The following is a 52,354-nucleotide window of genomic DNA, read 5'->3' on the forward strand; positions in this document are numbered from 1 at the left end:
TATCTCACAGCAGCTTGGGTCACACAAGGTGGAGGCAGGGACCGAGCCTGACCCAGGGCCCGCTCACGTACTTCCCACACAGAGTATTGCGGGTCCTACCTCTGTCATGGTTTCTCGGCCTTATTATGCCACCTCCTCCTTCTGATTGGGGTCTGGGGATCAGCGCTGGGCAACATGTATTTGCTCTTGTGTTACACAAAGCATTACTGAATTAATGCGACATTTACAGCTGTACTAGCATCCGAGTCCGCTTTAGGCCCACGATTTTTGGGGGTGTGGGCAGAGGCCACGGTCCTGGGGGGAAGAATCAACTTGCGCAAGGTTTGGTCTGTGGAACATTTTGGTGGTTCATCTAGTCTTTGGAGCGATGAAAGCAACCGTAAATGATTTAATGAGACGTTCACAGCTGTACTAGCATCCGAGTCCGCTTTACAACCAAGATTACTGAGGGTGTTGGACGAGGCCGAGGTCCTTGGAGGGGTGAAACTCTGCCATGTGTGGGCACTCTGATTTCTTCATGTGTAATACCGTCTTTGAATTTCATGGATTCGCCTATGCTGTGGGTGCACAAAGACTTCCCACTGCGGTGTTTTACCTACCTGCACAAATACACTGAATAACTAGGGCAGAAGTGTGGGCCGAGGTCCTTTGCGGGCTGATACTCTGCCATGTTTGGGCACTCTGATTTATTTATGTGTAATACTGTCTTTGAGTTTCATGGGCTCGCCTATGCTGTAGGTGCACAAAGACTTCCCATTGCAGTGTTTTACCTATCTGGCACAAATACACTGACTGACTTGGGTAGGACGCAGAAGGCTTTCCCATTGCGTTGTTCAGCTATCTGACACCTACACAGAATGAATTGTGTGGGAAAAGATGGATTTCCCATAGCTATGTAAGGTGTACTACCCACTACATGTTTTTTTTCACTGCGAAATTCACAGCGTTTTTTTTCTGCAGGGATTTATGGGACTTGTAATGTTAAAAATCGCGATTTTGCGGTAAATTGCGATTTTGCACGATCGTCCCATAGACCCCTGCAGAAAAAAAAAGCAGCGAATTTCACAGTGAAAAAAAAACTGTAGTGGGTAGTCACCCTTACTCGCGGCACCTTGCGTCACACAAGGTGGAGGCTGGGACTGAGCCCGACCCTGGGCCCGCTCACGTGCTTCCCACACAGTATTGCAGATCCTACCTCGATCATGGTTTCTCGGGCTTATTATGCCACCTCCTTCTCCTGCTTGGGGTCTGGGGATCAATGCTGGGCGACATGTATTATCTCTCGTGCTACAAATTATGACAGTTATACGAGATACTGGATTGAAGCGTTCACAGGAAGCGAAACTGATTTTATGAGAATTTCACAGGGTCACTGTATACATCTGGTGGCTACTTTTAAGACACCTCCGGCTTCAAACCAATCTTTGCTGTTAGTATGTGCTGCATTGTGGAGATGTGTAGAAGTGCTGGCACCCGAGTCCCCTTTAGGGCAACTTTTGCGGCTCCTGAAAATTTTGTGACGGAGGTGGCACGGGTTCGGAATGATGATCGAATGTCAATTTATCATCAATTCTCATCAGTATTGTGGGCTATCGTCCACACTTTCAAAGAGGGTGGCTGCCTAGCCCTGCCAACCCTCTGCAGTGTGCGCCTCCGGTTCCTCCTCATCGCAGATGCACTTATAAATAGACATGAGGGTGGTGTGGCTATGAAGCGAGCGTGTGGCATGAGGGAAGCTGAACGCTACGCAGGGAAACTTTGGTGTGCACTGTGGACGCAGGATTGTGCGGGGGGGTTGGACAGCAATGCCAGCATGTAACCCGGGAGAAGAGGCAGCGGCATCACCCCGCAGGCAGTGATTGTCCATGGTTGCAGCTAGTGTGGTGCTTAGCTAAGATGTGCCAGCATGTGTGCCTTGCTTATGAGGGTCTGTCCCAAGTAAATTGTTAGGGGGTTGACTGCCAGGCTCTTGCCCCCATTTTGGCTTAATAGTGGAACCTGGGAGGCTCAAATGCAGCCATGCATGCTGCCCCTGCCGTTCCCTATCTGTTTCTGTGGTGTTTCCATGACTTTCTGATGTTTTCAGGTGTTCCACAAATCATCTCCTATGCGGAGCATCGGTCCCATACAAAAATGCTTGAGTCGTCTATTGAGCATTACGAAAAGTTCAACTCGAGTACCGAGCACCTTGGTGCTCGCTCATCTCTAATTATAAACTGTTATGACCAAAGGCATTACCGATTAGGGCAGTGGTGGTGAACCTATGGCACGCATGCCAGAGGCGGCACGCACAGCCCTCCCTACTGGCCACCATCGGCCGCTCACCACTTGTGAATACCGGCAGGGGCTGCAGCCTCCTGCCTGCACTCCCTCAGCTGTGCTGCTAGCAGCGCTGGGTACAAGAAGTTAGGGTTGGCAACATAATACACCAGCATTGACACTTGTTAACGCCTTCAGCTTCTGATTGGCTGGGAGCGTCATTATTCCAGGAGCAGCGGAAGCGTCAGCAGCGGGGCCAATTCCAGTGCCGTCCTGCTCCTGGAGGAGAGGCCGAATCTCGGCAGCGGCAGAGACTGCTGTGGCCCCTATTTATTTTCCGTCCTGGGAGCTGCAGCAGCACAGCCGCCACAGATGGCATTGCCGCCTGTGGCCCCTATTGAAGATCGGTCCTGGGAACGTAAGCGTCGGCGGCAGAGTATCTTCAAGTGCCATCCTATCGGCAATGGCGTGGGCCAGAAGTGGTGAGGAAGCAGTTGACCAGCACTGATGCAAGGGGGACCCTCAAGGCCAGGTAAAAAGCAATAGGGTCCTGCAGCAGGCATACCCCTTCCATGTGCCAATTCAGCCTATCGGGAGCTAGGGGTGTGACCCTGGGGATAGGGGGCTGCTGTGAGATGTCACTATTACACTTCGGGCCGTGTGGGGTGTCGCTATTACTACTGGAGCCGCTGCGGGGTGTCGCTCTTACTACTGGGGCCCACTGCGGGGTGTCGCTATTACTACTGGGGCCGCCTTCGAGTGTCGCTATTACTACTGAGACCGCCGTCGGGTGTCGCTATTACTACTGGGGCCGCAGTGGGGTGTCGCTATTACTACTGGGGCCGCAGTCGGGTGTCGCTATTACTACTAGGACCGCTGTGTCGTGTCGTTGTTACACTGGGAGCCGCTGTGTCGTGTTGTTGTTACACTGGGGGCCGCTGTTTCGTGTCGTTATTACACTGGGGGCCCCCTGTGTCATGTTACTGTTACACTGGGGCCCGCTGTGAGGGGGGGGGGGCACTATTACCGCTGGGGTATGTTTACATGTGGTGGAAATAGGCAGGGCTGTTTCAAAATAGACAGTGTGTAGTTTTTGACTGCTTTTTGGATGCGAAAATGCTGCAGAATTTTCCACAGAAATTTATGCATCCAAAAAGCAGTCAAAATCTGCACCCTGTCTATTGTGAAGCGGCCCTGTCCTTTTTAGAACGACAGGGGTAAAATCATACGTTGTGATAAGCCCCGCCCCCTGATGTGTTGGCACTTTGCCATAAATAAGTGGGTTTTGGGTTGCAGTTTGGGCACTCGGTCTCTAAAAGGTTCGCCTTAACTGGATTAGGAGAACGGATAGAGGGCAGCTCATTGGCTTTAATGTATCAATCACTAAAGAATCTATGATGAGATCTTCTAAAGTAAGTTGTGACCAGTGTTGCCACCAATCATCTGGATTGCTCACGGTTCCCCCGTAACATATACACTCATCAAGAAAATGTAACCTCGGAGTTGTCAGGATTGAATGAAACTTTGTGTGCGATTGTAACATTGATATAAGTAAGGGGTTACAATAGTAGAGGAAAATGCTTATGGGGGAAAACTAACCCATTGAAGGGAGGCTCTAGGACCATGTTGGGCCACCTCTAGCTTGGAATCAAGAAGTGATACGGAGGTGGGGGGGGGGGGGCATATAGGCTGAGAAATGCTCCTTGGAAGCCTTGCCATGAGAGGAACACATGTGGCTGCAGTATGTCCTTAAAGGGGTTGTCCTGCGAAAGCAAGTGGGGTTCAGCACTTCTGTATGGCCATATTAATGCACTTTGTAATGTACATTGTGCATTAATTATGAGCCATACAGAAGTTATTCACTTACCTGCTCCGTTGCTGGCGTCCTCGTCTCCATGGTGCCGTCTAATTTCAGCGTCTAATCGCCCGATTAGACGCGCTTGCGCAGTCCGGTCTTCTCCCTGGTGAATGGGGCCGCTCGTGCCGGAGAGCTGGTCCTCGTAGCTCCGCCCCGTCACATGTGCCGATTCCAGCCAATCAGGAGGCTGGAATCAGCAATGGACCGCACAGAGCCCACGGTGCACCATGGGAGAAGACCCGCGGTGCATCGTGGGTGAAGATCCCGGTGGCCATCTTGCTAAGGTAAGAAAGAAGTCGCCGCAGAGCGGGGATTCGGGTAAGTACTAAACTTTTTTTTTTTTTTTTAACCGATCCCTTGTGTTTGTCTCGCGCCGAACGGGGGGCCTATTGAAAAAAAACAAAAAACGTTTCGGCGCGGGACAACCCCTTTAACATTTCACTGAGGTGTCACTGTCCCTTGTCCCACTACTAGAGGTCACTGACTGTCTTATGCGATTGTTCCCCCAGACCATCACAATATCTAGATTGTGCAAACTCATACACTGTGTAAGTTGTCACCCCAGATGGTCCCATACATGTTCTAATGCCAATAAATCTGGCAACCAGGCAGCCATGGCAGTGTGGCAATGCGGTGAAGGCATTCCTATGACACCCTTGTGTTGTGGCCGGGCATTATCCTACTGGAAAATACCTCTTAGAAGCTGCCATGAGAGAAACACATATGTTCAGGACATCCTGCAGCCATTGTCCCTTGTACCGCTACTAGGGGGGACCAACTGTCTTAAGTGATGGGCCCCCAGACCATCACAGCGGCTGTGGTGGCAAAGTGCCGCACCACAGCAAAGGCAGGATTTAGGCGCTCACACCTAGGTCTTTAGACATGAACATGACCATTGTCCGTGGGCAAACTAAACCCAAATTCATCACTAAAGACAACCTGTTCACTCCATAGTTCATGACATTCTGTAAATATATCTAATGGGCGCCACGAGACCAAATGTCCTTCAGCCAAACGCCTGGTCAGAACGGCGCAGGTGGTGGGTAGTTTGTTGATCTGACCGTTGAGCTTCTCGCATTCCAATAATACTCCCCTCTCCCACTCTGTTTGGGCCTCTCTCAGACAAGTGTTGTTTCACTGTGTATTACGAGCTCTTAATACGCACCCCTATAGCTCCATGTATTATAATGAGCATTTTGTGCCACTTATTTCAGGCACACCGAATCTCACTGCCGGTCCTATTTCCTACATTGCAGCACATATTTCACGCACTTAATCGCCCATTGAAATTAAGGGGGTGCGTGAAAACGCAGTAAATATGCCATTGCTTGCATAATACGGCATTTTACACGCAGGTTATTGTGCCACCGGGAGGGAAAAAATGGCATCAGCTGCTTGTCTGCATTGTTACTGAGCAAAAAATGCAGTAAAAGTGCATGGATGCAAATAAAAACATAGCTCTGCGTGCTGCAGAATGCGGAGGGAAGACCGTTCATCTAATCATGCCACAACGCTAATCGATGGCATATCTCTCTGAAATGTAACTGCATGTCAAGTTTTGCAGAAAATAACCCTCCTTTTAGGTCCTTGTTTTTTTTTTTTACATTTGTGCAGCAAATATCATGGGAGAACGAGGTGTAAATTGATGATTAACTGGCAGCTGGGTCGACCCCCACCCAGCATCATATAGTAATCCAAGCAAAGGCCGACGTTGGCACATCCAGTTGTGTGACCAGCAACCCATTTGATGTTATGTTAGGGATTATGGTACCAGGCTAGCCGTTGCATCTGTCAGCATAACCACCAGTTTACTTGGTATGCCAGGAGGTACAGTGTCAAAAGTGATGCCAGAATCCACCCCTGAAGGCAAAACATCATCTGATGACCACAACAATGGCTGAAAGTGTAGACTTAGTGAAAGAGACAGAAGGACGGTGAAGCAATTGTGACTTCTAATAGGAAGACACCTGCAGCCAGAGTGACTGCTGAGCTCAGTCGTTATTTCCAGCATCCTCTCGACCATTACAGCGAGGAGGAAACGCCGCAAACTGAGTTATTATAGCAGAGCAGCAATACACAAATGAATACAGGGAGACAACTACAGTGGTGCCATGAGCACAACTCCTGCTCTGCTGATGTGGTTGGTCCAATGAATACTCCCTTATGGTATTTCCCACCATAGAATGTGTTTATGCCTGGTGAATGGCGAGGGAAGCCTGGCATCCCATCTGTCTGCTTCCCATAGTCAAACATGGTGGTGGATCTGTCATGGTTTGGGGAGCTATCTCATGGTTTTCTGCAGCGCCCTTCATCACCTTAAAAAGGGAGGGCAATTGCCGAGGACTATAGTGACATTCTGGCTGATGAGGCCCAACCAATGGCGCAGACAGTGCAGGCATGGTCTTCTCACAGAGATGCTATTTTCCATGATGGTAATACTCCTATCCATGCAGCTTGCTATGTCCTGGTGTGGTTTCAGGACTATGAAGATGGGGTTCAGCATCTTCCCTAGCCAGCACAGTCACCAGACCTGAACATCATGTTGTAAAAGCACAGGAACGATTATTGCTGGGACGACCTGTTGAGCATCTGCAGCCAACAGGTTGTTCTATGTAAACGTGCCCTTAATCTAAAGTCCCACTAACTCTCTCTGTGCAAAATCGATTTATATCCACCTCCCCACCAGGACAACATAGTATCTCTAATGCTAGAAACCTTAAGCAATCTGGATTTCCCCCATGTTCTTGATAGATCTGTCGTGCCACTGGAGTATCCCTTCCATCCATCACAACACATATCTGGTCGGGGACACTTTGCTAGTAAACTACAAACAAAAAAAATTGATTTTGTCACCGCATTTCAAGAGCCATAGCAATTTTATTTTCCCAACAACGGTCTACGAGCGCTTTATGTTTTCTTTTTGCAAAAAAGAGTTCTAGCCTTGATTGATTCCATTTTTGGGAACAAATAACATTTTGATCACTTTTTATGCCATTTTTACTGGAGACGTGATTAACAAAATCTGGAATTCTGATGTTTTTTAAAATCACTTTTTATGGCGATCACCAAGATATTAATGTTTAACCCCTTAGTGAACAAGCCTGTTTGTGCCCTAATGACCAGGCCAAATTTTGGAAGTCTGACATGTGTCACTTTAACATAGAATATCTCCGTAACGGTTTTGCATCTCCAAGCGATTCTGACATGTTGCTGTTTTCTCACCACATGTTGTACTTCATTTAGGTGGTAAAAATAGTCCAATAGAACTTGTGTATATTTATTAAAAGCGCTAAAATTGGGAATTTTTTTAAAAATTGACTTTTTTTCAAATTTTCAATTATAATATATCAAATATGTACAAACATACGTTACACATTTTTCATAAGATATATTTTTCCATCTGTTTACTTTATTCTGGACGCACATTTGAAAAGCTTTCATTTTTCTTTAATCATTTAGGAGACGTACAAATTTAACATTTGGAAGAACACTTTGTTTTCCTGCACCAAGCCAAGATTGCAAAGGCTCATAAGTGTCAGAATGATATATACCCCCACAAATGACCCTATTATAAAAACTACACCCCTTAAAGTATTCACTGAGTATTTTGACCCCACAGTTGTTTTTCAGGAATTTATGCAATTTAGGGGAGAAAAACTAAAATTTCATACTTGACAAATATGTCATTTTAAAGGCAGTATTTTTTATCTATAAGGCACATGAAAATGAGAATTTACACCCCAAAATAGATCCCCCTGTTTGTCCTGTGTTCAGAAACATACCCAATGTGGCTCTTATGTTATGTCTGTATGCATAACAGGGCCCAAACCGAAAGGAGCAGCCAGTGGCTTTCAAAAGATTTTGCTTGAAGGTGTTTCAGGCCCCATTGCCCATTTGTAGAGCCCTTGAGCGGCCAAAACGATATAGAACCCCAACAAATGATTCCATTTTGAAAACTAGACCCCTTAGTGAATTCATCTAGGGGTGTATTGCGTATTTTGACCCCCCAGTACTTGAATGAATCTAAGCAAAGCAGAAGGAAAAAAATTACGATTTTAATTTTTTTGGCAATTCTATCATTTTAAAAAGTTTTTTTTTTACAGCACACATATAAATGAAAACTTGCACCCCAAAAACGGATACCCCTGTTTTTCCTGTGTTCAGAAACATTCCGATTGTGGCCCTAATATTATGTCTGAAGGCACAACTGGGCCCTAAATGAAAGGAGGAGCTGGTGGCTTTCAGGACAGAAATTTAGCTTGAAGGTGTTTTAGGCCCTGCTGCCCACTTGTAGAGCCCTTGAGCCACCAAAACAATGGAAAACTCCCACAAATGACCCCATTTTGAAAACTAGACCCCTTAACGAATTCATCTAGGGGAGTACTGTGTATTTTGACTTAACAGGTTTTGAATAAATATAAGCAAAGCAGAAGGAAATAATTACGCTTTTCATTTTTTTGGGCAATTCTGTCATTTTTAAAAACAGTTTTTTTTGTACAGCACACACATGAATAAATACTTGCACCCCAAAACGGATCCCCGTTTGTCTCGTGTTCAGAGACATACCCACTGTAGCCCCAATCTACTTATAGCATACATGGCTGGGACTATAATGAAGGGAACACCAATTGGATTTGAGGGTACAACGGAATAAATTCTAGGCCCCATTGCCCAATTGTGCAGAATAAAAATTAACTCCCTAAAAAAAAACCCGCCCCCTCCTGTGCCCTTTTTGGCATTCCCTTAATCTTAGATAAAAGTAATATGTAAACTGTGTAGTATGTCTGAAGATAGGAGTAATTACAAAGGCTTTTTCGGATGGGCAAATGGGGCAATAAAATTGGGTATCCCTCCTCCTCCCATGCTTTTTTGGGGGGTATTTCTTGACCGCAGTGGCAGCAATGGGGTGTAAAAAGTGGTGCTCTGTGAGGCTTTGTAAGCTTGCTGAGGTGCGGCGGTCTCACACAGAAGGCACTCAACAAGCTGCTCCTGGAACTGCAGGTAGGTGAGCATTCTTACACCCAAGGGTTTTAAAGAAACTAAGTAATGTGATAGCTAGACCACTATTTCTTTTACATATACATACATACACACAGATTATATATATATACATACACACACACACGCACTCTTTAAAGACCGGGTTGTACCATTGGATTGGTGCATTGCCAACCTGGTTCCAATTTACAAAAAGGGGTCCAAAAGAGAGTCTGGTAACTACAGGCCGGTAAGTCTCACTTCGATAACTGGAAAAATATTTGAGGGGTTTCTGAGAGATGCCATCCTAGAATACCTCAAGGAGAACAACAGAATAACTCCTCACCAGCATGGGTTCATGAGGGGTCAATCACGACAGACCAATCAGATCAGCTTCTACGATGAAGTAAGTTCTAGGCTGGACCTGGGAAAGTCTATTGATCTTATATATTTGGATTTCTCTAAAGCATTTGACACCATGCCGCATAATAGACTGATATATAAAATCAGACAGCTCGGATTGGGTAAAAACGTGTGTATCTGGGTAAAGAATTGGCTCAGAGATAGAAAGCAAAGGGTGGTAATAAATGGTTCATACTCTGGGCCACCGTCGCTAGTAGGGTGCCACAGTGATCAGAACTAAGCCCTATTCTGTTCAATATATTTATGAATGACCTGATAGAGGGGCTGTGCAGTAAATAATATTTGCAGATGATACAAAATGATATAAGACAATTAATACAAAGGAGGACAATGTACGGCTACAAAAGGACATAGATAAGCCGGGGGCTTGGGCAGAAAAATGGCAAATGAAGTTCAATGTGAATAAATGTAAGGTTATGCATATGGGCAGGCGAAACGGATGTCATCAATATACACTAAATGGGGTATAGCTAGGGAAAAGTGATATGGAAAAATACCTGGGAGTACTAGTGGATTGTAGACTAAACTGGAGTAACCAATGCCAGTCAGCTGCTGCAAAAGCTAATAAAATCTTGGGGTGCATTAAAAGACGTATAGGGGCAAAGGACGAGAACATTATCCTCCCACTATGTAAGGCACTTGTTAGGCCCCACATGGAATACTGCGCACAGTTCTGGTCACGGGTACTCAGGAAAGATGTTGCAGTGCTGGAGGGGGTTCAAAGAAGAGCAACTAAATTAATAAATGGAATGAGAGGACTGCAATACACAGAGAGGCTATCAATATTAGGATAATTCACCCTGGAAAAAAGATGACAAGAGAGCATCCACTAAGTCTAGAAGAAAGAAGGTTTCATCACCAACATAAAAGGGGGTTCTTTACTGTAAGAGCAGTGAGACTGTGGAACTCTCTGCCTGAGGACGCGGTGATGGCAAAATCCATTGAGAAGTTTAAAAGGGGACTAGATGTCTTTCTCAAGCGGAAGGATATTACAGGATATAGACATTAGGTGACCACCGGGGTTGTAGTTCCTGGTCTTACATTCAGGTAGGAACTATCAAAGGTGGATCCAGGGATTATTTCGATTGCCATTATGGAGCCAGGAAGGAAATTTCCCCCAAATGGGCTAATTGGCATTTGCCTCTTGGGGGTTTTGCCTTCCTCTGGATCAATTAGGGAGTTGAAACAGGCTGAACTAGATGGACATAGTCTTCATTCAGCCTAACATACTATGTTACTATGGAATCCACAATTCCTATCCAGTCGTGTGAGAATAGCTTAAGGCAGTTCGCTACCTTTTTATAATGTGACCGGGGACTGCCCAACGAGGCCACTGGTCACCGCTCCAGGCTCTCGGTGACTTTTGCTTACCGGGCGCAAGGAGATTTAAAATTTTTTGGGCTCCTCGACTCCTGCGCATGTGTCCGACATATTGCCAGCAGGCGCATGCGCAGAAGCCGGAAAGGTCCATGGAGGATGATTGCCTTGGGGTTCAAATGCGGAGGCCTCTGGGAAGATGTTTTATCTCCTTTCACTGATCGCATCAGTGAGGGAAGCTGAGACTTAAACTTTTTTAAAACTTTTACGTGATCACCATTATCCATTGGATAACAGCGATCATGTTATCAGTAGCCACATACCACGGGCCCGTGACATTTCCAGACTCTCGGCTACCTTTGGTAGCCATGAGTATGGAGATTTTAAATTACCCAGCCAATCCTAGACTTTTGCGCATGCATCTGCCATTATGCTGATGGGTGCATGCGCCAAAGCCGGGGTAAGGTCTGCGGATAAAGATTCCATTAGAGGACAAATCTGGGGACCTTAGTTGTTTAATTTCATCTCCCCTCTTGGATATGAGGAGAGATAAATTTTAAACTTTTTTTTCACTTTTTTCAATTTTCCATGATCAACGTTATCCTTCAGGAGCTGGGAGCTAGGAGACTTCAAATTTGCCGGGTATCCTGTACTTCTGTGCATGCATCTGATGTAATGATGCCTGGCGCGCATGCGCAGAAGGCCAGCGTTAGGTCCTGGAGGACCAGATCACTGCGGGACAGCACGGAGGACCAGGGTGAGCAATCTCAGCTGCCTCCATGGATCTAATCCATGAGGGCAGCTGAATCTTTAACTTTTAAAAACTTTTTTGCGCTTTAATCTGATCGGCGCTATTCATCATATAGCTCCGATCACATTCCCGGGGAAAGGCTCCCCACAGCCCGGTCTGACAGCTCCATGTTGTCAGCTACCTCTGGGCACCAACAACATGGAGCTGTCACATCCATATCCCACGTGGCTTAAATCCCTGCAAGGTGCATGTTTTTACATCCTCAGGGATTAAACCCCACTTAGGCAGGATGTAAAAACACTATAAGCTGGTCACTAAGGGGTTAACAAGAATGAATTGAATGCCATAAGGTTCCCACATTCTAAACATGGATTAGCGAAAAAAAAAAACGTAATGGGTGAAGGCGCAGCTGTCCGAAATATAAACACCATGCACATACCAATAGCCAACATAATGTGTATCTCCAGCTATAACTGAGGAGGGGGCGTTGCCATGAAATGCGTCTTTTTATGCTGGTTTAAAATAAAGCGGAGAAGCTGAGCTTACTTTCTGCATTGTACTGAAATTTATATTTTGGTCAGCTGCGCCTACACACAGCGCATTTTTTTCCCTTCATTAATCCATCAGAAAAGTCTCACCTGCCTGTATGACTTTCATTGGGTTGGCTGCACCCGAACAACTAGGTCTTTTCCCTGACCCACCATCTTAACAAGAGAGAAGAATCATATATTCTGCATGTTCCCCTGCTTATACTTATCTGAATTACTCACTCATTCGGGTAGCGCCACCCTGATTTTTTTCACCTTTCTACTTACATTCTGAACATGAAAATGGCTTTGTCCCATGTGGATTCTCTGATGTCTAACCAGATCTGATTTCAAGATAAAACATTTCCCACATTCAGAGCCTGAACCTGGCTCTGCACCTGCGTGAGCCCTCTAATTTCTAACAAAATAGGTAAAATATTTCTAACATTCTGAACATAAATATATGACTGCTCTTGTGTGTGAATTCTCTGATGTGAAACAAGATTTGATTACAGAGTAAAACATTTTCCACATTAACGACATGAAAATGTTTACAAGTGAGATCTCTGATGTCTTACAAGGTCTTTTTTCCGGGAAAAACATTTCCCACATTCTGAACATGGAAATGGTTTCTCCCCAGTGTGAGTTCTCTGATGTGTAACAAGATATGATTTCACAGCAAAACATTTACCACATTCTGAGCATGAAAATGTTTTCTCCCCAGTGTGAGTTCTCTGATGTGTAACAAGATTTGCTTTCCGGATAAAACATTTTCCACATTCTGAACATGGAAATGGCTTATCTCCGGTGTGAGTTCTCTGATGTGTAACAAGACTTGATTTAAAAGCAAAACATTTTCGACATTCTGAGCATGAAAATGGTTTCTCCCCTGTGTGAGTTATCTGATGTATAACAAGATGTGATTTCAAAGCAAAAGATTTTTCACATTCTGAGCATGAAAATGTTTTCTCCCCTGTGTGAGTTCTCTGATGTCTAACAAGATTTGCTTTCTGGATAAAACATTTCCCACATTCTGAACATGGAAATGGCTTCTCTCCGGTGTGAGTTCTCTGATGTGTAACAAGATTTGATTTAAAAGCAAAACTTTTTCCACATTCTGAGCATGAAAATGGCTTCTCTCGTGTGTGAGTTATCTGATGTGTAACAAGATGTGATTTCACAGCAAAACATTTTCCACATTCTGAGCATGAAAATGTTTTTTCCCCTGTGTGAGTTTTCTGATGTATAACAAGACATGATTTCTGGCTAAAATATTTCCCACATTCTAAACATGAAAATGGCTTCTCTCCTGTGTGAGTTCTCTCATGTGCAACAAAATGTGATTTCCGGATAAAACATTTCCCACATTCTGAACATGAAAATGGCTTCTCTCCTGTGTGAGTTCTCTGATGTGTAACAAGATGTGATTTCATAGCAAAAATTTTTCCACATTCTGAGCATGAAAATGGTTTCTCCCCTGTGTGAGTTCTCTGATGTATAACAAGACATGATTTAAGAGCAAAACATTTTCCACATTCTGAGCATGGAAATGGTTTCTCCCCTGTGTGTGTTATCTGATGTTTAACAAGATGTGATTTCCGGATAAAACATTTCCCACACTCAGAACATGAAAATGGCTTCTCTCCTGTGTGAGTTCTCTGATGTATAACAAGATTTGATTTCACAGGAAAACATTTTCCACATTCTGAGCATGAAAATTGGTTCTCTACTTTGTGAGTTTTCTGATGTCTAACAAGATGTAATTTCCGGATATAAGATTTACCACACTCAGAACATGAAAATGTTTTCTCCCCTGTGTGCGTCCTCTGATGTCTAACAAGATGTGATTTCCGGATAAAACATTTCCCACACTCAGAACATGAAAATGGCGTCTCCCCTGTGTGACTTCTCTGATGTCTAACAAGATGTGATTTGCGGATAAAACAGTTCCCACACTCAGAACATGAAAATGGTTTTTCCCCTGTGTGAGTTCTCTGATGTATAACAAGACCTGATTGCCAGGTAAAACATTTCCCACACTCAGAACATGAAAATGGTTTCTCCCCTGTGTGATTTCTCTGATGTATAACAAGACCTGATTGCCAGGTAAAACATTTCCCACACTCAGAACATGAAAATGGTTTCTCTCCTGTGTGAGTTCTCTGATGTGTAAGAAGACGTGATTTCATAGTAAAACATTTCCCACATTCTGAGCATGAAAATGGCTTCGCCCCTGTGTGCCTTCCCTCATGTGGAACAAGATCTAATTTATTTATAAAACATCTTCCACTTTCTGAATGTAAGAATGCCTTCTCCGCTGTGGGAGCTTTTTGATATTCAAAATCCCTGCTGTGGCTTTTATCTGGCTCAGTAGTCTGTGATGCATCAGAAAGCAGGACCTGTGTAGCAGGATCAGATGATAGATGTTTGCTGTGAAGGCCTGATGGTATATATGGGATAATAGTGGGCTCTTCCAATGTATCTTGTGCAATTTTGCAGTCTTCTGCGTTAAGATCTGAAGACTTTCGATATTCCCCATAGCTCCTGGTATCGGCATCTGCCAACAATAAAATGTATTTTTGTTATTTTTTTAATATATATTTAATATTTTATATTTACAAAGAAAATTTCTATACAAAATTTAAAGGCTTGAAGCAAATTTCAATAATTAACCCATTCCCCCTCTGTGACTTACATGTAAATCACACAGGTGCAGGGTGAATATGAAGTGTGCTCAGGAGTAGAGATGACCGAGTACACTCGTCTGAGCTGGATTTTCTAGCCAATAGACATGTGGTGAAGGCATTACCACTTCCTCCTGTGACATGCCAGCCCTATCCCACCCCCCAGCAGTGAGTGGCTGGCGAGATCAAGTAACCGCCAAGTACTTAAAGTGGTCCCGCCCATGGCTCGCCTAAGACACCCGCTGGCAGAGGTTAGGGAAAGTGCTGCTGCTGATATAGGGAAAATGTTAGCGTAGGTCCTGTCTTCAAGAACCTCAACGGTCCTTCTTAGGGCTACGTCTGACCGTGTGCATTATTGTTGTGGCTGGCTGGGAGCAGTTTTGCACAATTTTCTTTTTTCCATCTCGGGCTGTGCAGGCCATTTCAGCCATAGTGTTCTCAGTCTGCAGTGTATTATACAGAGTATAGGGAAAGTGCTGCTGCTGGTATAGGGAAAGTGTTACCTGTCTTCAAGAACCCAACGGTCCTTCTTAGGGCTACATCTGACCGTGTGCATTTTACTTGGTGCCTGCTGGGAGTGGTAGTGCTTCCATTTTTTTATTACGCAGCTAGGCCTGTTTGCAGCCTTTCGTAATATTTTTTTCAGGCTGCGGTGCCGTACAATACTGCTCTCACCGTAAAAGTGCACTCAAATATTTCCTAGCCTGCTGCGAACGACTCCGTTTATACTGTTCTGTGTCTGCAGTGCATTAGACAGTGGTCTCACCGCTAAACAGTACTGTAATATTACCGGGGCCACTGCAAAGTATTTCAGCTCTGCCACTGTGCAGAGCATCTCACAATACCCTTTCCTTGGTGGGGTTGACATAGCCGCAGTTACCAGCACTATCCACTGGTTTTAGAGTCTTCTCCCACTCCACACAGCCTCTATTATCTACAAGTCTCTGCAAGCAGTAAATTACCCCTGGGTATCAGCGCAAGACAGCGGGTTCCTTTTTTCAAGTCACAGCATAGAGCCTCCGCTATCTACAAGTCTCTGTGTGCGGTGAATTAAGCCACAGTTGTCAGTGCTGTACAGTGGGGTAGTTTATTTGGGTCCTGCTCGATTCTTAATCCGCCATGATGAGGAGTAGGGGTAAGGATCGAGGACGTGGACGCAGAGGTCCAAGTGAGGGTGTGGGCACAGGCCGAGTTCCTGGTTCAGGTGAATCACAGCCGGCTGCTGCGGGATTAGGAGAGAGGCAAGTTTCTGGGGTTCCCAGCATCATATCCCAATTTATAGGTCCGTGTGGTAGACCTTTATTACAAACAGAGCAGTGTGAGCAGGTCCTGTCGTGAATGGCAGAAAATGCAACTAGCAATGTATGGACCACCCAGTCTTCTACGCAGTCCACTACTCCCGGACTAGGGACTGCAACTCTGAATCCTCAGGCTGCTGCTTCTCCTTCCTTCGAGCCTCCTCACTCCATGAAAATGATGACATATTCTGAGCAGGCAAACTCCCAGGAACTGTTCTCTGGTCCCTGCCATGATGGGAAAAACAGGTTCCTCTCTCACCTGAGGAGTTTGTCGTGACCGATGCCCAACCTTTGGAAAGTTCCCGGAGTCCGGGTGATGAGGCAGGGGACTTCCGGCAACTGTCTCAAGAGCTTTTTGTGCATGACGAGAATAATGATGATGATAAGGCACAGTTGTCTGTCAGTGAGGTAGTAGTAAGGGCACCAAGTCCGAGGGAGGAGCGCACAGAGGATTCGGAGGAAGAGCAGTTGATCGATGAGGTGACTGACCCCACCTGGTTTGCTAAGCCTACTGAGGACAGGGCTTCAGAGGGGGAGGCAAGTGTAGCAGCAGGACAGGTTGGAAGAGGCAGTGGGGTGGCCAGGGGGAGAGGCAGGGCCAGAGCGAAGAATCCCCCAACTGTTTCCCAAAGCACCACCTCGCGGCAAGCCTCCGTGCAGAGGCCTAGGTGTTCAAAGGTGTGGATGTTTTTCAGTGAGAGGGCGGACGACCAATAAATAGTGGTGTGCAACCAGTGTCGCACCAAGATCAGCCAGGGAGCAACCACTACCAGCCTCACCACCACCAGCATGCGCAGGCATATGATGGCGAAGCACCCCACAAGGTGGGACGAAGGCCGTTCACCGCCTCTGGGTCACACGACTGCCTCTTCCCCTATGCCCCAACCTGCCACACAGATCCAATCGCCCTCCCAGGACACAGGCACGAGCACCTCCCAGCCTGCACCTACAACCTCACCTCCGCTGTCCTCCACTCCATCCAGCAATGTCTCTCAGCGCAGCATTCAGCTGTAGCTAACACAAGCGTTGGAGCAAAAGCGCAAATACGCCGCCATGCACCCGCACGCAGAAGCTTTAAATGTGCACATTGCGAAATTAATCAGCCTGGAGATGCTGCCATACAGGCTTGTGGAAATGGAGGCTTTCAAAAACATGATGGCTGCGCCGGTCCCGCGCTACTCGGTCCCCAGCCGCCACTATTTTTCCCGGTGTGCCGTCCCAGCCCTACACCAGCACGTCACCCGCAACATCAATCATGCCCTCGCCAACGCGGTTACTGGGTAGGTCCACTTAACCATGGACACGTGGACAAGTACTGGCGGGCAGGGCCACTATATTTCCCTGACGGCACATTGGGTGAATTTGGTGGAGGCTGGAACCGAGTCAGAGCCTTGGACTGCTCACGGCACCTCCTCCAAACCCTCTCACTCCTCCTCCTCCGCCACCTCTACCTCTCAATTAAAAAGTGTGAGCACATCGCCAGCAGTCGATATCGTGCGGCGCGGCAGCACAGCAGTGGGCAAGCATCAGCAGGCCGTGCTGAAACTAATCAGCTTAGGTGACAAGAGGCACACGGCCCCTGAACTGTTGCAGGGTCTGACAGAGCAGATCGACCTCTGGCTTTTGCCGCTGAGCCTCCAACCAGGCATGGTCGTGTGTGACAACGGCCGTAACCTGGTGGCGGCTCTGCAGCTCGGCAGCCTCACACACGTGCCATGCCTGGCCCACGTCTTCAATCTGGTTGTTCAGCAGTTTCTGAAAAACTACCCCCACTTGTCTGACCTGCTCGGCAAGGTGCGCCGTGTCTGCGCACATTTCCGCAAGTCCACCACGGGCGCTGCCACCGTGAAGACCCTGCAACATCGGTTTCAGCTGCCAGAGCACCGACTGCTGTGCGACGTGCCCACACACTGGAATTCTACGCTGCACATGTGGGCCAGGCTGTACAAGCAGCGTACAGCAATAGTGAAATACCAGCTGCAACATGGGCGGCGTAGTGGTAGTCAGCCTCCCCAATTTTTTACTGAGGAGTGGGCCTGGATGGCAGATAACTGCCAGGTCCTCCAAAACTTTGAGGAGTCAACCCAGATGGTGACCGGCGAGGCAGCAATCATTAGCGTTACCATCCCGCTGCTTTGCCTGCTGAGAAGTTCACTGCAAAGCATAAAGGATGACACTATGTCACTTGATAGCCAGACCACCCTCATGTTTATATCTCAGTGCATTTTGGAGTAGGGGGAGCAGGAGGAGGAGGGGGAAGAGACAGCTGGGCACACTGCAGAGGGTACCCATGCTGCTTGCCTCTCATCTGTTTAGCGTGTATGGGCTGAAGAAGATGAGGAGGAGGATCCTGAAAGTCATCTTCCTAGTGAGGACAGCGATGTGTTGCGTACTGGTACCCTGGCACACATGGCTGACTTCATGTTAGGCTGCCTTTCTCATGACCCTCGCGTCAGACGCATTCTGGCCAACACGGATTACTGGGTGTACACCCTTCTCGACTCACGCTATAAGGAGAACCTTCCCACTCTCATTCCCGAAGAGGAAAGGGGTACATGAGTGATGCAATACCAGAGGGCCCTGGTAGAAAAAGTGATGCTAAACTTCCTATCTGACTGCGGCAGAAGACGCAGTTCCGAGGGACAACTAGCAGGGGAGGCGCGGGGATCAGGCAGCATGTCCAGCGCAAGCAGAGGAACACTCTCCAAGGCCTTTGTCAGCTTTATGGCTCCCCAGCAAGACTGTGTCACCACTCCCCAGTCAAGGCTGAGTCGGAGGGGGCACTGTAAAATGATGGTGAGGGAGTACGTAGCCGATCGTACCACCGCCCTCCGTGATGCCTCTGCTCCATACAACTATTGGGTGTCAAGGCTGGACACGTGGCACGAACTTGCGCTGTACGCCCTGGAGGTGCTGGCCTGCCCTACCGCTAGCGTGTTGTCAGAGAGGGCGTTTAGTGCAGCTGGGGGAATCATCACGGATAAGCATACCCGCCTGTCAACTGCCAGTGCCACGTGCTTACACTCATAAAAATGAGCAAAGGCTGGATTTCCCCAGACTTCTCTTCTCCACTGGCTGAGAGCAATGGAACCTAAAGATTCTTTTCGCTGCAACCGGAGAAATAAGCATTCTCTATCACTGGAAAAAAGGGAGGATTAGCTTTGTCAATCACTTTCGGATATTATTACTCCTCCTCCTCCTAAAACAGCATGTCATCGCGCTGAACTGCAAATTTTTCTGAGGCCCAAAAGGTTCGGCTTATAATTTTTTTTCAGTTTTTTTTAAAGTTTCAAAAGTATTGATACTTTAACAGAAACCAATTTTTTCACGGGGCTGCCTCCAGGCTCTGTTACAAATTAAGTAAGAGTGAGCTGTATCTTTAAAAAATGTTACAGGGGTCTGCCTATACTATGGGGGCACAAAGACTTCCCATTGCGGTGCTTTACCTATCTGGCACAAATACACTGACTGACTAGGGCAGGAATGTGGGCCGAGGCCAAGGTCATTGGCGGTGTGAAATTCTCCCATGTTTGGGCACTATGATTTCTTCCTGTGTAATACCATCTTTGTGAACTGACAGCATAGGCGAGCCCAAGAAACTCAAAGACTTCTCCTTGCAGTGTTAAGCTATCTGTGTGGGGACACATGGATTTCCCATTGCTATGTAACGCAGGGCACCTTGGGTCACAAAAGGTGGAGGCTGGGACCGAGCCTGACCCTGGGCCCGCTCACGTGCTTCCCACACAGACTATAGCAGGCCCTGGTCATGGTTTCTTGGCCTTGTAATGCCACCTCCTCCTCCTGCTTGGGGTCAGGGGATCAGCACTGGGCAACACGTATTTTCTCTCGTGTTACCACAGTTATCTGAGACACTGGTTTGGGCCAAAGAAGAGAAGCGTTACTGCAGTAATGAGACGTTCACTGCTGTACTAGCATTGGAGACCGCTTTATGCCCACGATTGCTGAGGGTCTGGGCAGAGGCCGAGGCCCTTGGCGGAGTGAAAGTCTGCCATGTTTGGGCACTGTAATTTCTTCGTTCACGTTTATTACTTTCCTTGGGTTCCATGGGCTCGCCTATGCTGTGGGTGCACAAAGACTTCCCATAGCGGTGTGTTACCTGTCTGGCACAAATACAGTGACTGACTTTGGCAGGGTGCAGAGCGCAGATGGCCTTCCCCTTGCGGTGTCAATTGAGCTATCCGACACCTACACAGAATGAATAGTGTGTGGACACATGGATTCCCTATTGCTATGTAACTGACGGCACCTTGGGTCACACAAGGTGGAGGCTGGGACCGAGCCTGACCCAAGGCCCGCTCACATACTTCCCACACAGACTATTTCGGGTTCTGGTCATGGTTTCTTGGCCTTGTAAGGCCACCTCCTCCTCCTGCTTGGGGTCAGGGGGTCATCAGCACTGGGCAACATGTATTTTCTCTCGTGTTACCATAGTTATCTGAGACACTGGTTTGGGCCAAAGAAGAGGAGCGCTACTGCATTAATGAGACGTTCACTGCTGCACTAGCATCGGAGTCCGCTTTATGCCCACGATTGCGGAGGGTGTGGGCAGAGGCCTATGTCCTGGGGGAAATGCAACTGCGCCAGGTTTGGCCCGTGAAACTTCTTCCTGGTTAATCAAGTCTTTGGAGCGATGAAAGCAACCACAACTAATTTAATGAGACCTTCACAGCTGTACTACTATTAGAGTCCGCTTTATGCCCACGATTACGGAGGGTGTGTGCAGAGGCCGAGGTCCTGGGCGGAGTGAAAGTCTGCCATGTTTGGGCACTGTAATTGCTTCAGGTTTAATACTTTCCATGGGTTTCATGGGCTCGCCTATTCTGTGGGTGCACAAAGATTTCCCATTGCAGTGTTTTAGCTATCTGGCACAAATACACTGAATGACTTGGGTAGGGCACAGAGGGCTTTTCTAGCGCATCATTCAGCTATCTGACACCTACACAGAATGACTTGTGTGGGGACACATGAATTACCATTGCTATGCAACAAGGTAGAGTCTGGTACGTCAATCTATCATCAATTCTCAACAGCATTGTGGGCTATTGTCCACACTTTCAAAGAGGGTCGCTACTTGGCCCTGCCAACCCTCTGCAGTGTGTGCCTCCGGTTCCTCCTGATCCAGTACGCACTTATAAATAGACATGAGGGTGGTGTGGCTATGAAGTGAGCGCGTGGCATGGGGGCAGCTGAATGCTGTGCAGGGAAACTTTTGGGTGCGCTGTGGACGCAGGGTCATGTGGGGGGTTGGACAGCAATGCCAGCATGTAACGCAGGAGAAGAGGCAGCGAGGTCACCCGCAAGCAGTGATTGTCCTTGGTTGCAGGTAGCGTAGTGCTTTGGCTAAGATGTGCCTTGCTAATGAGGGTTTGTCCCAAGTAAATTGTTAAGGGGGGTGACGCCAGACTCTTGCCCCAATTTTTGCTAAATAGTGGGACCTGGGTGCCTTAGATGCAGCCATGCATGGTGCCCTTGCCCTTCCCTATCCGTTTATGTGCTGTTTCCATGACTTTCAGACGTTTTCTGGAGTTTGAGAAGTCATGAGCTATACGGAGCATCCGTCCCATACAAAAATATCCGAGTTGCCCATTGACTTCAATGGGGTTCGTTACTCGAAACGAGCTCTCGAGCATCGCGGAAAGTTTGACTCGAGTACCGAGCACCCGAGCATTTTGGTGCTCGCTCATCTCTACTCAGGAGATGTGCCCGCTGCTTACCCAGTGGGTGCTGGTTGTTTGAAGCATATGACACCTGCCAGCTATAATCACAGGGGTTTGACAGCGAAGGTGCCTTTACATGGGGCAATAATCACCCAAGTTATCACTGGTGTAAGAGTAATCTAGCAGTTGTTTCTGCACATTATCTCCCGGGGTTAATAACATTCACTTGACTTTTGGATATTATCCTCCAAGGCTCTTATGGGTCACTTAAAAGACTCATAAAAATGGTGAAGAGTAGAACAGGCTGGCTAGAAGCAGTTTGTGGGGGGGGATGTGAAACAAACTAATATATAGTCACAGAAGATCTTGTTTGTGATTTGCAACAAAATGCTGGACTTGTGTGACTTTTAATAGTTGGACGATTATTATGACTGCTTATATTATTAAATTGCCCTAGGAATACTCCGGGTTATATAAACACAATTCTAATTATCAAAAAAAATACCCATAGGTGATATCCCCTGAAACATAATCTAAATACTTTATTATTCAAAAAGACAAAGACAACATTGAATGATATTTAAGATAAAGGGGCAAATGGTGGCAGTAATGGGATGGGACCAGCAGTCATCAGTTAGTATCATGTGTGTAACTGTGCATATACACACCAAAACATAGGCCTGGATGGCCAACTGCCAAAAGCCTATGTGGGAATTTATAAATCAGCACCACCAAACCCCTATTATAATCTAATCTATATCCACAACATGTTTCGCCTTACGGCGCCCTCAGGGGGAGCAAAAAAAAGAGCTATAGTCTCCATGTGAGTGCCTTGCATCAGAAGTTGTGTCACTCATAAACATGAATTTTCCTTGATTCCAGATCCAGATTCAAAAAAAGGGTCACATATTTTGTTTCCAGGACTGGGTTGTCCTCAAAAGACATCAAAAAAAGTTTTAAACCAACATTTGACAGTCCATACCAGATCCAGTTGACAACTGCCAATTCAGTCAAACTGGAAGGACAGGAAACCTGAATACAAGCTAGTCATTGCAAAAAAGGTTTTAGCTCCAGAGCCGGAGGGATGCTTGGAAGGCTGTTTCTACGGTTATGGACAATCCTCAGTATAGAGGGAATCTATGATGTGCTAAATGAAGAGTTGGGGCAATAAGTTGTAAAGCATCATGAGATTATTGTTAAGGCTTTCCATAAATCAGGGACACATAAATATTGCTGGAGACGTACACACAGTCCCACAGCTGCAGAAACTATGTCATATATAGCCATTACCCTCAATATGTTCGAATTGTAAGACCTGCCAACACCCCAAACATAGCGGTGAGCTCCAGCAAATTATCACAGGAGGAATATGTATCCTCAGGAGTTAGATGGTATGAGAACACTTGGCTGATCCTTAACCGATCGTTGTCAACCGAGAAAGGCAGAAATGCACATTCACTTCAGCCCTCAGAAAATGACCGCAGCAACATGTCTACCCAACGGGATTAATTGCCCCAGACCCCAAGCAGCGGTGCAGCAGCCCCACTCTCTGCACACCTGCCACATGTGTGTGGGCAACGTATCACACAACACCCAGTGTATAAGAGGAGGACCAGAATTAACAGCAATTACCCCTGTAATTACTGTAGGTCAGCGATCTGTCTTGCAGTCATTACAATAAAAGACAGTAGATATTGTTTCGGCCCGGTGGTTAGCTGTTGTCCCCAACCATACTGTCCTAGCACTTCCTCCAAGTATCTACATTGTGTGCAGACATGAGGCCTATGAACGGCTTCCGTTTAACAAGACAGGGTTATGTACCCTTGCTTGGCTTACAGCTGCACCTTTGTACTTCCACACGATGGTCTGTCATATATGGGAATCCCTAAACACACCCTTTTAAAGAGATCAGCAGAGATCGGCATATTTAAATGCTCGTCACGGTTTATCTCCTGTAGCGATATCACATTTTCATCCACATTTAATTTCTGTTTTGGCTAAATGGATGAATACGCAGCTGAACAATCTGACAGAACGCAGAGCTTAAAAATGTAACACAAAAACATTGCAGGTGATGAAAGAGCAGAAGATGTGACTGTTCTCTGCATTACTCCGTGGTTACTACTCACCTGGACGGGTGTCTGTAGGGATCTCCTCCTTCCACCGCTCATCACCCCTCACATTTACCTCTTCTTTTACCACTATGGCTGCAGCATCAATATTCTTCAGATCATTACCCTGAGGGAAAAGCTGGGAAACAAATACTGTAAAAGTCAGACAGATGTAGAGGAACGTGTTAGATGAGCGGAGAAGATGGGTAATTAGCATAATGACCAGTAATGACAGGACAGCAGTAGTTATATGAGGGAGCCAGCTGCAGGTCTAACTTACATTTCCATACATAGTAGGAAGGAACAGCGAGATGAACGACTGTTGGAAACCTTTCATGTATGGGAAACCCCAGAATTCTCCAGACGGCCTCAGAACTGCTGATGTATCGACCACTTTCATATAATGTGATCTCATCGCTATCATTTACAAGACCAAATGAAGCCCGGCCGCTGCCTTTATTACCATATTTACATGTATTGTATAGATCTTACAGAACTGCAATACTCTATATTATATATGGGAACAAATGTAGGTGAAAGAACAGGATTATTAGGCCCCCCAGCGGTTATCCAGGGTTACACATGGATCTCACCGGTGAAACCACCAGCCTTCGGAGCTCTTCGCCGGCACTGGGGTATCTGTCGTCTCCTGTGTGTCTCTCAGGAGGCTCGAGGATACTTTTTGCTGCAGCGACCTTCTTTCATACAGGGTGCATTGGGGGTTAAATTACCGCGAGGCCCATGGATCATACTGGCCTTGATGATTTCATGAAGGGAAGGATCTTCTTCAGGTTTTGGTTTCTCCGCACAGATAACATCATCTATTCTGTTGGGAGAAATGCGTTGCTCTAGCCCCAACAACATGTATGAGGAAGACCTCTCTCCTGCCATTCCACAGAATGCATAAAACAGCGCACCCTCCAAACTAATGCCCCTTTGTTACCAACGCCATTAATGCTTTAACGTTCAAGTGAAATCCTCCAGCTATGATGTCATGATGATTGTGGAGCAGGCAGTAATATCTATGTCATTTTCTTCCATCCAGAATTACACGTAAATGTGGTGAAAAAGTCAGTATGACTGTAATAACGGACATACGTCATGGCATCTTGGGTTTTTTATGCATATATCCATAAGTGATTTATCATTCACACAAGCGAACAATCATAGAATCATAGCATGGTAGAGTTGGAAGGGACCTCCAGGGTCATTGGGTTCAACCTCAGTGCAGGATTTACTAAATCATCCCAGATATTTGTCCAGCCTTTGTTTGAGCACTTCCATTGAAGGAGGACTCACCATCTCCTGTGGTAACCTGTTCCACTCATTGATCACTCTCACTGTCAGAAAGTTTTTTTTCTAATATCTAATCTGTGTCTCCTCCCTTTCAGTTTCATCCCATTGCTTCTAGTCTTTTCTTGTGCAAATGAGAATAGGGCTGATCCCTCTGCACTGTGACAGACCTTCAGATATTTGTAGACCGCTATTAAGTCTCCTCTCAGCCTTCTCTTCTGCAAGCTAAACAATTCCGGATCCTTTAACCGTTCCTCATAGGTCATGATTTGCAGACGGCTCACCATCTTGATAACTCTTCTCTGAACTTCCTGCAGTTTGTCAATGTCTTCTTTAAAGTGGGGTGCCCAGAACTGGACACAGTATTCTAGATGAGGTCTGACTAAGGAAGAGTAGAGGGGGATAATGACCTCACGAGATCTAGACTCTATGCTTCTCTTAATACATCCCAGAATTATGTTTGCCTTTTTGGCTGCTGCATCACATTGTTGCCTCATGTTCAGTCTATGATCTATTAGTATACTCCAGTCTTTTTCACATGTGCTTGAGTATACCAATAGTTCATAGACTGAACATGAGAGAGTTTACTCACGTGCAGCTTGCATATACAGTGAATGTGAATGATTAAACAATCGCTGTTTACTCACAACAATGTGTAAATGAGCGAACGATGATTTTTATGCTTGCATTTAACAAATCAGAAGCAAACAAATTCTTGTGCGTCGTCCAGTTGTTGGCCCTGTTTATATTGAACGGTCATTTGAATTCGAACGATACATTGATTTTTTTGAACGATAACACAGATCTGCAACTAAAAAACTGTTTGATGATTTTCAACTAATTTTCATGTATTTTGGTGTGCTGAAAAAAAAAAATGAAATAAATCCTAGACGTCAGGATTTACCACAAAATGCAAAATTCTCTTCAAATTAGCACATTTTTGGTATTTTTTTATCTGAGGGTTTTTAACTAAATTTAAAGTCAAAATTATTATTAATTAATTCACCTCAACGCATTTAAGATACACAATGTCAAAAAAACATAACTTTCAAAGAAAAGAACTTCCAGAGTGAGCTAATGGAAGCCAGCATCAACATGTTGCAAGGTGACCACGAGGGCTCTGAAATGCACGGGCTTGATTCAATTTTTTTTCTTGGTTCTCGCCTGTGGTACTATTGTATCTTGACGCCACCGGAAGTATGGGTGGAGACAAGATGCAGGGTGCTTGACAGGGCAGTGATGCCCCCAGGAGATGATTGGCTGCCATGAGCAAGGTCCTAGCATGCCGCAGCAATCACTCTCCCCGGAGCAGAAGTCCCCCTTCCTTCTCCCTGTGGTGAACCGCTAAGAGTCACCAGCGCTGAAAGTGTGGTACTGCAGCCTCTCTAGGAATCCCCCTGCTGTGAGGCTATGCCCTCCTATCTCCCCTGGCGAAGCCCTTGCACTGTGACTTACGAAGCTGCAGAGCATCTCCCCAGGCCATCTGCTCCCTCACAGCTCACTCCGCAGACATGTCTGTGCCTCTGCGCCACCTCTCAGCTCTGACCCAGATGCCAGCTCTCTGCTGTTGTGGCCGCGGATAGCTCACTTCCCTGCTCAGTGTCTGCTGGCACTGCCAGTGATGCGGACTCTCTGCTGCTGTGGCCACTGACAACTGAAAAGAGACGGTGTAACTCCCACAATCTCTTTGTGTTAGCTCATCATTCTTAAATCATGTTTCCCCAAGTTAGCATTATGGGTGGGCGGAAGTGTATTAATTCACCTGACAGTTTCTGTTTCATTTGTGGTGATCATACAGTGTTGAAGCAACAGCTAAATATTACAGATTGTGAAAAAATGCTGAAATACTTCGGACTAAAACTTGGAGATCAAGATAAAGTTTGGTCGCCTCATAAAGTATGCAAACGGTGTGTTGAGGACCTCCGAAATTGGTTCAAAGGTAAGAAAAAAACGTTTCTGTTATGGGATTCCTATGGTATGGCGAGAGCAAAAGAACCATAGTGACGACTGTTACTTTTGTTCATGTGATGTGAAAGGGTATAATTCCAAATCATTCCATTTAATACCCCAATCTTCACTCAGCAATTCATCCCATCCCCCATTGCACAGATATACCAGTACCCAAGCCTCCTGCTACCTTGGAAGAGATACCTAGCTCTGATGAAGGTGGAGTCATATCTGAACGAGATGATGAATCAAGTTCTGACTTTGAAGATGATACAAGACCAAAATTTTTTTCCCAGAAGGAGATGAATGATTTGGTAAGAGACTTGAATCTTCCCAAAGATGCCGCTGAGTTACTCAGTTCAAGGCTCAAAAGCAGGAATTTATTATTGCCAGGGGTGTTTTTTTTCTCATAGTTCAGACATCGTGAAAAGGAGTTGGTTCCTTACTTTGCCCAGGAAGACAAGTTGGTTTATTCCATCGATGTCGAAGGTTTGATGGGTCAATTCAAAATCCAATATGATTCAACCCAATGGTGTCTTTTCATAGATTCTTCAAAAAGAAGTCTCAAAGCAGTTTTACTCCACAACAGCGGTTTTTATGCTTACATCCATGTAGGTCATTCCGTACACTTGAAGGAAACCTACGAGAACTTGGAATTGGTTCTTCGTAAACTTAAATATGAAGACCATGGTTGGCAAGTGTGTGGGAATTTAAAGATCTTGTGCATGCTGCTCGGGCAACAAGCTGGATATACCAAATAGCCTTGTTTTATGTGTCTATGGGACAGTCAAGACCGACAAACTCACTGGACCAAGAATAGTTGGCAGCTCACAGTCGGTCAAAAAAATGTCCTCCAAGAAACTTTGGTACCTCCACATAAAGTTCTTCTATCACCTCTCCATATAAAATTAGGATTGATGAAGCAATTCATGAAATCACTTCCAAGAGATGGCGAATGCTTCAAATATTTGGTCACCAAGTTTCCAGGCCTTTTGGAGGCAAAATTGATGGAAGGTGTGTGTTCGTCAGACCTGACATTAGAAGGCTTATAGCTGATCAAGAGTTTGTCAATACCACGACGGATTCTCAGAAAGGAGGGTGGATTGCATTTAAAGAGGTCATAGAGAAATGTTTAGGCAATAAGAAAGATCCCGACTACAAACATCTCATCGGACGAATGCTGAAAGCATCTCAACCTTTAGGTTGCCTGATGAGCTTGAAAGTACATTTCCCCAATCCCACCTTGACTACTTTCCTGAAAATTTGGAAGCTGCAAGTGAAGAACAAGGTCAACGATTCCACCAGCACATTAAAGACATGGAAAGAAGATAGCAGGGAAAATGGAGCATTCCAATGATTGCAGACTACTGTTGGATGCTTCAGAGAGACATTCCAGATGCTACTCACAACCGTAAATGTACCAAGAGGAGCCTCACAGGGAAGAAGAAACGATTTTAGTGTGTTTTAGTGCCTCATTTTAGCTCAAAAATGATTTTCATGTAAAATTTGTAACTAAAAGTTAATTTTATAAATCCATTTTCATTTATTTTGAGGTATTGTCTTATTTAATATAGATGACTGAATTGTCAGGAAACGTGATGTCTTATGACAAAATGGAGGTCATTTTCAGATTCAGTGTATCGAAAAATATACAGATTATGTGGAATAACTAAAACAGTTCTTAAAAAATTCTTTTTTTGCAGACCTGTGTAATCGTTCCCTGTAAATCCCCTTTAGTCCTATTTGGTATTGTTATACTTGTTTTACACGGGATGAGAACTGCACAATTCTTGTTTGCCAGACGAGCGAACGAGCTGCTAACGCCATCACCAGCACATCCGCACTCGGCAGCCTGTTGCTCGTTGACAATCCTGCAGTTCTTGTCCGCTAATCATTCATTGTTTCACATTCCTATGTCACACAGTGAACCATCAGGGGTTAAACTGCAGGATAAGCGCACAAGCCGCCGCTGATCCTTATGCTGGCTAAAACTGAACAACAAACGAGAAGCGCACGATTCTTGTTCGCCATTCAGTCGTTTTCTGCGATTAAACTGAACGTTCGTCTCAAAGGGTTGGGGACAATTTGGTATTGAATGCAGAACCTTCAGAGCCTTCTACAGATTATAGGGAGTTTCTCCACGTACCGGATAATCCTGTGGATGGAGAGGACTGGGGCGGCTCTCTGGTGATGTCCTCTTACCGGATCTATCTGTAAGACACACATACAGTGACTGGACTCCATCTTCAAGTACTTAAGGTCATGTGTACTTCTATATGTCTATTACCTTGTGATGTGAGGGGCTGCTGATCCTCCATCATGACCTCCTTGTACAGATCCTTGTGTCCTTCTAAATACTCCCACTCCTCCATGGAGAAATAGACGGAGACGTCCCGACACCTTATAGGAACCTGACAACACAATATACAGTCATCCTCCACAGCCCTCCTGTTACTGTATAATGCCCCCCATTCCCCGCAGTGTCACCTCTCCTGTCAGCAGCTCAGTCATCTTGTGGACAGGTTCTAGGATCTTCTGCCCCTTGAAGTCCTCATGTATCGGGTAGTGAGTTGAAGGCCCCGTTATTGGGCTCAGGGTTCTTCCATGACCTTCAGACACAAAGTTCTGCCAGCGCTCACTAGAGGTCTTCTTCACTGCTGTATAATCCTGATGAGAGACGGACTAATAAATGGTGTTACATACATCTACAGAGTCCCTCACCTTCTCAGTCATGTCCATCTGTTATCATATAGAAGAACCAGCTTTTGCCCTTGACTTCTTTCTCGTGAAATTCGTATTACACTTTCTAGATGCTACAAATCGTAACTATCTTCATAATTATTATGTTGCTAACCCGTTGCTAATTAATTTATGTTATAAACCTCTTTCTTTATCATATATCTTTTGTGTTTCTTATATAAACCATTCTAATAATCCCTGTATTATAATCCTATTAGTGAAGGACCTCTTTGTAAACTACATTCGTAGTATCACCTTCAGGTACAAGGACCACCAGACTGCGGGAGGAACTCACTCTGGAACAGCCACATAGAACTGACCGGGTGATAAACCGTCCTCCCTCAAGTCTATTCCAGCTATGAAATGGCCTGGCTGATTCATCAACGCAGAGCCGAAACTACTAAAGTTAGAAGCATGACATTTGGACAGTAGCTTCTTTCTATAATGTAGAGATCCAATAAGAAAGTATCTTATTACATTTAACTCCCAAGGTGGGTCAAAGTTTGTATGGGAAACAATATCTAACGCACCAATGAACTTGAAGCTTTGCAATAATCTATTGAACAGGTAATTAAACATGTATTTTACCGATTGTTGAAAACATTGACCTAAATATTTGCCTGTCTGCTGCTAATTCGCACAAACCACCATAAGGCCTCTTTCACACGGGCAATTTATTTTCACGCTGGCTTCATCATGGCCGAAAAACACGTGAAAAGGTAAAGGAGTTGTGGCCAAAAATTGAGTTTCCTCATCATTTCCCACAGCCAGCTGTGGCGTATTAGCAAATATAGACGCTGCGCCCAGAAATCCCTCACTTGGCCTACATCCTCGGAATGTCTTCTAGTGCCTAAATAAAGGGTCTTGTATTGTGTTCGCAGCATTAGATGCTGCTAAACTCCTTCCCACTCTCTTTTTTAGCAGCTCTCCTAGAAATCTATGGGAACCGCCAGTGTAAATCGGCAAAAGATAGGGCAAGACCTATTATTTCCAGCCACGTATAAAATCGGCCACAGAATTCAGTCATCAATGTCTTATCTTTCCCAGAGCGACGTTTTATGTGGCTAAAAATCGGTCATCTCATAGAGGTAAGTGCACGTGTGGACGTCGGAGCTCAACCATGTGCTCCGTGTGATGGCTGGCGTTCAGGCCGAGCAGTGTGAACACACACTCCACGTGTTATCCAGCTTTCCCAGGCTTCTGCATAGGAGTGGCATTACCTTCCCATACAGCATATAGAGGAATGGACTGAACACTATCCCTGCAGGATACGCAGCAGATCGTTAAAGGGCACGTTAGTTTGTCGTCGAAACGTCGCAGAATTTGCACAGTGGAAATTCCACAGCAAACTCCGCATCTGAAACTGTCAGAATTCGCACTTTAGCTGCAAATGTTGAATCAAAACAATCTGCGGATATGGTGGCGTCACCTGACCAGCGGCGCTGCGCTCACTAGAAGCAGACGGGCAACTTGGTGCGCTGATGGTATGAAGATATCGGAGGTGAAATCTGCGCCAACGAATGGCCTTGTTCGTGGACCTCAACATTACAAACTGCAAAGAAGTAAAGAAGTTGCAAAGCATGATAGAAATGGCAGCACATCTTGGCTACTCCGCAGTTGCAATTAACCATGTAGCAGAGTTTGGGAAAAAGAAAGCGGAAATTGTGAAACCTATAGCTACTAAAGATCTGTTCCCATCACCGCCTACCGAACAGGGTAAATCAACACCCATCAAAATTCTTACAAGGCTGACAATTGTGGCATCGGATCCATCCCATTGTAATGTACTGAGATCCAGCTCTCCTATAACGAAGCTGTATGATATTGTGGCCATCTATCCCGACACAGAGAAGTTGTTCCATACTGCGTGCACCGCCACCGATGTTGATATAATATGCATCAATGTGACCGAAAAGTATCCATTTTTCTTCAAAAGGCCACCTCTAAGACCTCCTTCCCACGAACGGATTTACGCCGCGTAAATCCGCGGCAAAAATCCGCTGCGTTGCCCCCTGCTATTAGGTTCTATTGAACCTAATAGCACAATGCTCACGATGCGTAATTCCACCGCGGAATTACGCACCGTGAAATCTCCCGTCCTCACCCGCAGCATGTTCTATTTGCCGCGGGTGTACGCGCTGACGGCTTCCATTGCAGTCAATGGAAGCCGTCCGTTCACGCTATCTCCCGCTGCAACCAGCGGAAGATAGCGTGAAAAAACGCTTCCCCGCCTACCGCCGCGCGTCATATGACGCGGCCGGCGCGTCACGTGACACGGCCGGCCGTGTCATGTGACGAGGTGGGCGTGTCACATGACGCGACGGCGGTGGGAGGGGAAGCGTCTTCACGCTATCTTCCGCTGGTAAGTATGGGGTCTCTGGGGGGCGCCGTGACGGGCTTCACTGCGGAATATTACACGGCGGAGCCCGTCACGCTCGTGGGAAGGAGGCCTAAATGCTGCAGTCGAGAGAGGCATATTTTTTGAGCTGATTTATACACCAGCAATCAAAGATTTCACGTTAAGAAGATATACAATTTCTAATGCACTCAGCTTAATGGAAGTCTGCAAAGGAAAAAACATTATCATATCTAGTGGTGCCGAGAAGCCATTGGAGCTGAGAGGTCCATATGACGTTGCCACTTTAGGCTTGCTGTTTGGGTTGTCTGAAAGATCTGCCAAGTCTGCGCTGTCTACCAACTGTCGAGCTGCCCTACTACATGCTGAAACCAGAAAGACTGCTTTTGGCATCACTTATACAATGAAGAAACCACGAGATGATGAAGAAGAAGAATCGGCAGAACCGGCGTCCAAGAAGGCAAAAAAGGAGTAACGTTTCCTACATCATTTGGCGTGCTAAAGAAATCCTTCAGAATGTAATGAGAGAAGACGGGATCAACCTGTGAACCGATCCGCGATCGGCCCGCCATGAAGATACATGATGGAATTCGTCATATATGTTCTTCAAAAACTTTGCACATCCGTTTGCCTATTGCACCCTGTGACCAGACAGGTCCTTCGAGTCAGTTTTGTAATTCTGTGTCTGTAAGAATGTATAGCGGGCCAGAGAGAAGGCAAGACAAAGACTCACACAAAGAAGAGTTTAACAAATTTATTGCTAAACAATCTATTTTTTTTCCACTGAAACCATAAAACAAAAATGGCATTTTTGAGATGTTTTATTTCCGATTAAATATTTTACTCAAAATCCCCCCCCCCCCCCCAAAAAAAAAATGGTCATCTGAACAAATGCATTGGAATACAACGCTTCAGATGGTCACGATTTAAAAAAAAACAAGAAAACGCTGGTGTGAATAAGGCCTAAGTGTGAGGCCGTGACAAGTCAGCAAAATAGTCAGCAGAACTGTTATAATTATTCCAATCACGATCATGAGATAAAATGGCAAAATCATCCCAGTGATTCCCCACGTGCTCCAATATCGACTCACGCACCTCTCTGGCCATGACTAGGTCAGTAAAGGACCTCTTTGTAAACTACATTCGTAGTATCACCTTCAGGTACAAGGACCACCAGACTGCTAGCGGAACTCCCTCTGGAACAGCCACATAGAACTGATCGGGTGATAAACAGTCCTTCCTCAAGTCTATTCCGGCTACCTTCAACGATTGCCCCTGCGATTTATTGATCATCATTACAGAGCAGACCTTGAGGGGGAACGGCAGGCTTTCGTACTCAAACGGGTACTTAGTGGGTATTAGTGGGTATAAGTGGTATTCGTGGTACGAATACAGTTCCCCCTTCAGCACATCCAGTGATTACTGTGGCCTCAATAACATTTCCATGGAGAACTTGTATTTGTATTCGGGCAGCAAATGTAGGTGAAACCACAGGATTATTAGGCACCACCCAGCCATTACAACATTTTGGAGGGTTTGGGTTGCTTAGTAACTTAACTGGTGCGCGAACCTTAAAAATGAGGTTATACCGGCGGTGGGAGGGAGGGGAACTGGTTGGGTTGAGGGTGTTTAGGAATTCCACAGGATAGTTTACTGCATCATCAGTTTGTAGTGAATCTATATTATATTGCGTTTCTTCTTTGAATGATTTCAGCAGATCATTAATGGCGGCTGCTCTCTCATATTTGGGAGTGAAAAACACACGGTTGTATAACATATTTATAGGCTGTGATGTGAGAGATGTCGGGGTAGACCTTAGTAGTACATTCTGTAAGAGATGTCACCACTATGGCTAAGCTTGGTGTTATGATGATCTTACCTTCAAGTGTAGAGTTTTCCATCTCCCATTTTAAGTAACATCTCTGAAAAATGCCCATCGAAAGAGTCACCTCTATAGGAGAACCCTCACATTTGTTACCATGTTTCCCCCAAAATAAGAAACTGTATTATAAAAAAATTTGCCCATAAAAAGGCCGTGTCTTATTTTCGGGGGATGGGGCCGGGTTTATATACTCACCTGGTCCACAGCGTCCCAGCGCCTCGCACTGCTGGTCTCTGGTGGTGATGCGGCACTCTGCTCTGTCCTCCACGCTGAGGCATCTTGTTTCTGGTGACGGGGATTTGAATACCCAACCTCCAGCAAAGCGAGCACTGTGACTGCATCGAGCGCCAGCCAATCACAGCTGGGGCTCAATGAGCCAATCACAGCCATTCAGTGATGTCATTCACTGAATGGCTGTGAATGTTCCAGCGCTGGCTCTGATTGGCTGGTGCTTGATCCAATCACAGCAGTAGCTTTGCTGGAGGCATAGTATTCAAAGCCCCGTCACCAGAGAGAAGAGGATTTCTCAGCACAGAGGACTCGGCAGCCTGCCGCAGCGCTGGGGGCCATTGCGACGGACTCAGACGCTGCTGGCCAGGTGAGTATTGATGTGTTTTTTTTCATGTACTTTAGCCAGGGCTTATTTTTGGGGGGCGGCTTATATTTCAAGCCTCCCCAAAACAGGGGTAGGGCTTACTTTCAGGGTAGGTCTTAATTTCAGAGAACGCACTATTAGGGAGAGCTTCTGAATATGAGGCCACAAATATGAAGATTTTAAACATTTTCCTACTTCATCAGCTCTTGTTCCCCTGGATACAACTGGTAAAGTTTGCCTGGAAAGTTTCCAGCTAAGAGAACCGTAACACGCCCATTAAGCCATCATTTGCCCTTATATCTTTCAGCATTCTACTGGGCGCTGCAACTCCATCTTTATGAGCCATAGAATATTCATCCCATACTACAAGCTTAGTCTCTTTCGGCCCTTGCACCTTATTACTCTGCTTTGATATGTTGCACAGAGGAGTCTATATATGTATCAGATTTAAGGGCAATCTAAAAGCAGAATGAGCCGTCTTACCTCCATCTAATAATGTGGCAGCAATGCCAGAAGAGGCGACAATATTTCCGTATTCTGGAATGTAGTAGATTTAGGACAAATGTTTTGCTGGTTCCCCCGGAGCATCCAGGAGACATATTTGCCCCGTGCCCTTTTTAACACTTTCTAAAATGTAATGGTAAACTTGAAATTGTTTTTCAGTTAATGAACCTTTTTAAACACTACTTGTACCAAGAAAATGATGCTGTAGCTATTCTATGTAAGGTATTCTGTATTGTAAGTCTGTATCCTGTAGGTTGAGGTTAGCCATAGTGTTCTATACATTGTCCTCCCAAAGACAACACTGCGTCTTCAATAGAAATCAGGTATTTATTATAACTTTCATCCATAATGTGGCGAACGTTTTGTTGCAATTCTGACACTATCAGACGCTTTATGTTGTTCGGGAAAAATACTATTTTAGTATGTCGGAGGACATAATGCGTTTGATAGTTGACAAGATATCAACACAACTGAAAAAAGTTCCCGTAGTCTAAATCGAGAATCACAAGGAGAAGGTTCTTCCATAGAAGCATTCCAGTGCTTGTCATCCTGCAGCAAGCCTAGAGCCTCACAGACTGATTGTTATTAGAGATGAGCGAGCACGCTCGGGGGGGCAGCGAGAGAGATTTCTTGCACTCCCCCACCCCCCGCTCTCCCCCGAGCGCGCTCGGAGGGGAAGGTAGTTACTTGAGATGAGCGAGCGTGCTCGCTCATCTCTAATTGTTATGTCAGGTGAACAATACCAGTAACAGTCTTCAAACCCAAGAATGAGGTCGGACCTCTAATTCCATGAAGCAGAAGATGAAGATAATAGCACTCGGCATTGTCAGGGTAGACAGTGTACTCTGTGCCAGAAGCTTCATCCTTACTTACTTCTGGCCAGTCAGTGACATCATTTCCACCGTTTTTCCTCTCAATTCAGTTACTTTTCCATAAATACTAGGAAGGAACTTCCACCTAAAGAAGAGTTTTTGCAAAATCACCTGTTTTGCATAGATCAAAAAATGTTAAAAGTGTAGTTTTCAGGGGGCTGCTAATCTTCTGTAGCAAATTATTCTTGGCATGTGGATTAATATAGACACGCTGGCCATTATCCATACGAACAGCGAGATAAATGACTCTTGGAAACCTTTTTTGTTTGGGAAATGCCAGAATTCTCCAGACGGCCCCAGAACTGCTGATGTATCGACCACTTTCATATAATGTGATCACCATCACTTACAAGACCAAATGAAGCCCGGCCGCTGCCTTTATTAACCTTCTAGCTTGTGACCCGCGACTTCGTCCGCGTTGAGTTCATATATATATATTATCTAATCTGTGTTTTGCTTTATATTGAACTGTAAAAAGTTGAAATAGTGAAAGGAATGTAACTGCAATATGCCGTGTCAGCACAGTTCTGTATGTTTTTGGTCTTGTCATCTGTTGCTAGGATATAAAGGTTTTGTGGGCTGTATACACGTGAGCACGCAACATACAGTTGGGCATTAGATGCGTGACGCTCAGCATCAAAAATACATATTTGGTATCGCCGCGTCCGAAAAAGTCCGATCTATCAAAGAAGTACATTATTTACCGCACGGTGAACGTCATCTGAAAAAATATATAAATAAGAACCCACACTAAACATTAAGGCCTGAGACATGCACACTGGGTATGGATGTCTTGCACTGAATACACCGGAGCCGCTCCTAGTCATATATCACAATGACTGTTAAGTTTCGCGCATGCGCACCGGACATGGATGCCTCTGCATTGGACCATTGTACACGCTGTAGCCACTCCTGGTCCCACACATGCCACCATGGAGGAGTAAGTATGTTACACAGTGGGTGGAGGTCCTGTATTTTTAATTACCTGTGCACTGTATATAGTGTCTGTTGTTTTTACTTTGAGTTAGCTTGACAAAAACTCCAAAGGGAGTTGAAACGCTGCTCTGCCTTTTTGTATGGATTAATAAAGAAGCACTATTTTGGATAACTGGCTGTGCTGCTCGATTTATGCTTTATTTGGATGGACTCTGCAGTCCCAGGAGTCGGGACTTTTTGAGCTTTTGCACCGCAGTTCCACACCTCGCACCTATAGGTGTACTCCAGCGGAGTGCTGCTACATCTATATTTTTTGGTAGTATCGTTACAGACCCCTCTTCTTCAAGAGCATTTGGAGGAAGGGATTCGAAAGTTATTGCTAATAGGAGCCATTATACCAGTCCCTATGAGGAAACAGGGTTGGGGTTATTATTCTTCGTTATTTTTGGTGGCTAATTTAGAGCCATACTTAATTTGAAGGCCCTTAACCCCTTAGTGACAAAGCTTTTTTCCATTTTCGTTTTTTCCTTTTCCCTTTTAAAAAATTGTAACTCCTTTATTTATTCATTGATCTAGCTGTATGAGGGCTTGTTTTTTGCGGGATGAGTTGTATTTTATAATGGTATGATTTATTATACCATATAATGTGCTGAAAAACTTTAAAAAAATTCTAAGTGGAGAGAAATGAAAAAAAAACATTGCGCCATCTTTTGGTGCATCCTGTTTTATGGCACACAAACTGCAACAAAAATGACACGATAACCTTATTCTATGGGTCAGTATGATACCATATGATTACTAGGATACCAAACTTAGGGTTTTTTTTTTTTTTTTGCTATACTACTTGTATTTTTTTTTATCTCTCTCTCTGGGCTCATTTTATGCGGTACATCCTGACGTTTCCGTTGGTACCATTTTTTATTACATAGAACTTTTTGATCACTTTTTATTACATTTGTTCTTTGTTTTTTTTTGGCAACGTTCATTGTGCAAGGTAAATAATGACTTATTTTGATCAGACTTTTAGGGGTTTTTTTTAACTTTTATTTCTTATTTTCTTTTTTTTTTTCAAGAATAAGCAAAACTTTATTGCTTTTATTGTTTTACTTTCTTTTAGTCCCTAGGGGGGACAACAATCAGTGATGCTTAGTTGGCTTATGTAGTACGATGTAATGCTATAGCTTTACATCATACAGCATTCTGATAGGCAGTTATCAAGCCCCCCACAGGGACAGCTTGATAGGCATACTGCTAAGACAGCCCTGGGGTCTTTCAGAAGGCCCCTGGCTGCCATAACACCCATACGGCTCACCTGATCTCACCCGGGGAGGGGGGGGGGGGGGCGTACAGGACCCCAAACATCATTCGGGAGATTTAAATGCCGCTGTCAGAATAGACAGTGGCATTTAAAGTGTTAACAGCCCTCGATCAGCCACGCGGCGTGTCAGGGCCGTTGCCTGCGGGTGTCAGCTGTAATAAACAGCTGACACACGATCTATGGAGGGAGATAGCAGCGTGATCTCACTCCATATACGTCCTGCAATGACAGGATGTAAAAAGCACTATGGGGCCGTCACTAAGGGGTTAATGAATATATCAGCATTTTTTGTTTAAAATCGAAATGATTAGATCGACAATTCCTCTAATTGGGCGATCTAATGTTATGTGTGCGGTGGACCTGAAGGATGCCTACTATCATGTACCCATTCATGCTGCATATCAGAAATGTCTTAGATTTGCAGTAATTATGGATACGGAGATATTTCATTTTCAATTCATTTCTTTGCCTTTTGGTGTCCCCTCAGCTCCAAGAGCTTTTTAAAAATAAAATAATGATTGAGCTAATTGCTTTCCTTAGAGGAAAGGGGGTCAACATAAGTCCAAATCTTGATGACCCGCTAATCATTCTATATACCTATGACAGTATTTTTCCATTCCTTGTTTACTGTTACACATATATGTTTTTATATCTTTATATACCCGCTTCCTCATACAAGAATATACAGTGAAACTCTGTTTCCCGATTCCTAGCAGACTTTAGCAGAAGCAAGCAACATGTATGAAACCGCAGCCCTAACATCATCGCTTTTAGCAAACACACTAGTCAGCATAAATAATTTCAGCGAAACACATGCAAATAACCTCAGCGATACAAGTTTTAACCTCTGGTCATATTTGACTATCCACACGGAACAGTGTGAGCAGGTCCTGTCGTGGATGGCAGAAAATGCATCCAGAATCTGGAAGAACTAATCAGTTGGTCAAATGGTACCCACGACAACTACCTAAAAATCTGGAGTCCATGGCGCTCGTTAAGAAACAAATTTTAATCTAACTAGCTAGAGGGGCCCCTGCCTGTTGGACGTGCTGAAATGAAATGGGTCTTAAGAGATACTTTTTCCTTTGACTCTCTACATGAGACGGGTCAGCCCCACACCTCTTGGGCTACGGGCTGACACCCTAACAATTACTGTAGCCTACGCCCCCCCCAACCTCCCCCTACTCCCACCCCCTACCCATTTCAACTCCCCCTCCCCTGCCTGTCTGGTCTGTCCTGTCTGTTTGTACTCTTGTTGATGTTCATCTTTATCATTCTCCGGGGTGGCCCTGGCCGGGCAATCAGTCCAGGGGCTGCGGACCGGGACCCTCCCCGAGATGAGCACTCTAGTTTGCAATGTTTACACTTTTCGTAATACGCTTGATATCCTGTTTGAATATTGTGACTTTATTTGAATGTCTTAATTTAAATATAAAAATGTCAATAAATACTGATTTAAAAAAAAAAAGAAAGAAAGTGCATCCAGCAATCTATCGACCACCCAGAGTTCTGCGCCGTCCACTGCTGCAACTCTGAATCCTCTGGCTGCTGCTCCTCCTTCCTCCCAGCCTCCTCACTCCATGAAAATGACACATTCTGATGAGCAGGCAAACTCCCAGGAACTGTTCTCGGGCCCCTGCCTTGATTGGGAAAAAATGGTTCCTCTCTCACCTGAGGAGTTTGTCGTCACCGATGCCCAACCTTTGGAAAGTTCCCGGGGTCCGGGGGATGAGGCTGGGGACTTACAGCAACTGTCTCAAGAGCTTTCGGTGGGTGAGGAGGACGATGATGATGAGACACAGTTGTCTATCAGTGAGGTAGTAGTAAGGGCAGTAAGTCCTAGGGAGGAGCGCACAGAGGATTCGGAGGAAGAGCCGCTGGACGATGAGGTGACTGACCCCACCTGGTTTGCTAAGCCAACTGAGGACAGGTCTTCAGAGGGGGAGGCAAGTGCAGCAGCAGGACAGGTTGGAGGAGGCAGTGGGGTGGCCAGGGGTAGAGGCAGGGCCAGAGCGAAGAATCCTCCAACTGTTTCCCAAAGCACCCCCTCGCGCCAAACCACCGTCCAGAGGCCTAGGTGTTCAAAGGTGTGGATGTTTTTCAGTGAGAGCGCGGACGACCGACAAACAGTGGTGTGCAACCTGTGTCGCGCCAATGTGATAGACATGATGATTAGTCAGTGTAAAATGTCTATCGATTTGTACTAAACTAGATGTATTACACAGCTGTAGTGACTTTAACTCTTAGAGGCTAACGACTGCATAATTTCATTATAGTAATTTCTGGACAATGGCATGGTGAAAAGATGTGTGTTTTGTGACTTCAGCCTAATGTGGAACTCTGCTGCCTAAGGAAAGAGTTAAATCACAGTGTTATATGTTATTGCTTGTATTCAATACTGAGTGTTTTCCCAGTCCTTTCCCGTCCCCCACACAGAAACTTCTTCAACAAAGATACTTTCAGTTTCAGTTTTGACATCATGTTGTTAAGACAAAGGCTCCTACTTGAGAGAGGCGGGGAGAGGGGGAGGCGGGGAATTCTATGTAACCCAGCGAATAAGAATATATATATGTTACTGATGTATTCTGTTAAACGCCCATAAAGGGCAGGTGTTATGTCTTGCAATAAAAGAGGCTGTTTGGACGTTCCTGCCCAGAGAGCCATTTTGGATATGAGACTGATAACTTGTGTCTGATCTGGTCGATGATGTGTGCACACTATACAATTTGGAAGCTACAGAATACCCCGAAACCTGCTGGAGAAAACCATATTCCAGCTCATTGGCGTTCCTGGGTGCGCGGGTGGATCTGTGAAGTCAGAGCCTGGAACGTATAGAGATCGGCAGATAGCACGCGGAACTCAGGGGCCCAAAAATCTACAGGACACGGTAAGATTGCTTTATTTTAATCTACCTGTGTCAAGCTGATTTCCAACTGCTAATCTGCCTGTATCTGATCCAGACTAGACCTTCACTGAAAGGCAGGTAATAACTCTAGTTCTGTCCACCCGATTACCACCATGTTACCTGTCTAGGAGTATTTTGTATGCTGTGGCTGCTGTGTCTGAGACGGTTAAAGATTGTGTATATAAGACCAAGAGATAAATTCTGTGAGGGTTAATGTGTCAGAAGGGCGGACTTGGCTGTTTATGTCTGAGGGAGCGCGCCAGAGACACTTACTCCTAGGTAACTAGTGAGGTGTATGATTGAGCGTGTTATGTGCTCTCATACGTGAGAAGGAGGAATATGCAGGGTTTAAAAAAGGTGTATTTACCTGTATGATTGAGCGTGTTATGTTCTCATATGTGAAAAGGTATATACGCGGAGAATTATAGGCTCCAGAAGCTCTTGGTCATTGAAAATAATCATAAGTCTTTGTGTGTTTCAGACGTTTAGTTTAAAGAATGTGCAATGCTTATTATTGGGGGAGGGTTACTGATAAGAGAGTGGACTGAAGTTAAGCCACTGAAAGCATTTCCCAGTTAACCCGTCTGTTCCTTTTGTCTTTTGTAGTGTTAATTTGCATTGTGATTTACAGGGAATTTGGTAAAGGAGTTTTACTGTGTTCAGAAATTTCAAATAGGATAGAATAAGCAGGCAGAATAGAATACGGGATCAGCCGGGGAGCCACCACTACCAGCCTCACTACCACCAGCATGCGCAGGCATATGATGGCCAAGCACCCCACAAGGTGGGACGAAGGCCGTTCACTGCCTCCGGGTTGCACCACTGCCTCTCCCCTGTGCCCCAACCTGCCACTCAGATCCAACCCCCCTCTCAGGACACAGGCACGAGCGCCTCCCGGCCTGCACCCACACCCTCACCTCCGCTGTCCTCGACCCCATCCAGCAATGTCTCTCAGCGCAGCATCTAGCTGTCGCTAGCGCAAGCGTTGGAGCGCAAGCACAAATACGCCGCCACGCACCCGTACACTCAAGCTTTCAACGTGCACATTGCGAAATTGATCAGCCTGGAGATGCTGCTGTACAGGCTTGTGGAAACGGAGGCTTTCAAAAACATGATGGAAGTGGCGGTCCCACGCTACTCGGTCCCCAGTTGCCACTATTTTTCCCAGTGTGCCATTCCAGCCCTACACCAGCACGTCTCCCGCAACATCAATCGTGCCCTCACCAACGTGGTTACTGGGAAGGTCCACTTAACCACAGACATGTGGACAAGTACTGGCGGGCAGGGCCACTATATCTCCCTGACGGCACATTGGATGAATATGGTGGAGGCTGGGACCGAGTCAGAGGCTGGGACAGCACACGTCCTACCTACACCCAGAATAGCGGGTCCTTCCTCAGTTCTGGTATCTGAGGCGGTCTATGCCACCTCCTCTAAACCCTCCCCCTCCTCCTACGCAACCTCTAACTCTCAATTAAGATATGTGAGCAGCATGTCGCCAGCAGTCAGTGTGGCGCGGCACGGCAGCACAGCAGTGGGCAAGCATCAGCAGGCCGTGCTGAAACTACTCAGCCTAGGTGACAAGAGGCACACGCCCCCCGAGCTGTTGCAGGGTCTGACAGAGCAGACCGACCTCTGGCTTTCGCCGCTGAGCCTCCAACCGGGCATGGTCGTGTGTGACAACGGCCGTAACCTGGTGGCGGCTCTGCAGCTCGGCAGCCTCACACACTTGCCATGCCTGGCCCAAGTCTTCAATCTGGTGGTTCAGCAGTTTCTGAAAAAGTACCCGCGTCTGCGCACATTTCCGCAAGTCCATCACAAACGCTGCCACCCTGCGGACCCTGCAACATCGGTTTAATCTGCCAGAGCACCGACTGCTCTGCAACGTGCCCACACGGTGGAATTCTACGCTCCACATGTTGGCCAGGCTGTATGAGCAGCATAGAGCTATAGTGGAATACCAACTCCAACATGGGCGGCGTAGTGGTAGTCAGCCTCCCCAATTCTTTACCGAGGAGTGGGCCTGCCAGGTCCTTGGAAACGTTGAGGAGTCTACCCATATGGTGAACGGTGATGCTGCAATCATTAGCGTCCCCGTTCCTCTGCTATGCCTGCTAAGAAGTTCGCTGCAAAGCATAAAGGCTGACGCTTTGCGGTCGGAACAGGAGACGGGGGAAGAGAGTATGGCGCTTGATAGTCAGAGCACCCTGATGTCTATATCTCATCGCGTTTTGGAGGAGGAGGAGGGGGAGGAGCAGGAGGAGGAGGAGGGGGAAGAGACAGCTGGGCCCACTGCAGAGGGTACCCATGCTGCTTGCCTCATCTGTTCAGCGTGTATGGGCTGTGGAGGAGGATCCTGAAAGTGATCTTCCTAGTGAGGACAGCGATGTGTTGCGTACTGGTACCCTGGCACACATGGCTGACTTCATGTTGGGCTGCCTTTCTCGTGACCCTTGCGTAAGACGCATTCTGGCCACTACGGATTACTGGGTGTACACCCTGCTCGATCCACGGTACAAGGGGAACCTATCCATTCTCATTCCCAAAGAGGAAAGGGGTTCGAGAATGATGCAATACCACAGGGCCCTGGTGGACAAACTAATGGTAAACTTCCTATCTGACAGCACTATTTGCAGCAGGCGCAGTTCCGAGGGTCAAGTAGCAGGGGAGGCGCGGAGATCAGGCAGCATGTTCAGCGCAGGTATGGGAAAACTCTCCAAGGCCTTTGCCAGCTTTATGGCTCCCCAGCAAGACTGCGTCACCACTCCCCAGTCAAGGCTGAGTCGGAGGGAGCACTGTAAAAAGATTGTGAGGGAGTCATAGCCGATCGTACCACCGTCCTCCGTGATGCCTCTGCTCCATACAACTACTGGGTGTCAAAGACGGACACATGGCACGAACTTGCGCTGTATGCCCTGGAGGTACTTGCTTGCCCTGCCGCTAGCGTCTTGTCAGAGAGGGTGTTTAGTGCAGCTGGGGGAATCATCATGGATAATCATACCCGCCTGTCAACTGCCAGTGCCGACATGCTTACACTCAAAGATTCTTTTCGCTGCAACCGCAGATAAAAGCACTCTTCTGTATCACCGGGAAAACAGGGCATTTAGCTTTGTCAATCTGTCTCTGACATTAGTCCTCCTCCTGCTACTCCTCCTTCAGAAACAACATGTCATCGCGCTGAACGGCCAATTTTTCTGCGGCCCAAAAGGCTCATCTACATGTTTTTACAAAGTTTCAAAAGTATTGATACTTTAACATGAACCAATTTTTTCAACAGGGCTGCCTACAGGCTCTGTTACAAATTAAGCAACAGTGAGCTGTAGCTTTCAAAAAATATTTATGGGTTTCACCTGCCCTCTCAGTTGATAAATTTTTCAGAGGTACACTTGCACTCTTGATACACTTATTTTTCGGGCCCACGCCTACACTCTTATCCAACTAATTTTTCCGGCCTTTGCCTACGCTCATGGTACCTCAATGATTCAGAGGTTGGCCTATACTATTACTACAGAAATTTTACTGGGGTCTGCCTGCCTATACTTCTACTGCAAGAAAGTTACAGGTGTCTGTCTATACTGCTGCCACGTAAATGTTACAGGGGTCTGCCTATACTTCTGCTACAGAAATGTTACTGGGATCTGTCTATACTGTTACTACAGAAATGTTACAGGGATCTGCGTATACTTCTGCTACAAAAATGTTACTGGGGTCTGCCTATACTTCTGCCATGTAAATGTTCCAGGGGTCTGCCTATATTGCTGCTACAGAAATGTTATTGGGGTCTGCCTATACTTCTACAGAAATGGTAATGGGGTCTGCGTATACTGCACCTACAAAAATAGTACTGGGGTCGGTCTTTACCTCTGCTACCTACATGTTACAGGGGTCTGCCTATACTGCTGCTACAGAAATGTTAGAGGGGTCTGCATATAAACAATAAAACCATTAAACAGTATTTAAAAACACACTAACGAAAAAATATAGAAACAATCTTTAAAAATGTACACGTTAATTTTAAATGGGTGCCTTCTGGCAAAAGGAAAACAACTGTTAGAATAAAGAACTTTGGATTATTATTATTACTTTTTTAACACTGTAGATATGAATGTCCTTTACTAACAACATAACGGTACAATTATTTGGGTTTTAAAATGTATAAGGGTTAAAAGCAGATGGATTATAAATGGTCGATGGATCAAACATGGCAACTGGGTTATTGTCATAAGAGGCAGGAGCCTAAAAACTAGGTTGCAAGGGATATGATGGCCAAACAGGGTCTGTTCCTTGTATGGGGTTTGGCTGGTTAGCTGGGGGCACACTATGAAAATTATTGTTGTTCTGGATTGCAATCTCCAGCAGGTTATTTGACGGTAAACACAGGGGTCTGCCTATACTGCTTGCACAAGGATGTTCCTGGGGTCTGCCTATACTGCTGCCACAAGAAAGTTGGCAAACCCAAAAAAAGCGCTGAAGAGCCTTTAAATTATCTGATTTAGCCCATTGTGCGATTGCCGCAACCTTGTCTGACTCCATACACACATCGGTTGGAGTAAGGATATACCCAAGGAATGACACGCGTTTGACCCTAAACGAGCACTTCTCCAATTTAACATACAATTGGTACTCCCGTAGCCGCTCTAACACTAAATGGAGATGTCTGACATGCGTGTCCCAATCCGACGAGTACACCAAAATGTCGTCCAAATAGACAACCATAAAAAACCCTAGATAATCATGAAAGACCGCGTTCATAAAGCCCTGAAAAATCGCAGGGGTGTTGCATAACCTGAAGAGCATAACCAGACACTCGAAGTGCCCCAACGGGGTGCTGAACGCGATCTTCCAATCATCACCAGAATAATGCGTATAAGATTATAAGCCCCGCGAAGGTCAAGCGTAGAGAACCAGCCTGCTCCCACCACCTGATTCAACAGATCAGGGATCAGAGGGAGCATTGACTTTTTATGTTGATCTTGTTTAAAGCCCGATAGTCAACACAAGGCTGCAAAGACCCATCTTTCTTTAAAAAAAAAAAAAATAGGCCTGCTCCAGCTGGTGACTTTGATGGTCTGATATGTTCCTTGGCTAAAGCCTCTGAAATATAGGATTTAAGAGCCTCATGCTCCCGGCCCGACAGATTAAATATGTCCCCCTTAGGAATGAGACTATCCGGGACCAGATCAATCCTACAATCCCATTCACGGTGTGGGGTTAATATTTAAGAAAGCTTCTTAGAGAACACATCTTGAAAAGCCTGTAAATAGTCCGGAATACTAATAGTATCGGTGGAGCACAATGTAACAGGCACTAGATGATCCTGACAGCACCCTCCCCACCGAACTAGCTCCAGAGTAGTCCAATCGAACTGAGGATTGTGTGTCCTTAGCCACGGCAATCCCAGAACAATATCCATGGACATCTTCTCCATGACCAGAAATGAAATAACCTCCGAATGTGATGCGCCCACCATGAACAGAAGTTCTGGTGTCCTCCACCGCACTACCCCTGAGGACAGAGGGGTTGCATCGATATTGGTAAAGTGGATCGAGAAACCTAACGCGGTAAAACTTGATAACAGTGGTTTTGCAAACTGCAAATACATAAGGTTCGCGGCCGACCCAGAATCAATAAATGCCTGTCCCTCCCTGTGAAAAGCCTTGTAAGACACACTACAAGGCATCAGTAATTTTGGGAGGACCTGACCTTCTAGATGACCCTCCTGACACTGACCTAGGAGCTGAAGTTTTCCTGCCGCTTCCATATCTGCCGTTCCTGGCAGGACACGATGCGATGACCAGCCTTGCCGCAGTAGAAACAGAGTTGGTTTGAAACCGCCTCCGTTCTTTAGGACTCAACCGGTCCACTTCCATATCATCAGCTCCGGGGGTTGACAATGGGGTACAGGCTGTAGAAGTCGCCAGAGACTTAGCACCACGTTCTTGACAGTGCTCTAGCTTAGCTTACCTTCTAGACCTGAGTCTACGATCAGCTCTGTCTGCCAATTCCATAGCCTGATTCAAAGTAGAGGGTGACTGATGGGACAGCAATAGATCTTTTACTGCGTCAGACAGGTCTACCAAAAACAAATCTTTGAGCGCACAGTTGTTCCATGCAGATTCACCTGAATACTGGCGTAGGGCCAACAATTTACTGACTGCATAACCTGCACGATCGGGTTCATCAAAAATATTCCCGAGCTCTGGACCCCAGATCAACTACAGAGAATTTTCCACCAGTCCTCCCCGGCGTGCTGGAGATGCAGTTGGAGCAGAGGTACAATGATCCACATCTGGTGGGACTGTCACTCAGTAGCCGACCTCTGGAAGGAGGTAACAACCATGTACAATCATATCCATCACTCAGACATGACGATGACACCTAAACTAGCCCTGCTCTCACTGTTCCCGGGCGCCACGCGAGTAGCTAAATCAAGACTTCTAAAACATCTTATAATTGCAGTGAGAAGACTCATCCCAAGGCTCTGGCGCTCCGCAACCATCCCCACTAGGGGCATGTGGGTGGAGGAGCTTCATACCCTCATGCGATTTGATGAGCTGAGGGCAGATGAGCCCAAATTGTGGGAAGCTTACCACAAGACATGGCAGAAATGGATAGCATTTAGGGGAACGGACGACCTTAAACGTTGGTTAGATCAGGGTTCAATTGATTGATCGCTAACCCGCAGAGTGCCCAGATGACACTCCCTACAATTTCACTCGTCTCTAACCATCTCGCCCCCTCCCCTCCTCTACCTAAACCCGTCCTCTCCACTACCTACCCTTCTCCCCCATTACCCCCACCCCTGTGTGTGTGTCCTAGATTAAATAAATATCAATAGATAAGAAAGGATGTGTATTTTCGTGAGCCCAATATAGGATCGAGATGGGCCATCTATTCTCGAACGTCAGATCAAGACCAAGGGGGGAGACCAAGTGGGGGTGCTACACTGCAAGCACACTCCCCACACAGCACCCGACTCCCTCGCTCGAGGAAGCCTATTTCTCCTCAAATTGTCTCCTCTCTTTCCTTTCAGTTTTTTATATGCACAATTGTCTATGGAACTGTTAAATAGATAATTACCTTCTAAGTTTTTTTTTTCCATGTAAATTGACTATAACTGATACCAAACAATGACAGATTTGTATTCAATAAAATTTATTTGAACCATAAAAATAATCCCGAGCTCAATGACAAACAGAGTCTACCGACTGCAGACAAGCGTAATCAGCCGGTAAAGAATAGATCCATGACTGGGGCCCTTCTCTGAGCAGAGACATAACAATCCCCACCCGTTGGGACTCGGACCCAGAGGAACGAGGCCACAAGCGAAAAAACAACTTACAAGCCTCCCGGAAGACAAAGAATTTTTCTCCGGTCCCCCAAGAACACCTCTGGTAATGGGCATTTTGGTTCAGGTACTGGATCAGCGGGCACAACCAACCGCTGCTCATGATGGCTGAGAAACCCTGACAGGTCCTGAATAGAAATGAGCGAGTATACTCGCTAAAGGCAATTGCTCGAGCGAGCATTGCCTTTAGCGAGTATCTCCCCGCTCGAAACTGAAGGTTCGGGTGCCGGCACGGGGGAGCAGTGAGTAGCGGCTGTCAGCAGGGGGGAGCTGGAGGGGGGGGGGGAAGAGAGGGAGAGAGATCTCCCCTCTGTTCCGCCCCGCTCTCCCCCGCAGCTCCCTGCCCGCTGCCGGCACCCGAACCTTCAGTCTTGAGCGGGCAGGTACTCGCTAAAGGCAATGCTCGCTCGAGCAATTGCCTTTAGTGAGTATACTCGCTCATCTCTAGTCCTGAACCATCCCGGCCAGGTCACAAATCTGACCAGTAATCATATTGTAGGACTCCATTCACACCGTGAATCCCACCTCATAAAAAAGCTGGAAAAAATTTTTGGGGCCAGTTATGATGTTACAGTACTAGTAGTGTGCACAGGTACACATGGTGCAGGACTCCCTGAGGTACCCCCAAAAGGTGGACAGGTCCAGGCTGCCAACACTGACCCTATGCTGCCTAGTGGCAGGACAGGAAGGACCTGCCGTACCTATGCAGATGACAACTTACTAGTACCGACAGGCTAGGCCGATAGAATAAACCAACACGACAGGAAAACCACAGAACACAGGCAGAACTAGAGCGAGACAAGGTAACTTGCACTGGAGCAGGACAGAAGTCAGACACACAGGGAACAGAACCAATAACTGGCAACTGCTATCAGCAGCTGCCAGACTATATTCAGGAGTCTCCGCCCCTTGGGCAGAGACCAATCAAGTCGGCTGACTGGAGCTCCCAGCCAGCCACTGTAACTCACAGAGTTAGAGAGTGTGCGCCACTCATAGCAGACACTCCACGCCCACACAGCAGAGCACAGCACCACGGCCTGCCAACCTGAACATGGGCGCAACACCATCCCAGAACGCAGCGGCGAACCGCGCCACTGCCACCCATGGTCCCTGACCAGGCTCATGATAACACAGGACGCATATAAATCCAGAAATTTGTTGGCCCCAGAGAGGATAAGAGCTCACTCTACTAGGGCTCTTGCTTCTGCATGGGCCGAACACAGTGGAGCATCGACAGAGTAGATTTGTAGGGCAACGATGTGAACATACATTTTCTAAGCATTATCACTTGGATCTCTATTCTGGCAAAGAACTGGCCTTTGGGCGGAAGGTCCTCTAGGCAGTGGTTCCCCCCTAAGGTTACAGTCATAATCTGGTATTGCCTCCATGTGTCCAGTCAGGATGGATGGTATGGTAAAACTGAATAGCAGGCAATGGCAATTTCTGCATTTTTGAGAAAATACTTTGCGAATGCAGAACACAGCTAGCCGCGTTTTAACAAACGGTGTCCTATCATTTTCGCCACAGACGTTTTTGCGCATGTAAAATTCGCACATGTGACCGCTGCCATTGGAAAGCATTGGTTCTATATTGTGCAATCTTTTCTAACGCACGAATAATGGGACGTTAAACCGCCTGTGTGACTGAGCTCTTAGGGGTTAGATTTTAGAAAATCCTTTCTTAGTGGATCGCTACATTATACAAAGAAGCGTCTGTCCAAATTTAAGGTTTCTGACTTCAGTAGTTTCGGCTCTGTATTGATGAATCAGTCAGTCAGGACATTTCATTATATGTATAGATGATGTCATGATGTGACATCATCAGAATCTCTCACCTCTCCAGTAAGCTGATAGAGGATCTCTAGGGTGAGATGTAATAGACTCTCTGCCATCTCCTTCCTCTTCCCATCCATTCTTGGCAAGTTAATAGAAGAAAACTCTCTCGTATGGAAGATCCCAACAGACGATACTAGGATGCCGAAGCCTGAATGGAAAGAAGATGAACGAATGTAAAAACCACAAAAAATACCATGCGGAAAAAAATACCCTTTATTGAGCAAATAATGAGAAACAGGAGATGCTAAGGCTCACACAAGAGTAAATTCCTCGTGGATTATGCGCACATAATAGGCAGTGAATCAAGTCAATTAAAGTACATTCATTTTCATTGATTCACTCACACTAGCATTTTTTTTATTGTGTGTAGTACGCGTGTAAAAAAATAACGCAGCATGTTCTATTTTACCACGTATTATGCGCGGTAGAGCCCTATTGTTCTTTATGTGAGTGTAATAAATGCTGTACATGCGCAATTACATTACATATGTGTGCATTTTATATGCAATGTCGCTAAGAATGGGAAAAAAAGAAACTACAGTGTTCCCTGAAAATAAGACCTATGCCGATAAGCCCTACCCCGATTTTCTAGGGGTTTTGGGAGGGGGGCTTATTAGCCACCATTACTTTGAGGAGATGAAAAGGGACTATTAGTACTTGGGAAAGACACACAGAGGGACAGACATTACTTGGGGGAGACATACAAAGATGTGACTCCATCATGTATGATCCTTCATACATTATAATAATAAACTTTATTTCTATAGCGCCAACATATTCCGCAGCGTTTTTCCTTCACAATAAGAAACTAAAAAGGCATTAAATAGATGTTCAAATAGCCTTCAGTGAACAGCTGAGGCCAAAGATACCAGAAGATGATGAATAAGTCTCCAGACTGACCTCCATGTCGCGATGACATGTTCCTCGCTGTTCACATAGGTTTCAAAATATTTATACTAAACATTCTATTGTTTTTTGATTATTGTGTACCAGCGTTTGAGAAGCCAATCATGTGTGATTCTAGTATGCTTGCACGCATTTGTTTGGCGTTTTAGATGTTAAATTCCTTTTCTTGCATATTCATATTGTGTTTATGATTTATCGACCAATGGTAATGAATAGAGATGAGCGAGCACACTCATCCGAGCTTGATGCTCGTTCGAGTATTAGGGTACTCGATATGCTCGTTACTCGAGATGAACACCACGCGGTACTCGAGTCAATTTCATTTTCCTTCCCCGAATGTTTAGCGCCATTTTCTAGCCAATAAACATGCGGGGAAGGCATTAACACTTCCTGCTGGGACGTGCCAGCCCTCTGCCTGCCAACAGCAGTGAGTGGCTGGCAGGATCAAGTGACTGCAGAGTACTTAAACTGGTCCCGCCCGCGGCTCGCCTCAGACGCATGCTGGCAGAGGTTAGGGAAAGTGCTGCTGCTGATATAGGGAAAGTGTTAGAGTAGGATCCAGTCTTCAAGAACCTCAACGGTCCTTCTTAGGGCTGCTCTTCATAGTGTGCATTACTGTTGTGGCTGGCTGCGAGCAGTAGTACACCAATTTTTTTTTAAGCATCTAGGCCTGTGCAGGCCATTTCAGCTATACTGTTCTGTGTGTGGCCTAATATTCCCTAGGCCATGGCAGAACAGCATTTCACAGATACCATTCTCTGTGTTGGGTGAAGTAGCCGCAGTTATCAGCACTATCCACTAGCTTTATAGCCTTCTGCCCCTGTGCAGATTGTCTCACAATACCCTTCCCTTGGGTGCGGTGAAGTAGCCGCAGTTATTAGCACCGTCCACTGGCTGTATAGCTTTCTGCCCCTGTGCAGAGCGTTGCACAATACTCTTTCCTTGGGTGCGGTGAAGTAGCTGCAGTTATTAACACTGTCCACTGGCTGTATAGTTTTCTGCCCCTGTGCAGAGCGTCTCACAATACCCTTTCCT

At 45.9% G+C, this 52,354-nt stretch overlaps 2 protein-coding genes across 2 annotated transcripts; one reads left to right on the forward strand and one right to left on the reverse strand.

The window, feature by feature from the left end:
* Window positions 1-8,156: 8,156 nt before the first annotated feature.
* On the reverse strand, window positions 8,157-50,551 carry LOC136620485 (zinc finger protein 84-like). The gene is made up of 6 exons (XM_066595279.1): window positions 50,413-50,551; window positions 29,611-29,790; window positions 29,411-29,534; window positions 29,270-29,334; window positions 23,902-24,022; window positions 8,157-14,669 (listed from the first exon to the last, which is right to left on the reverse strand). Exons 1-6 carry the CDS (start codon window positions 50,488-50,490, stop codon window positions 12,664-12,666), a joined length of 2,574 nt encoding a protein of 857 aa, XP_066451376.1. The 5' UTR covers window positions 50,491-50,551; the 3' UTR covers window positions 8,157-12,663.
* LOC136620488 (ribonuclease P protein subunit p30-like) lies at window positions 31,383-32,852 on the forward strand. The gene is made up of 2 exons (XM_066595280.1): window positions 31,383-31,804; window positions 32,312-32,852. Exons 1-2 carry the CDS (start codon window positions 31,383-31,385, stop codon window positions 32,691-32,693), a joined length of 804 nt encoding a protein of 267 aa, XP_066451377.1. The 3' UTR covers window positions 32,694-32,852.
* Window positions 50,552-52,354: the final 1,803 nt, after the last annotated feature.

Source organism: Eleutherodactylus coqui, chromosome 3, assembly GCF_035609145.1.
Source record: "Eleutherodactylus coqui strain aEleCoq1 chromosome 3, aEleCoq1.hap1, whole genome shotgun sequence".
NCBI lineage: Eukaryota > Metazoa > Chordata > Amphibia > Anura > Eleutherodactylidae > Eleutherodactylus > Eleutherodactylus coqui.

Bases quoted from the DNA above. Each gene is read 5' to 3' on its own strand.
- LOC136620488 (XM_066595280.1), top strand. From the start codon at position 31,383: ATGGCCTTGTTCGTGGACCTCAACATTACAAACTGCAAAGAAGTAAAG. The intron at 31,805-32,311 runs TCTAAGACCTCC...GTGGGAAGGAGG, and splicing joins TTTTTCTTCAAAAGGCCACC to CCTAAATGCTGCAGTCGAGA.
- LOC136620485 (XM_066595279.1), bottom strand. From the start codon at position 50,490: ATGGATGGGAAGAGGAAGGAGATGGCAGAGAGTCTATTACATCTCACC. The intron at 24,023-29,269 runs GTACGTGGAGAA...TTTGTTTCCCAG, and splicing joins TCCATCCACAGGATTATCCG to CTTTTCCCTCAGGGTAATGA. The intron at 14,670-23,901 runs GTGAGTAGTAAC...TATTGTTGGCAG, and splicing joins CCCTACAGACACCCGTCCAG to ATGCCGATACCAGGAGCTAT.